Genomic DNA, 71,229 nt, shown 5'->3' on the forward strand with positions numbered 1-71,229 from the left:
TGCCCCTGGCACTCGGCAAATTCACTGAGTCCAGTAGTGTTCCCTAATCCATCGACTGAATTCTCCAAGCACACCACCGTTGCCGGGGTCTATCCCCTTGTTAGTTTACTGTTCACAAGTGCATCTATCTTCAGAACTCATCAGAAGCTGCTGCTCCTTTTCTCCTGCTGAAACGCACAACACGATGAAAAGCGTGCGCCCAGGTCACTGGAGAGAGTAGCTAGAGCTAGCTGCAAGCTGCTCCATCGGCCGCCGTCCACAGATGCATGATTCCCATGAACAAGCAAAAGCATATATCCATCCATCGCTGCTATAGCTGCATGCGTGTGAATTGGTATGATTAGGTCGGGTCAAAAAGACTGTACGTCTCGATGGAGACGCTACGGAGTGCATCTGGAATGGAAGAATTCGATCAAGCTAGAGATATCTAATGCACATACGCCAATGGTCTGAGTTGGAATACATGGCCCATGGGGGAGTAGTCGTTGTTCCTTCCTGCACGCACGGCACAGCTTCCACACACGCAGCTTTCAGGGTTAGCTTGAGGCCACATTAGAGTCCATGCATCTGCTATCTTCAGGAAGATGTCTCCGTGGAAGCGGCAAAACCCGGTCGTCCCGGAACACATCAGAGAGTCCGGCCCGGCGGCCTCCTACGTGCGTGTGGTGGATGATTGGATTGGTAGCACCGTTCGTGCTCATCATATGGATATAGCGACTAGCTAGGAGACGCAATCTCTCTCTTCTTCTGCCTGGATCGTGACTTGTCGTAGAAGGCAAAGTATGTACGCGGAGCTGAAGAGGTGGACCCTAGCCTAACCTAGCTAGCTGATGACTGGCCGCTCTCGATGCATCGATCGATATCGACAGGTACTTTCAGTTTCGGAATTTCAAGTCCAAAAGCACCGGCGACATGCAGTAGCAGATTAGACAGCGGTGCCGTGGTGGATAATCTCTGAACTCTCTGAAATAGTAATGCAGGAAGAAGTCGTCTGAACAGCAACCAAAAGCCAAGGGACTGTATCTGCATGCATGTATGGATGCATGCTGGCCGGAACCCCGATCAATCCCCACCAGCAGTCCACCACCACCGCACCGAGGCGAGCACCGATCGCCCGCGCGATGCGATGGAAGGCAGGCACTGGCACACTGCACTGTTCTGCTGCTGCTACCTGCCGCGCCGCGGCGGCAGCATGCATGCATGCCATGCTGCGCGCGGTCGTGGCTGCGTGCTGCCGGCGATGGCATGTAAATCGCAGGCATGTGACGCCATGAGACGAATCAGCTTCGCGAAAAGTTTTCCCAAAAAGTGCTACAGTACCTATTACATCGAATCTTACGATACGTGTATGGAGCATTAAATGTAGACGAAAAAAAACTAATTACACAGTTTGGTTGGAAATTACGAGACGAACGTTTTGAGCCTAATTAGTCCATGATTGAACACTAATTGCCAAATAAAAACGAAATTGCTACAGTAGCCGAATTTCTAACTTTCCACCCACTTAACACGGGCTATGCGTGTCGCGTGCGCTGGCGCTGGGCCGCTGGCTGGCGGTGGCGGCCGGTACGGACACCGGACATGCAGATCTGCTGGCTGCAGCCGCTCCGTCGGTGGCCGTTGCGTTTGTGTCGGGCGGTGTGGTGGCGGTACCATCCATCTGCCGGCTGCTGCTGTAGCTGAACAGTAGCCGGCCGGCTGCCGGCGGGGTCGGCCCAGCCGGGCGCCTGCCGCTGCCCTGGACCATCCAGCCAGCCGGCCGGCCGGTCAGCCTTTTCTCCATGAAGCGTGCTGCATGCATCAGTGGGCCACGGCCCTCATGGGCGGGCGGGGCGGGTGTAGGATGTAGCAAGAGTCCGTGCTCTGGTGGTGCCGCTGATCTTCTGCGCCCGGGGACTCCATGAATGCTCCGTGGCTCCGTGCTGTGCTGCATGCTTGCATTGCAGCAGAGACGAGTGAGTGAGTGAGCATTGAGCTTGAGCAACAGCACCGCTGGCGCTGAGACGGTATGCATCAATGCATGTGCTGAAGAAGTCCATCTGCCTTTTTGGAGGGAAAACGATTACTGCAGCTATACTAGAGTGCTCATGGCCCAGAGCAACCGAACAGCCCAGGCCCAGCTCATTCATGCAGGGAAGCACGAAGCCCAGTTCACCGAGGGCGTTAAGTACCCCGCTGGGCTTGTACACTGCTGGCGCAACTTCAGGCCCAAAGTGCCCCAGCATTGAACAAACATAGCCCAGAGTGTTCGTTCGTTGGATACTTGGATTCATGTAGATTTCCCGGCTTGGGAGTTTTTTTTTTTCCCTTTTGATTTTGATGATGAGAATGAACGAATTACGAATCTGACGGTGCCTTGGGCTTGGGAATTTATGTTTTCTGATGACGAGATCGGCAAGTCGGCCAGGAATACTCAGACATCAGAGAATATATGAACTGAAGATTTTCTGTCTGCGTAGCTTTTCATTGAGCGCTATATATTCTCGCAGTCCTTAGATTAGATATACACACAGTTGCTGCTGATCCCGGACTCATGGTTTAATGGTTACATGACACACAAGTCACAAGTAAGCTAAAAGAATAAATAAAGCTATATCACTGATCCACAAAAACGTATAAACCAAAAGGACAAAAAAAGTGTAAAAAAAAAAGACGCACAAGCTATAAGCAACTGATCATCCGTAGCTAGCACGTACTGTACTACGTACACAACTACAGCTCGATCGATGGACACGTACAATCTGAATCATCAGACCACACCACACCACTCTATGCCGTACGTACAGTTCGTCGTCGTATGATTTTAATCACACCCAGCCAGCAATCCGGCCGGCAGATGGATCGATCAGCTAGCTGGCCACCCTGCAGTTGGTCCGGATGGTGCCGGCGGTGCCGGTGAGCACCTCGATGGCGCCCATCTTGAGCATGGCGGCGACGAAGTCGGTCTGGAACGTGCCGGGGCTGTTGGTGTAGCCGACCACCTGCGCGGCGGTGGTCGGGTCGGCGAGCAGCGCCTGGTCGGAGGCGAGCAGGCCGCGCTTGGCGACCAGGTTGGCGTAGTAGTTGGTGTCGAAGGTGGTGGGCGTGACGGGGTCCATGGGCACCGCCGGGTCGCTCCCCTGCACCTGCGGGCACTGCTGCGTGAGCGCCGCCAGGTACGCGGGGTCCATGGACGGGTCCTGCCCGGCGCCGCTGGGCCCGTACGAGTAGAGCCGGCCGTTGAAGGAGCTGCAGCGCGCGTTGCCCACCGTGTGCGCGCCCGACAGCGCCACCATGTCGGCCTGGGTCAGCCCCTTGGCGCCGAACACCTGGTTGAGCTGGCTCACGCTCGCCGTCGGCGGCGGCAGGTTCGCGCCCGCCTCCTGCGCCGACGAGACGTTGCCGTCCCTCCGCCCCGCCGGCACCTGGTACGCGTTGCCCCCGACCTGCATCGTCAGACAAAACAAATTAAACGGAGCTTTCTGTCAGTACTACCGCCAGCGATTCATCGAACGCGACGCGGCGCCAGCTGAGGTGGCACGTGCATGGGGACCCGGAAGGCCGCAACGTCCGGTCGTCGCGGACAGGAACCTCCGGGCCGGCGCGCGCGAGCGCGACTGCGACGGCAGAGCAACGGGGCAGAGTGGGATGGGAATTGGGAATATGGGATAGGCCATGTGGACGTGCCGGGACCGGGGAGGGGGAGGGCACATGGGGTGCGCGACGGATCCACGTGAAACCATGAGCCCACGAACGTGTCCTGGCGTGCCCACGCCGCGTTCCCAAGGCCGGCCGCCTCGTAGCTTTCGCTCCTGCCTCTCCCGGGCCTTGCTGGCCGGTCACGAGACATGGACGTCCAACCGCCGCCGGATGGCACTGATGGTGGCTCGACCGCTCTGTGTGACTGTGTACCTCTCGTCTCTTGTGGACGGAGAGGTTAGCGTCGTGCTCTGTTTTGCAGCTGCGAAATGGAAAGTTCTGTTTCCTACGCTACGCTCCCTGGCTGTAACGACCATCAGTGACGGTGTGACATCGACCTCACTCGTCTCACCAGCTGGTGACTACCTGGGCGTGCACAAGAAACCGCTGGTCCAAATAGAACGGGGATGCAGCGGCTCAGGCTCCACCAGCATGTTTAATGCTGAACGTGGTTCAGTTGACTTAATAATGGTATCGTATCAATGTTTTTCAGCCTGTGTCAGCAGTAGTGATTGTGCCCAGGTTCCAAGTACTATAGTTCAGGATCCAAACTGTATCGTCCTTGCTGCAGAAACGCGATAGAATAACAACAACGGTCGTGTCATCAGTAATGTAGCGTATGGAAAAGTCTCCCTGTGACCCTAACGGCATCTGAACCACGCCGTGGATGAAGCAGCCCAACTTGCAAAAGGACTGAACCGTTGCAAAGCGCCAAGGCCAGCAAAATCATATGGAAACACTGCAGTTCCTATAGAGAAAATGTCCAGACACAGGGATAGTCGGATAGAAGGCTTGCTGCACTAGGCATGTAGACGAGGGGAGGCAGGCTCTGCCTTGGTATTTGAGCATCCCCTGCACTGAATTGCATGGACTTTGTGCCTGGAGATGGGCGCCTATGCCTTGGGGAATGAAGAAGATGATCCATCCGTCGGCCATGGCCCGGCAGACGAGCATTCTTATGGTTTGCAGTGCTAAAATGCCCCCAGCCCAAGGCAAAGGGAGCACTACTCCTATTGCTCAACTGTACACAGTTCCTAATGCCATCTTCACCTCCAGATGGGCTCCTTTCTACAGCTCTCTCTCCCTCTCCTATGCTGAGCCTTGGAAGGCGACACGACACAACCATGTGCCGTTGCTGCTGCTACGGACACCGCCGACCCACCGGTAGGCCCCTGGCGCACGGTAACGAACTGAACCAAACAAAGCCGAGACGTGCACCTAAAGAAAAGGGCGGCTCGCCTCGAGTCATCTCTCCTCTCTGCCGGAGCATAACCGGCTGGTATGGTAGCTGCACGGCCACCGTGCCGGCCGTGCTTGCGCTTGCTTCGGAGGCAGAAAGAAAGAAAAGAAGAAAAAAAAGGGAAGCCTCCAGAAAGGCCATGCACCGACGAATCGGCCATGCCTCTTCACTTCCACTGCGTCGCGCGCGTGATCCTAGACCGATATCGAATTCTGCGTTCTATCTTGGGATGGGAGTCATTTTGTGTTTGTTATTACTCCACTGCTGACTGAAGTGAACCGGAGGAGGAGCTAGTGGATGAGCAGCTGCTGTGGTAGGTGGAGTGAGAGACTGAGAGTGAGAGTGCGTACCAGCGCGAGGGCGTCGCGGGCGGCGAAGGCGAGGATGTCGGCGCAGGAGACGACGCCGAAGCAGGCCTGCTCCAGCCGCGTCTTGGCGCTGTCGATCACCTCGAAGCCCCGGAGGCTCGCGTTCGGCGCCGCGTCCTTCTCCGCCTGGTTGCCCGCCGTCGAGTCCAGCAGCACCGACCCGTCGCACCCCTGCAAATATGCGTTGCCGTCGTCAGTACAACAGCTCGCTATCAGTAAAGCAAAATAAACTGATCGATGCTCGTGTTGCTTCTACTGCATGCACGTGACTCATGTAACAGATGAATAGTTTCATTGCATCGCTGTAAAACAAGGCCAGGAGAGGAAAATAATATGTGTGCGTGGAGGGGAATGAATGAATGAACAGAGGAAGGAGAGGCACGCAGGCAAGCTCCACATGCAACCACGCAATGCAAGCGAGGCACCCGTCCCCACAGCGACACCACGTTGCATTGGATCACTCGAAGCTTGTCTCCTCTTGTACGCAAGGCAGCAGAGTGCTTGCTCATGGCAGTAGCTATTAGGTGAATCGAAGCAGCTGTATGTACTGCATGCCGTGCTGTCATTCATCAATAACGGAAGAGAGCGAGAGTGCGAGCACTGACCCTGACGAAGCAGTCGTGGAAGTGGAGGCGTAGGAGCCCCGCGGCGATGCTGGGGTTCCCGGACGCGGCCTTGCTGACCTCCTCCTGCACGATGATCTCCGCCGCCGGGCACAGCGTGTCGTAGAACCCCACCTGCAGCTGCGCCCGCGACACCGCCGCCGCCGCCGCCGCCGCCGCAATCACCACCGCCCACACTAGCAGGCCCGCCGCGCCTCCTCTGCGTCGTCCCCCCATCCTCCGATGCCCTGTCAGATGCTTGAGCTGAGAAGCGCTAGTCCTGTCGCCGGCGGCTGCAAAAAGGCCACCTTTTTCGCTCCCCCTCCCGTGTCGATTGCTACCGCTGATTCTTCTTCTTCCTCCTCCGGTCACAGCTGCGCGGTGGGACTCCGGTCGGTCCAGGCGGTTTTATAGGGCAACTGGCAGAGTGGGGGTGGCCATCCCATGTGGGAACGGGCCCTGCCTGAGGGAGGGCCATTGCTAGTGCTTAGTGGTGGAGGAGAGAGAGTGAGAGACGGGCCCTTGTGGTTGTGGTCTATGATTGATTGAGATTTGTGACTTGTGAGTGAGGGGATATAATATAATAAAAGAAAAGAAAAGGCAGGCGCTGAAGGAAGAAAACGATGCATGCATGGGATCTGTAAAAATGATTCAGGTCTTTTGGTTTTGATCCGCTGCATGCAGTGATGCAGTTGACAGAGGGCCCTTGGGTAGGTACAAAGGGAAGGATTGTATGCTAAGCTGAGCCGGGAACCGTGATGATACTGTGTTTTTCCTTTCTTTTCTTTTCCAGTTATATGCACTACTCCATGGAGCTTTCTTCCCATGCATGCTGAGACTGAGAGCTGGCCAGGTCAGGTGGTACTACTAGAACATGCACAACAGCACAAGAGATGCAGGATGATGAATCATGAATGGCGGTACAGTGGCCGGGTTTACTATATATCTCCTGTCAAATGAAATTACTGTGCCTCTGATTCATCTGGCAGCACGAGCAACAACCTCCTGATGTACATAACAAGTACATGCACGATTGCACTCCATCGATTTTGTACTTCCATCATTGCCACCTCCCGTGTGCTAAACGCGAACGAACTCATCAGTTTATATATACGTACACAAATACGCACAGATGTCGGGTTGCTTCAGAAAGTAAGGTAATCAATGTCAGTGCAGTGTTTATGAGGCATCATCGTCTCTTGATGATTCAGAGTTTCGTCGTCCCGATCCGTAAGCAACGACGAGCGTCAGCAGGCGGGAAACGCGCAATCATGCCAGCTGCCCCCACGCGGCGTGCTGAATCCACGGCCACCCCCGAACATGCACTGCATGATTGATCAATTAATCCCCATGGATTGGATTGGATTGCTTCGTGGACGGAATTGACTCCTGCCGCCTACGTTACATTACGTTATCTCTGCAACTAAAATTTTCATAAGAGAATGACAGGCCGGCGTGCGAAACAAATCATCGCTCACCCCCGCTCTCTTCGTGCGAAACAAAACCTTGACCGCTCGCTCGCTCGAATGACCGCCCGGCTTCGCAGGCTCCATCGCAGTCTCGCATGCGAGACCGCCCGGCGCTCCCCTCGGCCTGTCGCTCGCTCCCGTGTCATCCAGCGGAAAAGGAAAGCCCTCAATCACAACAATCCCCAATCCCATTCCGCGCACTCGAGAACCTTCCTTCCCGTGCCGCAATACCTCCTCCCCTCCGGTAGCTAGAGATCGCGCCGCCATCTCCCGCCGGCCTCGCTTCCCACGCGCCGCCATTCTCCACGCTTGCCCTTGCACCCGCGCCATCGCCGTCGAGCGTCGCGGCCGCTATCACCAAGCCGAGGGGAGCCAGTCGACCAGGATGGTGGACTTGCCTTCCTCCGACGTTCTCTCCCACCGGCCTCACTCCTCGCGCGCCGCCGTTCTCTATCCTCGCCGTCGCACCCGCACCATCGCCCTCGCCCTCGCCCTCGTTCTTGGCATCGCACGCCGTGGCCACCCTCGCCGTTCTCCGCAGCGCCTCAGATGGCTTGGGCGTCAGGCGCCAAGCCCGCAGCGACCCAGTCGGCCAGAGCGTCAAGCGCCAGGCACCCAGCCACCAAGCGGAAGAGCAATGCCCCTGCAGGCTGCAGCCTAGCCCTGCTGCGGTTCTACCCTTTCTCGGTTGCCCCTTGCTGCTGCACAGTGAGCCATACAGTGAGTAATTTTACTAATTAGTGATTTTAATCCATGTCACAGCTCACAGGTCATGTGTTAATACATGACCATTCTTATAAAATGAAATATTTGGTCATTTCGCATCCCTTGTATTATAACATGACTTATGTCTTCTTTATGGTAGTTTTTCTTGAGTTTACGTAAGCCTGGAGGGGGTAGGCTATGCTTTTATAATAGTTTTATACCATTAGATGATGCCAATTTCAGGAATGGCGGTTTCTAGCATACTTCTCTCTTTTCTTAGTTGTTGTGAAATGTCTGGAGTCATCTTTTATACCATTATATATTTTTTTATTGTGTTTAACATTATCTATCCATCTATCTCTCATCCCTTCCCCGCGCCATAAGGTGATGTCAAGTAATTATTTTTATCATGCGCTCACTGAATTTACTGAGTTTGTTTTGCCTCTTTGATTAACAGTCATAATAAGATGTAGAACTGATATGTCCACATTTTGTTTACAGTTGAACAACTGACTCTGAAAGTTAATCATTTCTTTTAAAAGCAAACATCCATCAGCTGTTGTACACAAGAAGGTATGCAAAATCTTAGTTTCTCTTATGATTTATTTATGCTGGTTTATCACATCTAGGGGCGATGCTTTTTGATCTGTTTAATCTTGATTCATTGTATGCAAATGCAATCGAGATCCCTCAGTTTATCCTTCACTGCAGAGTTGTATTACTTGCAGAAAACAAACACTATGTGTATTTAATACTTGGAAGTACTTATTATAATTATTTTCTTGCAACTAATGCCGCCCATAGCATTGTATTATAATTATTTAACACTCAGTGTATTTAATACTATGTGTATGCAAATATAGTTTAATGCTTTGATAGTTAGATCATGTAGTATTTCATATGGTCACCCATGGCATTGTGTCATCAGATTGAGGTTGTTGATTCAGGTGTTACATAGTATCATTTCGATCTGTTTAGTTTGTGGCTGTGGTGCTCATGGGAAGCTTACTGTTTTTTTTTTCAAAAATCAACATAGCTTTCGATTGGTTGTATGCCCACCCTTTAGACTTTCTAAACATGAGATAGCAGTTTTTCCATTGCCATCATTAATCACCTCATGCTGTCAGTCAATTAATAGAACATGACCCTATATAATCCCTACTACTGGACGAGCATACAAAACAACCTACTGTCGCCTGTCAAGCCAAGCTAGGTAAATGTTGATTCCAGAGGAAGTGAGAATAGAACACTCGCACGAGTTTAGGGAGTGCAAAGAAGGTGCAACAAAGATGACAATGTCTAAACCCTTATCAGGAAGACGATAATTTCCCTTTACATTTTTCTCAACAATAGCATGTAGATAGGAACCTTAGCTAAGGTAGTTTGCAATATGTAGTTAGGCATGCATCTCCCAGATATATCTAGATTAATGGTTGTCGGTTTCTATTTTTCCTGCACCATTTCTACTAACTGCTAGCTCTTAAGTGCTAATTGCAATTAATATTAACTATTTCACAGTTTCTATAATAGATTCATACAATGGATAATACTTCTCGTGCACCATTGCGAGACAAGACTAACACCGCTAAAGAAGGTAATATAACATCGTGTCAAATATTATATGGCATGTACTATGTGTATGGACTATGGTAACTTATATTACTCTAAAATTAACTGTAGCCGATGCTAAAGAACGTAAGAGAGAAGGGGATAGAGCTCGATGGCTTCAACAAAAGGATGCAATTAATAAGAGGCGCCGTGAAAAATATCATCAGAGAAAAAACCAGCATGTTTTTGTAACTACCAATTGTAATGCGTGAATCCTAACATATTGCCATGGCGTGATGAATTGACACTTATTTTTTTCTTACAGATATATGTAATGTGTACAATTTTGTAGATGACGAAGCTGCATCAAATAAGGAAAACATTGATCAACGGATGATTGGCTCCATAGGAATGATTCCTATCATACCAACAATATTGTTGATGAGAACATGTCCACTCAATTATCATGTAATTAAATATGCTAAAATATTTTAGGTCTTTTAAAATGATATTGCAATAATATGACCCAATAGAACTAATGAATGTATTTATATGATTTCATTGATAGATGAGCCAGAAATAAAAACTATAGAGAAGGAGAGCAATATTGGTACAAAAAGTACATCGAGAAGTGACTACAAGAGTGGATGCTACAAAAATATGACGCCTGAACAGAGGGAAGCAAGACGTGAGCATCAAAGGCTGCACAATGTTGAACCCAAGCGTAAGGAGGCATTGAAATTGTCTAAGAAAAAATTCAAAGAGGTGCAGAAGCCCACCCTGCACCTAGAGTCTATTGCCATGGAGAACCCATTATATATTCCTGAGGTTGTGTGGCCCACTACGGGCGCATCTGGAAATCATGGAACTACGACAAAATCCAGTGATTGGGTTATCCCAGAGTTCAGTGCAACACCTCTTTATATTCCTCCACCTTATGAGGAGGCCAATGATGAAGGATGCGATGAGTTGTTGTCTGGCCATATGACATAAAGATCACATGTTCCATCTGAACAAAGACATGCGTTGTTAACGCGTCGTAACATAATGTTTGAGCGTCACATTGGCTCAAACACAAGGGCATCTAATAAAGATGGTGACTGCATGGCTAAAGACCGAGTGGGTGCTAACACACCCTTGACTCAACCAGTCGTGACCAACAACGGTATATACTGATGCCTCATTATCCCATTTAGGGGACCTATATACCATATTATATCTAACCAATCCATGGTAATTCCATGATTAACAGAAAGGGCAGGACCCAAAATTCAGGCTACATCATCCACATTGACGACACCACTGTTTGATGATTGTGAATGCATGGCTGAAGAATACCCGAATGATAGCACACCCTTGCCTCAATCAGTCCTGACCAACAATGATAAATACTAATGTCTCATGACCCCATTTAGGTGACCTATATTGTATACCATATTATACCTAACTCAACCATGGTCATTACATGATTATCAGAAAGGACAGGACCAAGTCCTCAGCCTGCATCAGATGCACCGATGACACCACTATTTGATGACAGTGGTAATTTACACTTTTTTGTAACATTCTATAAACTATTTGAACTCCTTTGTTCATTTTTACCCATAGTTCTACTAACTCACGTATCTTTGATGGCCATAGATGATGATGAGGGAGATATATTTGAAGAATATGATGAAGAGGATGAGGGATACCTATTTGCTAGGCAAGGTATTTGTATGAAAGACTAAATATAAATCAAATCTTCCACTACTTTATCTAAACTATTACAGCTTAAATGTTATTTCAGAAGAGGAAGATGATGACGATGTCCAAGACAATGACCTTGAGGAAGACACGACTTCTATCCCTGAAGTACCTGACCGATACGATGAGGTGTATAGTAACATGCCTATAGATACCCATATGTTAAAACTTGTTGCAAATTACGAGCACTGCGATGCGAAAAGGTTTGAGCATGAACCACGTGGGTTCTGTTGTCGCGGCAGAAAGGTTTAGCTCAATGAACTGAACGTACCTAATGAGCTTATGAGGCTTTGGTCAAGTAATGACGCAGATGCTAGGCACTTTTGTAACAATATTAGGTTTTTCAATGGCCATTTCTCTTTCACTTCTCTATATTATCGCCTCGATAGCGCTACTGCAAGCTAGAAGAACAGTGGCATATACACCTTTCGTGCACATGGCTAGATCTATCACAACATAAGGTCATTTGGTAGAGAAGAGGGTAAGGAGCCAAGACATCTCGAGCTTTACTTCTACGATGATGATCTAAGCCTTGAGCACCGCTATCGACGATGTTGTGAAGAGAAGTGCTAAAAAGACAAGGAAGTCATTAAGAGGCTTGTGGCCATCCTTTGTGACAACCCATACTCACAACATCTTAGGAGTGTGGGCCAGGCTCACCACCTCAAGGACTATCATGTCACACTAAACCTTGACTAGAGGCTGGACCAGAGAACATACAATATATCGTCAACTTCAGAGGTGTTGTTTGGATCGAGGGAAGTGAACTCCTTGGTTAGTTCCAGAATAGTGTTGTCCTGCATGGGAAAGATAGAAGCAGACATGGCATCCGCTCATATCATGGATGTTACGATGCTCTTTCATACCCTCTATTCTTCCCTAAGGGTGAGCTTGGGCGGCACATGGATATTCCAAAGAAAGGAGTTAGTATGGAAGAAGTCATCGAGTATCGTGCCCTACAGAAGGCTCGTAGTGGGTCAGAAGAAGAAATAGGTTTGTTACTCTTCTTATTTAAATACTTTGCATACATGTACCTCAATGGTTATTCTACAAACAACTCTAATTCATGTCTTTTTTTGTAGACTGCCCTGGTAGACTATGCGTGTCTGTGTGTGACTACTACTGCTACAAGTTTTAGATGCGTCTAGGAATATTTAACCCCATACTGTATGGCAAGTGTCTATTCCAGCAGTTTGCAGTCGACACATACATCAAGATCGAGAGTTCTCGATTAGATTATATATGCAACCATCAAGATGATATTAGGGCCGACCTCTACTAAGGATTGGTTGATAGCCTACATGCCGATGAAGGTAGAGTAGAAGCTATTGGAAAATGGACAGTGATGCCTTCATCATTTATTGGAGGCCCACGTGACATGAGGCATCGGTACATGGACGCCATGGCTCTAGTATGGAGGTTTAGTAAACTGGACATCTTATTGACTATGACATGTAACCCAAACTGGGATGAGATCAAGCGTGAACTCTACCCTGGCCAGACACCACAGGATTGTCTAGATCTTATTGTTTAGGTCCTTAGAGCAAAACTACAAGAGTTGAAGGATAGACTACTAAAAAAGGATATCCTTGGAAAGGTGCGAGCACATGTTTATGTTGTGGAGTTCTAGAAGAGGGGTCTGCCGCATGCACATTTTTCGCTAATCATGGATAGGAAGTACAAGATCACGTGTCCAGAGCAGTATGATCGCCTCATCTCAGCTGAGCTCCCAAACAAGAAGAAGTACCCAGTCTTGTACAAGATGGTTACCAAACATATGATGCATGGCCCTTGCAAACTGCTTAATCATGATTGTCCATGCACAAAGGGTCATGATTCCTGCAAGAACTGTTACCCTAGACCTTTCTGCAATGTCACAGTACAAGGCAAGGATTCATATCTAGTTTATAGATGGCGTGAAGATGGCCAAAAAGAAAAAGTTCATGGACACGAGCTTGACAACAGATGGGTCATGCCTTACAACCCATATCTCCTCCATCTATTCAACTGCCACATCAACGTTGAGGCATGTGGGAGCATCAAGGCAGTCAAGTATCTATTTAAGTACATTTACAAGGGTCATGACCGGGCGTCTATGGCTATGAGAGAGGTTGACAAGGAGGATAGTGAAGGGAACGTTGATGAGATCAAGCAGTACATAGATGATAGATGGGTAAACCCCCAGAAGCCTTGTGGAGGATATACGGGTTTGATTTGAGTGATAGGTACCCTTCTATTTTGTCCTTACAGCTACATCTTCTAGACATGCACATGGTGTCATTTCATCAGCGCCAGGGGATTCGATGAGTGCTTGATTGTCTAGGTGCTGATAAGTCAATGCTTATAGCGTACTTCAAGAAGAACAGGACAGATGAAACAGCTCGAGGTATATTATATCGGGACTTTCTCGAGCTCTATACGTGACAAGCACAGGGCAAAGTTTGGCAAAATAGGGTACGTCATGATACATTACGATAGACTAGAAGAATCATGTCTGTCAATCCAACCGAGGGGGAGTGTTACTGTCGGTGCAGAAAGTGACCAACACGTAAATATTTGTAGTTTTATCATACGTTGTGATCGGAGGTGGCCTAGCACTTAATGACACATGGTTTATACTGGTTTAGGCAACATGCCTTTTGTCCAGTTTGAGTCAGTCAGTGACTTTATTCCTGAGCCCAGGTGCTCGAAGTTTGCAGTGGGGTTACAAACAAGGAGAAAGATGGGGGTACAAGAGGTCCGGTCGGACTCTGGTTAGAGAGACCGAGAGTGATGGGAGCTCCACTATGTGCTAAGTGTTCGAGCGTGTGCTCATGGTTTGAACCTAGTGGTTCTGCTGTTGTGTACTAGTGAACTTGATCAATCTGAATCAACCTATCTGTTGGAAGAGAGTGCATTCCTATTTATAGATGAAGGGGATGGCCTTACAAGTGAGAGGGAGGGAGTACGTTCGCTGCTAAGTCTTGCTGCCCACGTTGGTGGGTACAAGATGATGATAGGCGCACACAATACTGTTGAATGCCAGATGCACATGAAAGGTTGCATTATTTTGTTTAGGTATGGCAGATGTCGGTACTTGCTATACTGCTGATGCCCAAAGGCATGTGAGGGATTTTACCATGTTCACCTGCTATGGTAAATGTCGGCACCCACAACACTATCGATGTCTTAGAGGTACGTGGGGGAGCCTTACCATATTTGTCTGGTATGGGAGTTGATGGCGCCCACAACACTGTAGGGGGAAATGTCGGTGCCTATAACACTGCTTGGGCTCTGTCATGCTAGGGAGGTCGCAGGGTACTATCCTGCACATGTGTAAGGTATGGTCCTTGGTGTTGCAGTTGACTTGGGTGCCCTGTCTTATCTTCTCCGCATGTTTCCTGGTCCTTACTGAGCGGGCGTCTTCGGTCGGTTGGTCATAGTCGGCTCTGATTGTGACAACTAGAGAGGATTTGTAAGAAGGGTTTTGGTGCATCCCCAGTCGGAGAAGTGGGTCAGAGTCAAAAGTGGTGTTGGGCTAGGCCTTCCAGTCAGAGAGGTCGTCCGAAGGCGGGCTGGAGACCAAAGCAAGCGCTCCGGTCAGAGAGGCAGGTCGGAGTCAGAAGTGGGCTCTGTTCCTCCTCGGCCAGGCCTTCCGGCTAGAGATTTGGACCACCCTTCTGGCCTGTCGTTTAGGTACTTGGGCCAGCCTAAGAGCTGCGTGTTGTTCACAGCATTTGTCTATTGGGCTAAGCCTTTACTGGGAAGCCAGTCCATGAGGGACCCCGGGTTTATGAACCCGACAGGAGCCCCTGAGCCCCCGGGCGATTTGGGTAGAATCATCTGGGGGATTTTTGTCTTGATGGCGGGTGCGAGCGAGCGCACCCGTGGGTGTAGCCCCCGAGCCCTCGGGCGATTCGAGCAGAATCATCTGTGGTATTTTTCATGTTGCCAGCGGGGGAAGTTTTCATTTCATCAGCGGGTGCGCGCGAGTGTACTGGTGGGTATAGCCCCCGAGCCCCTGGGCGATTCGGGCAGAATCGTCTGGGGGGTTTTATCAGCAGGCATGTGTGCGTGTATTTTAGTCAAGTCAGTTGTTTTTTATGGATCAGATGAGATAGAGCTCGTTGATCCTAGCGTTGATGCACGCCATGTGATTAGGCGAGTCGGAGTCATGGATCTTGGTGTTGGTGCGCGCCGTGGGATCGGGTGAGTTAGAGTCGTGGATCCTGGCATCGGTGCACACTGTGGGATCGAGCGAGTTGGAGTCATGGATCCTGGCGTCAGTGCAGTCCGCATAGCCAAGGCAGTTAGTTTTAGGGATCAGACGAGATGGAGCTCGTGGATCCTAGCATCGGTGCACGCCGTGGGATCGAGCGAGTTGGAGTCATGGATCCTAGCATCGGTGCAGCCCATGTAGCCGAGGCAGTTAGTTTTAGGGATCGGATGAGATGGAGCTTGTGGATCCTAGCGTTGGTGTGCGTCGTGGGATCGGGCGAGTCAGAGTCGTGGATCCTGGCATCGATGCAGCCCATGCAACTGAGGCAGTTACTTTTAGGGATCTGGTGAGATAGAGCTCGTAGATCCTAGCATCGGTGTGTGCCATGGGATCGAGCGAGTTGGAGTCATGGATCCTAGCCTCGGTGCAGCACATGCAACCGAGGCGGTTTAGTTTAGGGATCAGATGAGATGGAGCTTGTGGGTCCTAGCGTCGGTGCGCGCCATGGGATCGGGCGAGTTGGAGTCATGGATCCTAGCCTCGGCGTAGCCCGCGTAGCCGAGGCAGTTAGTTTAGGGATCTTGAGCCCCCGAGCCCCGTTGGGCTTTGGTAGAGGTCAGTTTGAGTTTTTGTGTGTTACCCCATCCTTGGTTTCTCACAACTGGAGGGCTGAGCTTTGTCGCTTGCCTCAATTGCTCGGGCTCGAGTGATGCGCTCGGTGAGTTCGCTATTGGGTATGATCGAGTGGAATCTGGGTCCATCATTCATGATGGGGTCTGCATAGCCCTCTTGTGACATTCCACTACTCCTTTACCTACAACCCGGTAGATGCCTAGGTCATTTCGGAGACCGACCCAGGTGGCTTGCTGGCCTCCCCTTGATGGAAATTCTATGGGCTTGGCGTGAGGTTTAGGGTCGAACGAGAAGGTTGAGATGACCCTATCTGCTTTGGGGCAGACTAGGCAAGGGCCGCACGGGGCTCATCTATGTTTTCTCCCCTAGCTCTATTTGATGCGAGGCGACCTCGAGCTCTTTGTGGGCTGGCCTTCGAACCCTGGTCTATCGTTGCTCATGTTGAATGAGGCAACTACCGCTTTGTGACATAACACAGAGCGTTGTGATGCATTTCGCTGCATGTGCGATGCCTTAGTTCCCGAGCCCCTAGGCAATTTAGGGCCAAATAGTTCGGGCAGCCTGGACATATGGAATGAATGCATGTATGGATGTATGAAATGATTATAAAGAAATAGCGGGGGTCAGTAGTGTTACCTTGATGACTTAAGTGACGGAGTTTGAAGAGCTCCAATCGAAAATGTCCAACCGGGACCCATGCTCGTCGTTCATGATGGAGTTGGCATGGCTTACATGGGGCATCCCTTTGCTCCTTACCTGTCTCTTGGTGTTTTCCTAAGCCATTCGATCGACTTTAGGAAGCCCAATGGTCTCTCCTAGCAGAGATCCCGTTGTTTGGGTTTTTCCAAGTCTCGCCTAGGGAGGCAAAGACCTATGTGCGCGTGGTGGTGCTTTGGTTCTTGCGCCCGACATGCGGTAGTGGTGGGCCATACCCAGGCCACGTCCTGTCTGATCAGGCACCGTTCCATCTGGCAGGGAGTGTCTTATTGATCAGGGTGCGTCCCATCGTATCCCAACTACATTAAATGGGGAAGGGAGAGGGTTTGTTCGCTTGTCATTTTGCCTTTCCCCGATCAGCGCGCCTTCCCCAACTGTTGTGCCCTTTTCCTTAAGTAGGAGAAGGGAGAAAGCTTTTCGCCCCGTTCCTTTGCCTATTCCTTATCTGTCGCCTCTTCTCATCTTCCTTCTTGCCGAGAGCGTTTGAGAGCCACGACGGTTCCTAGGAGAGAAAAGGGAGAGAGCGAGGGAGAGGAGAAAACTCACAAATTCATTCACGAACCCTAAGTGAAATGTCGGACTGGAGGTCATCCACTATGAGGGAGTCGGTGCTGGAGGCCTTCGCCATGAAGGGGTTTCTGCCACCGAAGGAGGTGGTGCACTAGAGAGCTCCTAGGAGGGAGGAGTTCCCACAACCTTGGCCTGGCGAGGTGGTTTCCTTTCTTGCATTCCATGAGCACAGGTTAGGATACCCCATGCACTGGTTCCTATGTGGGCTCCTCAATGAGTGGGGTCTAGAGCTGTAGCACCTCAATCCGATGGGGGTGCTGCATATCGTTGGCTTCGTCACCGTCTGCGAGGCCTTCCTCGGGATGGAGCCACATGCGGATTTCTTCAGGCGGCTGTTCTCTAGGCGATCTTTGCTGATGGGGAATCCGCCTGAGGCTGCGCCAGTGGGGCGCTTCACCCTACATAGAAAACCGAGCATGGGGGGCTCGTATCCCGCATACATCCCCTGCAACTCCAATTGAGGGTAGCACAGGGAATGGTTTTATATCAGGAACCTAGTGGAGGCGCCATTCTCAGTGTTCACCGGTGGGAGGCCAGAGAGGTGGGATAGTTGGTCATGGGGTACTTCCCATTGAGAGGAGAAGAAGGTGGAGATCATTGAGGAGGAGCTCCAGAAGCTTATGCGGCATGGCCTTGATGAGGTGCGGGTGTTCCACACCCTCTACCGCTGTCGGGTGCTCCATTGGCAGAGAGGGCACGGCCGATGTGGAAGTATGGCGGCCCATCGGACCCCGATCATGTGTCGTCAGAGGAGCTACCGAACGATGAGGTCTAGAGTCACCTCAACTGGGTGCTGTAGCTGAAGCCCAAGGAGAAGGTCGATGGAAGGCCCGGACCTCTCAATGCCTCGATGGTGTCCAAACTGGTATGCTCCCCTCTCTTTACTCCATGTTCTTTTCCCCTTTGCTTTCCTACTTTTTTTATTTTGAGTCACCTATTTTGTAGGGACTTGAAGCTTACAAGTCCTGGCCGCACCTTCCAAAGGGGCCAGAAGGCGTGGCTCGGCAGGCCGCCTAGAAGGAGGCGGCAGATGCCAGGAAGAAGAAGAAAGCCGAGGAGGTTCGGCGGAAGCATGAGAAGGAGAAGGAGATTGCCCTGTGCATGAAGGCTGGGGAAAATAGCAGCGACATCGAGTCAAAGCTCGAGTCGGAGGATCCCACAGAGGTGGATGACATGATTTTCTCTGAGGAGGCAGAAAGCCGAGAGGTCGTTGTGACCTCGGCGGAGCGTCGTGACCCTATGGTGATGTCTACTGGCAATGAGCAGGAGGTGAAGAGGCACGCTGTGGTTCCCGTGCCAAGGAAGCATGCAGCGAGTGCGAACACCACAGGTGAACAGGAGGCGAAGCGGACACGATCACCGTGCCCTTCGGTGGCGTCGCCAGTCTCGTCCCCACCTACCGCAAAGGCGGCCAAGCAAGCCAAGCAGTCTGAGGAGTAGACTTGTACCCACGTGTCGCTGGGGCTAGCGCCAGTGTGTGACTCAAAGCAGGAGGATGCCCTGCCTACCACTCTGATTGGAGTGCCCCAAGCCTAAGGTCATGGTGACTCGCGGGCCAGGCAGGAGCCGGTTGGGTCGACTCTGCCCCCGGCTGAAGTGAGGAGGCATGGGTCATAGCCCAGGAGCAGTCCCACCCTGTGGGCCCATCGATGTTGGGTCTTGGCTTTAGAGTCGTACTGCTTACATCCCGGTACATCTTTCTTTATTTCTTTTTGATCTTGTTGTTGAGTTTTTTTGGAGTATGACTGACCTGTGCTTTTTGATAGTGGCCGGATGTTGACAGGGTTGAGCATTGCCCCAACTCCCATGCAAGAGGTTTGGAGGCCCACCTTGCAGCGTGCCACAACGAGCGGCGGGGAGAGCAGGGTGGTGGTGGTGAGTCCTTCCCTTCTAGGGTGGCGCTCCCCGGGTCGGTTGCTAGCACGGAGGTAGCAATGGTGACGATGTTGGCGGTGATCCTAGTGGTGATGGCGGAGGCTATGTTGGAGGTGTCCTTCGCAGCCCCTCCTCCACCGGCTGTGGTGGAAGAGGAGAGGGAGACCAAGCTTCCTACCTCACCAGGCGAAGGGCTACATAGCTCACCATCCCTGTTAGCGCCGAAGGTGCTGGGAGATGTGACCGAGTCAAAACTAGAACATCTACCAGTGGCCCGCAAAGATGAGGTGGTGGAGATCCCCTCCGACGATGACGCGGAGGATGTGGTGGAGCTACCAGTGCCATTGTGGCTGGCATTGGTCTGGTCAGAGGCTGGACCCTCTAGCGGGCTAGAGGAGACTGACCTGGTGTGGCCCTGTCCTGAGGAGCTGATCAAGGTTCGGTTCATCCTTTGGGATTCGTAGGAGTGTTAGCTCTGGGACATCCTTAGGGGAGAGGACTCACCATGGAGTCCGATCTCGCCAAGCTATCGGTGAAGCTTGAGGATGCCCAGGAGTGGGTTAAGTCTGTCCAGCAGTTGGTCAAGGTCGACCTACAACACGCCATGGAGGTGAGTTTCCCATGCTTGTCCTTGACCCCTTGGTCTCTTGTTGGTTGCCTCAGCATGTTTGCTTCTTGTTTTTGTAGGGTCTACAGAAGATGTCATGCCGCAAGTAAAGTTTGCAATGGGGTTACAAACAAGGAGAAAGATGGGGGTACAAGAGGTCCGGTCGGACTCTGGTTAGAGGGACCAAGAGCGATGGGAGCTCCGCTATGTGCTAAGTGTTCTAGCGTGTGCTCGTGGTTTGAACCTGGTGGTTCTACTATTATGTACTAGTGAACATGATCGATCTGAATCAACCTATCTATTAGAAGAGAGTGCATCCCCTTTTATAGATGAAGGGGATGGCCTTACAAGTGAGAGGGAGGGAGTACGTTCATTGCTAAGTCTTGCTGCCCACGCCGGTGGGTACAAGATGATGGTAGGTGCCCATAATACTGATGAATGCCAGATGCACATGGGAGGTTGTGTCGGTTTGTTCAAGTATGGTAGATGTTGGTACCTACTATACTATTGATGCCCAGAGGCATGTGAGGGGTTTTATCGTGTTCGCCTGCTATGGTAAATGCCGACGCCCACAACACTATTGATGTCTCAAAGGCACGTGGGGGAGCCTTATCGTATTTGTCTGGTATGGGAGTTGATGGCGCCCACAACACTATAGGGGAAAATGTCGACGCCTACAACACTGCTTGGGCTTTGTCATGCCAGGGAGGTCATAGGGTACTGTCCTGCAGGTATGCAGGGTACGGTCCTTGGTGTTGTAGTTGACTTGGGTGCCCTGTCTTATCTTCTCCACTTGTTTCCTGGTCCTTACCGAGCAGGCGTTGTAGGAAAATCGTGACGCCTAAGAGGGGGGTAAATTAGGAAACTTAAAAATCTAACTCTAAACTATGGCCTCTTTTTCTAATCCTAGCAAAACCTATGCAATAGATAAACTATCTAAATGTGCAACTATGATTTTACTAGTGTGTTGCTATCTCTACCGCAAAAGGAATAATACAATCAATGTAAATGCGGAAGCTAAAGAGCAAGGTAGAGATATGCAAACTCCCATCGATGACTTTGGTATTTTTACCGAGGTATCGAGAAGCACGCAAGCTTCCCCCTAGTCCTCGTTGGATCCCCTCGCAAGGAATCCCTCATAAGGGCCAAGCTCCCCATCGGATAACTCCGTGGATAGCCTCAGGCCTTCTCCACGTGCAAGTGGGTCTCCGACGTGGCAAGCCTCTCTCAGATGCTCCCCGCCGTCTTCACTATCAAGCTTCCAGCCAAAATGCCATGGGCCTTATTCCCTTCGGTACACAGTGGCGGCCACACCACAACCGCGGTTGGTGTGATCTCGCAAGACTACAAGCTCCTCCGATGTACAACAATGGTGCGCACAAGCACTAAGTGGTAAGAGGTATGCAAACCTCACTAAACACTAGGCCTAAACCTAGAGCAAGCGAATAAGCGGTGGTCTAATCAACCTAAGCACTTCACAAAGCACCTATGCTAATCACCTAATGAATCACTAAGCACTATGCAAGTGGAGATCACTAAAATGGTGTATCAACACCCTTGATATGTTTCCTCAGCTCCACACTTCTCAAATGACCGGTTGGGGGTCTATTTATAAGCTCCACTGAGAAAGTAGTCGTTGGGGATGAAATCTTGCTTTTCTGCCATTGACCGGACACTCAGGTCGTCCTGATCGGACGCGTCCAGTCGTCCTAACCATTAGAGCCGCGATCAACTGATCAGACACTACCAGCGTCCGATCACATGCCATCGGATGCGTCCGGTCATAGTTTTGCCGCTCTAGAATCTCTCTATACTTGACCGGACTTTGTTGTCCTGCGTCTGATCAATTTGCTTGTTCAGCGTCCGATCGCTGCTGCTGCCGAGCCTCTTGATTAGGGCGTTCGATCACTATGCTACCAGTGTCCGGTCCAGCATCCTGTCACTTATGTGAGCTCGTTTCTTTGTGATCTTACGTTTGGCTTGGTTCCTATCTTCATGCTTAGACTTTGCTTGATATCTTGAGTCTTCTCTTGTGCTTCTAGGGTCTTGCTTAAGGTGTTGATCATCGAATCATCACGTCGCCTTCGTCCAAGTCATTTCTTGCACCCTATTGAACTATAAAACAATCACTTGTAAATTCATTAGTTCAATTTGGTTGTGTTGGTCATCAAACACCAAAATCCAAAATAAATGGGCCTAGGGTCCATTTTCCTTACAATCTCCCCCTTTTTGGTGATTGATGACAACACGACCAAAACAAGCAAATAATAAAAAAAATTGCAATTTAAAAGCTATCTAGTTGCTAGGATGCAATGCACGGGGCAAGGTTATATGATGCTAAAAGATATTACTTGTAAGACTAAAAGATACTACATAAAAACTTATCTTGCCCTTGCAAACGTCCCTATGTGGCATTCTGGATTTAAGCCTTGCTTCCTACAAATTCTCCCCATTACATAGGCAATCCATAATCCACTATCCTCCCTTTTTTGGACCATTACCACTTGTAGACACCACTTGTAGATCAATACCACTTGTAAATTATTATGATCTAGCTTTTGGTCCTCCAAATTCTCCCCCTTTGAAATCAAACACCGAAAAGGAAGACATTAATAGCACAAGGGAGGGTCAAACTTTGTGATCCTTTGTATGTAGAGTGGAATAGGTCATAAAATTTAACTCTCACATTATATAGACTAAACTCCCCCTAAATATATGCATACATATGGTAGAAGACAAAGCATATGCATAGTTGGCAAATTATTGCTTAAGGGAATTTAATCTATATAATGCATGGAGAAAGTATATAAATATCAAAATGAAATCAACATGATGATATCGGTTTAGAAATACCACATGTGAAAACCAATTTGATTTCTACCACTTGCAATAGGTGGTGGATATTTGAAGTATGATGCTTAACTCCGGAGACTCCATTTTCCTTGCAATGAGACCACTACACACATGATAAGCTTGAAAAGATATTAGTCTCAAAGCATCCAACTTGTAGAGTAACCTCTCCCTCAATTTGTGCACACAAGTATGGAATACTTGTAGGAAACATGCACATTGATTTTAGAATAAAAAATATCACTTGAAAGATGACATCACATGAATGTGAGAGTCATTTTCGAAGGTGATATTTGGGAGAAATTATCTATAATTTGGAATTTTGGCACATATTAGATGAACAATCGAAAGACAAGCTATGTGACGTGCTCCTAAACAATTTTAAACCATGTAAGTTTGTTCCAAGGGTTAAGAATGAAACCAAGCAAGCCTACCATAAGATATACCTAGTGTATGCATGACAAAAGATATAAGCATGCAAATGCAAACCTAGGCATGAAGAGTAATTAGATGCTTAAAGATGCCACTTGTAGGAAATTAAATCTAGTACCACTTGAAGAAAATTGAATCTAGTTACCTAACATAGGAAGGGGAATTTGGGTCCATAGTATTCACTAACCCACTTGGCAATGATTTTGTCCATCATGATGCACCCCATGAAATGCACCCATACTTTGCCAAGTCTCCAAATTCCCCGAAGTCCATTGGACTTCTTACTTCCCTTTCAGGATCCAAACCTTCTTGGTGCTCTATATGTTGGAAATGATTTCTTTTGGCACCCAAAAGCGTTTGACCCCATTGATGGCTTGCTTGTTCACCTTGATGGCCACCACCTTATCATTTTCTTCTTCTTTAATAAGTATGGTGTGGAGACCTTCTTGTCCACCTTGTTGGTGTAGGTGTTGGAGAGCTTGCTTGTTTGCTTTTTCTCTTTCTTCTTTGCTCCTCCCCCATTCTTCACTTTGCACTCATAGGACTTGTGACCTTCCTTGTGGCACACGTAGCAAACCACAGTTTATCCTTCATCAAGCTTCTTCACTCCCTTGACGGTGTTATCTTGATGAAGTTGGGCTTGCTTCGCCTTGCCTTTCACTTGAGTCAAGTCCTTGGTGAGGCAAGCTACTTCTTCCTTGAGTTGTTCATTCTTCTTTGCAACCTCTTGTGTGCATGTATCTATAATAACTTTCTCAACACAAACTTGATTGCACAAAGATGAATCTAAACATAAATCATTACAAGAAGTAGAGGCATCTTTTTTAGACATGTTAAAGATAGAACTTTTCTTTTTAGATGCCTTGGTGGGGGTTGTACTAACGGCTTCAAGATTAGTAACTTTATTAGTTAGCTCATCACAATGTTTGCACATGGTTTCTATTTTAGCAAGCAAACTTTTATAAGCATCTTGTGAGTTAGCTAACTTTTCTTTTAATTTTTCATTTTTCTTTACAAGTTGCTCATCATTGATTGTGCATGCATTTGTTGTTGCACTAGCCTCAAGTTCCTCAATTTTAGTAGATAGTTCAACATTGAGATTAGCAAAGTTCTCATATTGTTCAAGCAAAGTTTTGTATGCTTCTTGTGAACTATCCAGCTTTTCTTTTAATTTTTCGAGCTTCTTTTGTTCACTAGTGTAAACTTTAGCATAATTAAGATTTTGTTGCACAATTTCATCATAAGAAGGCATTTCATCATCACTATCACTCTCACTAGAGGATGAACTTTTGTTACCTCATGCCATAAGGCACATACGAGAAGAGCTTGATGATGAGTGCTTGCACCCTTGCTTCTTCTGATGGTGTTCTTCTTCACTTGAAGAATCATCCCATGACCTTATTGATGTGAGGGCTTGGTTCTTGCATGCCTTCTTCTTTGTCTTGGGTGTGGGCTTGTTTGAACAAACTTTCACAAAGTACCCCAACTCGCCGCATCCATAGCATCCTCTCTTTCTTTGCTCATTTCTTTGATTGGTGAAAATGAGATCTTGGATTTGGATGGGCACATCCTTGACATTGAGCCTTTGGATCATCTTCTCCACCTTGTTGATTAGTTTGATTGATTCTTCATCAAGGTCGGAGGTGGAGGAGGAAGATTGATCATCTTCTCTTGAATCTTCATCATGATCATCATCCTCATCTTCTTCTTCATCTTCACTTGAGGAGCTTGAGCTTGAGCTTGTCTCAACTTGCTTGCCCTTCATCTTCTTTTTCTCGCTACATGCGAGAGCTTTGCCTTTGCTTGATGAAGAGGCTTCATCTTGACCCATCTTACATGACATTTCAAATGCCACTATCTTGCCAATGACTATGCCCGGAGTTATAGTGCTCAAGGTCTCCATGTTGTGAAGGATGGTGATGATGCTTGCATATTTCTTTTGTGGTAGCACAGAGATGATGTTCCTTACGATGTCCACATCATCTAGCTTTGTTAATCCTATTGAATGGAGCTCATTGATAATTAGATTCAAACGAGAAGACATATCACGAACAAGCTCATTATCATTCATTGTAAAGGAATCATAATTTTATTTAGCTAGACAATGTTTTTGCTCACGGACATTAGATGTGCCATCATGGAGCTCTTGAAGTTTTAACCAAATTTCATATGCTGTATTTAAAGTGAACATTTGGTTAAACACATCCATACTAAATGATTCAAACAAACAATTTTTAGCTCTAGCATTGAAATGAATTTCCTTTTCTTCACTCTTGGTGGGTTTATCGGGATTCTTAATGGGTTTCATCCCATCACGAGTGACTCTCCAAACATCCAAATCAACCGCCTCAAGGTGGCAAGCCATTCTAGCTTTATAATAGGGGAAGTTAGTACCATCAAACTATGGAGGCCTAGAGGTATCCATCCCAAACCCTCTAATTAGCGTTGGCTCAATGGTGGTTAAGCCAAAGGTCTAAATTGAGCCAACCGGCTCTGATACCACTTGTAGAAAAATCATGATCCCTAAGAGGGGGGTGAATTAGGCAACTTAAAAATCTAACTCTAAACTATGGCCTCTCTTTCTAATCATAGCAAAACCTATGCACTAGATAAACTATCTAAATGTGCAACTATTGTTTTGCTAGTGTGTTGCTATCTCTACCGTAAAAGGAATAATACAATCAATGTAAATGCGGAAGCTAAAGAGCAAGGTAGAGATATGCAAACTCCCATCGATAACTCCAGTATTTTTACCAAGATATCGAGAAGCACGCAAGCTTCCCCCTGGTCCTTGTTGGAGCCCCTCGCAAGGAATCCCTCGCAAGGGCCAAGCTCCCGGTCAGGTAACTTTGTGGATAGCCTCAGGCCTTCACCACACGCAAGTGGGTCTCTGACGTGCCTTCCGGCAAGCCTCTCCCGGATGCTCCCCGTCGTCTTCACTATCAAGCTTCTGGCCAAAACACCGTGGGCCTTGTTCCCTCCAGTACATGGTGGCGGCCACAACACAACTGCGGTTGGTATGATCTCGTAAGACTACAAGCCCCTCCGATGTATAAAAATGGTGCGTGCAAGCACTGAGTGGTAAGAGGTATGCAAACCTCACTAAACACTAGGCCTAAACCTAGAGCAAGCGCATAAGCGGTGGTCTAATCAACCTAAGCACTTCACAAAGCACCTACACTAATCACCTAATGAATCACTAAGCACTATGCAAGTGGAGATCACTAAAATAGTGTATCAACACCCTTGATATGTTTTCTCGGCTCCACACTTCTCAAATGGCCAGTTGGGGGGTCTATTTATAAGCCCCACTAAGAAAGTAGCCATTGGGGACGAAATCCCGATTTTCTGCTACTGACCAGACGCTCAGGTCATCCTGATCGGACGCGTCCGGTTGTCTCGACCGTTAGAGCCGCGATCAACTAATCGGACGCTGCCAACGTCTAGTCACATGCCACCAGACGCATTCGGTTGCAGTTTAGCCATTTTGGAACCTCTCTGTACTCGACCGGACTCTAATGTCCTGCGTCCGGTCGATTTGCTTGTTCAGCATCCGGTCATTGCTACTATCGAGCCTCTTGATCAGGGCATTTGGTCACTATGCTACCAGCGTCCGGTCACTTCTGTGAGCTCATTTTTTTGTGATCTTGCGTCCGGCTTGGTTCCCATCTTCATGCTTGGACTTTGCTTGATTTCTTGAGTCTTCTCTTGTGCTTCTAGGGTCTTATTTAAGGTGTTGACCATCAGATCATCATGTCACCTTCGTCCAAGTCATTTCTTGCACCCTATTGAACTACAAAACAATCACTTGTAAATTCATTAGTCCAATTTGGTTGTGTTGGTCATCAAACACCAAAATCCAAAGTAAATGGGCCTAGGGTCCATTTTCCTTATAGGCGTCTCTAGTCGGTTGGTCCCAGTCGGCTCTGATTGTGTCAGCCAGAGAGAAGTTGTAAGCAGGGGTTCGGCGTATCTCTGATCGGAGAAGCGGGTCGGAGTCGAAAGTGGTGTTGGGCCAGGCCTTCCGGTCGAAGAGGTCGTCCGGAGGTGGGCTGGAGATCAAAGCGAGCGCTCCGGTCGGAGAGGCAGGCTGGAGTTAGAAGCGGACATCGTTCCTCCTTGGCCAGGCCTTCCGAACAAAGATTTGGACCGCCCTTCTGGCCCGTCGTTTAGGTACTTGGGCCGGCCTAAGAGCTGCGCGTTGTTCGCAATGTTTGTCTGCTGGGCCAAGCCTTTGCTAGGAAGCCAGTCCATGAATGACCCTAGGTTTATGAACCCGACAGTTACTATCTTAGGGTTCTCCTGGACCATGTGGCAGGTGCAACCTCGTTTGAGTGTCTAAGGACTGTGGATGGCAAAATCCTACCGACCTTCCGTGAAGTTGCAGAAAGAAGGGGCTTAATCAAAGAGGACAACACGCTGAACGAGAGTCTCATTGAGGCAACCGAGTGGATGATACCATATGCGTTGCGAAGGCTCTTTGCAACAATATTAGTATTTTGTGAGCCCAGTGATGTGTTTGGACTATGGGAGAAACACAAGGAGGTAATGTCAGAGGACTACATGCGCAATAATCAATCCACCTTCATGGTGGAGCAGATGGTCCTCATGGATATTCGAAAATTGCTACAATCAATGTAGAAGTATATAAAGATGTACCCACTTCCTGATATCGACGACACATATGATGCCTCTCGTGATATTCCTTGAGAGATTTTTTAGGAGGCTAGCATTGAGGTTAACGAGGATGATGTGGCTCTGTCAGACACCCTTAATAAGGAGCAGTGGGCTGCATACGATGAGATCATGTCCTTGATTGATACCGAGGACGGGGTCTCTTCTTTGTGGATGGTCCTGGCTGGACTGAAAAGATTATCTGTACAGAGCACTTCTCGCGACTATACGCAGTCAGAAAAAGATTGCAGTGGCAACAAGTACATCTGGTGTTGCGGCCTCAATAATGCCTGGGGGCAGAACCGCCCACTCGCGCTTCAAGATTCCTCTCACCATCGATAATGGGGCCTTTTGCACCTTCACGAAACAGAGTGGTACTGCCAAGCTACTTCAAGCCGCATCCCTTATTATTTGGGACGAGTGACAATGATAAAGAGGCAAGGTGTTGAGGCACTAGACAACAGCCTTCATGATATAATGGACCGACCAGAGTTGTCGTTTGCGGAGAAGACCATGGTGTTCGGTGGAGATTTCAAACAGGTTCTTCCCATTGTTCAGAGAGGGTCAAGGGCTCAGGTAGTTGGTGCCTCGCTGCGGATGTCGTACCTTTGGGATTCCATGCGGCATTTACAACTGGTGCACAACATGAGGGCAAAGAGCAACCTGTGGTTTGCGGGATACTTGTTGCGCGTCGGTGGAGGTTCTGAGGAGGCGACTGTTAATGATGAAATTTGTCTTCCTCATGATATATGTGTTCCGCACACCGGGGAAGATAGTGATCTTGATACTCTAATTGATTGCATATTCTCTAACCTCAATGCAAATATGTCAAGCAAAGATTATATCACCTCTCGAGCGATATTATCTACGCGACACGAATGGGTTGATATGATTAATATGAAGATGATAGGTCATTTCCACGGGGATGAGATGGTGTACTATAGCTTTGTCTGTGCGGTGGACGATCCGCACAAGTACTACCCTGAGGAATTCCTTAACACTTTGACACCCAATGGTCTACCTCCACATGTGTTGAAGTTGAAGATTGGTTGTCTGGTCATATTGCTTAGGAACATTGACCCTGTGAACAGACTTTGTAATGGTACCAGACTTATCATACGGGGTTCCAAAAAAATACCATAGACGTAGAAATTATGTTGGGACAGCACGCTGGAAAGCAGGTTTTTCTGCCTCGAATACCCTTATGCCCGTCGGACGATGAGATGTTCCCTTTCCAATTTAAGCGAAAGCAGTTCCTTATTCGGCTCAGCTTCGCAATGACCGTTAACAAGGCACAGGGGCAGACTATCCCTAACGTCGGGGGTATACTCGCCGGAATCAGTGTTCTCGCATGGCCAATTGTATATGGCGCTATCAAGAACTACAACAAGATTGAACATTAGGATCTTGGATGTGCCGGCGGCTGAGAAGGACGTGAACAAGGGAAAATGGAAAGGGATGGGGAAGAAGAGACCGACAAAGGATATATTCACAAAGAATATTGTATATAAAGAGGTTCTAGCTCTACGAAAGAGGTCGATACATATTTTTTCTAGATATATTAATAGTACTTTAACTTTAAAAATTAACAAACAACTTATGTACAGGATACTTCTAACTACAGCTTTAACTATCTGCATGCTTCAGCTACAAGAAGTTAAATGCCGCAAATTGGACTTAAAAATCTTCTGGATTATCTTTGATTGGTGATCAGCTGCAGCTTGCTGTTCGTGCAAAGCATGTTATTTTGGTCGAAACATTGAGAGATTAGATTCTTAATTGTACAATATATTGTAAAACATGTATAGTAAAACACAAATTTGTTATGATTAAGGTGAATGCTCGTGTATTGTAACTTGTAAAACATCACGATTGCAGTATCTATTTTAGATACAGTATAATACGCACTCATACATATATTATCATGATATTATGTGTGTGTATATATATAAGTATACTCTATAGCTAGCTACATAATAGTTTATTTTGTAGCCAGGTCGAACAGACGCACCATCCATGATTCGGGTCCAGGCGCTTGCATATATGGCTGGTGCGCTTCTGCCTCCTGATCCGACGCGCATTAATCCGAGCGACGCCCACGTAATTAGCTCACGGTGATTTCGGTAATTCAACCCTGCGGCATGCATGCAAATTACAGGCCATGATTACTGGTAGAGCGCTTCATGCATGCAAGTTACTATAATTAGCACGCTGCATGCAAGTTACTATAATTTTTTTTGAACCTTGCAAGTTACTATAATTAGCACGCTTAATTTGTCCAGGCGCAAATGTTCTTGTTACGATAATACTACTCCAATATACCTTGCCCACAAAAAAAGTAGAAAATATATTCTAGTTACTATAATTAGCACGCAAATGTTCCAGGCGAATGCAAATGATCTTGTTACGATAATTAGCACGGAAATTTACCACAAATTGACGTCAAATGGTTTCTGTTAACTGGTTACTATAACATCTAGATCATTTTACGATAAAAATAGTTACTGTGTTTTGAATGTCTTGAGATGATAATTAGGATAGGAATTTGTAGGATGGGAATTTATCATGAAATATGAGATTAATTTTACCATGAAATATTCGATAGAACTGGAAAGGATCATTGTAGTAACTATGATTGAGTAGTTATGATATTCTGTCTGATTCACAATACCATAATCTTGTTATTTTTAAATGATTTACTACAATATATGATGCCTCCTTAGATTAGTTACCATAATTTGTTTACTAGATTTGCAAATTGGTTACTAGAAGCTATGCCTTTCTGCCCTTGGTAGTTACGATATTATATTTACTAGATTTTTGAAAAATATTTACTAGAATCTATGCCTTTCTAACCCTTGTAGTATGATTCACGAGAAACTTTTAAATTGATTTACTAAAGGGTAAAGTTCAATTTACACCCTCCAACTTTCACCAAAGTCCAGATTTCAACCTCAATTGATATTTTGTCGCGTGATGAGACTCAAATTTCAAAAACTAGAAACCCCTTCAATACGATGTCGGATAAAGATAATTTTTATATGTAAATTGTAGAACTCGATGAGATCTACAACTTTATAGTTTTAATTTTTTTTTCATTTGAGGACGTTAAGATGCTCGAAAAAATAATATAAAATTTCAGCACTATATTTTGTCGCGTGATGAGACTCAAATTTCAAAAAATAGAAAATCTTTCAATACGATGTCGGATGAAGATAATTTTTATATGTAATTTGTAGACGTCGATGAGATCTACAACTTTGTAGTTTTGAATTTTTTCATTTGAGGACGTTAAGATGTTCGAAAAAATAATATAAAATTTCGGCGCCTCACAAAAATATCAAAAGTTACTGTTCACCCGTGAAACCGCCCAGAAGGTTGAAAGTTGAACGGTTTCAAGAGTTGGTGGGTCAAAGTTATCCGGTTTTGAGGTTGAAATCCAGACTTTGGTAAAAGTTGGAGGGTGTAAATTGTACTTTACCCTTTACTAAAATATATTTCTGACCATGTAGTTACATAATCTATTTACGAGATTTCTGCAAATTATTGAATTGTATGGTAGTGAAAGATAGTTGGTATTTAACAAGTTACACAGTAGAGAAACCAATCTGGACATACATGCAGCGAAAAAATCAAGCAGTCTGGACATACATGCAGCGAAAAATCAAGTTAGAGGTTGACATTCCAACAAGGAACACGTAGGAATATCAATAAAATGTATTTGCATCCAAAATTTGAGAGAAAAAAAGGGGTTCTCCCATGGCTTTGGATTACACATTGACCATTAACATTTCACATTGTTCAGGGGCTAAACAAACTATGGAAAATCGTCATTCAAGAGATATATATGGCTTGCCAACATGAAGATGAACCCCCAATGCACAGCGGCAAGCTTGCAAACAGCAGCTGTTGATCTGGTAAAGAATGACGAACTAAATCGCCTCTGCATGACGGTAAAAAATTTTGACCTAAAAAGAATAGCATGGATCGGAGCGTGAGACCGGAGATAGCTAGCAGAACAAATCAAGGAGGATGCTGAATCTGCATGCAGATGCCAAATTTCTGTATGGCATTGCATTGCTCGTTGATTGACCTTGCAGAACCAGGGATCTGCAAAACGCAAAGAGGAAGGTGAGAAGGGCCACTGCAGTTGCCGTGCTAGTGCTATGGCAAGTTGGTTACCAGGCATCCCTTCAGTGCTGGCGACGCGCCCACGGTGACGAGCCAACGAAAGTCACAACAGGCGACGGCGCGGCGAGGCTGGTGTCGCTCTTCTCCCGTGCACGGGCGCTCACGCGAGTGGGCCGCCGTCGCGCATGACCGGAGGTGGCGCTCACACGTCGAACTACAACAGGAGGTCCGCCTGACCCTAGATCCGGCAGCGGGCGGACATCGGCCAGGCCGCCACGCGCGGATCTGCCCTCGCCGGTGATCTGCACAACCGCCGGCCATGGCGCCCAGCAGTCAACGAGCTGTGATGAAGGTGTCGCCGGTGTTGACGATGAAAGCACCAGGCCCCGCCGCCGTTGCCATCGCCCATTCGGACGGGATCAGCCGGGCGGAGGACGAAGCAAATAGAGTGGCACGGTGGTTTTGAGATCAGTAAAATATACAACGGCGCTTAGCGGTGTTTATGAGCGGTGATTTAGGGGACATGGCCCAGCGCTGGTTGGAAGGCGAATTATTGCCGGCTAATAATTGAGCCATGCATGCAACGGATTTCCTAGAGCTAGTGGGACGTTGCCGGTCGGTCCGCGTCGACAGCTTGGGCTCAGCTACAGAATAAATTATTCTAGGGTTACTACATAAAAAATAATTATTTAGTAACGGATTGAATTTTTTTTTTGTAGGGATGGCTGGTGATGGAGCCACCCCTACAGTGGAGTGCCCGGGTGCTCAGACACCAGCCGCCCCTACAAATAGAACAGCAGGGGTAGCTGGTGATACGAGCCGCCCCTACAAATAGGGTCTGATTTGTAGGGGCGGCTCAATCACCAGCCGCCCCTGAAGTTGCTATTTGTAGGGGCGGCTGATGATTGAGTCGCCCCTACAAATGCCCCCGTATATATAGCTCCGATTTATAGGGGCAGCTCAATCTCCAGCCACCCCTACAAATGACCCACATATAAAACAGCTGCAGCACCTTCTTTCTCTTCGGGTCACTCACTCCAACCCGTAAAAGAAAGGTGGAGAGATCTTGAGCACCTCCCAAAAATTACTCTACTAAGGGGGAAGGTTTTGGTCACAAATCCTTTGGTGGAGAGGTTGTAGAAGGTAAGAAAATGCCATTCCACACTTTTTTTGAAGTTTTAATGGTTGGTTAGTGAGTAATTAGAGTTTTATTTTTCTCTCTGTTCTACGGTGCTTGAGCTACTTATGAAGCAAATTAGACCCAAGTTTTAAATGTACTATGGTAAATTAGGGAGGGGAACAAGATTCCGTAGTAGTGGGTACTAGTTCTTTTTTCTTTTTTATATATATAAAATAGTAGCCGCGAATTTGAATAGTAAACGCTAAATTTGAATAGTGTTGTGAATAGTAACTCAAGATTTTTAAATTTGAATTTCAAATCCGTTCGAGTTCTTAGTGTGATAGCCCCGTTCCAACAGTGGTATCAGAGCCTAGTTATTAGATTTTGAATTAAAGGGATTTACTTATATTGCCAAGTTTAAACAATTTATCAATACAAATACTTTACTTATAATGGAAACTTTAGATAGTCAAATTCAATATTATGAGAAAAAATTAAGTAAGATTCCTGAAGAATATAATATGTCTATGCTATGTGAATGGGCTGCTGTAAGAGAAAAAGAACTCTACTTTAAATGAGAAATATATAGACTTGATAATATCAAGAAAGATAGTGAACTAAAGAATAAATATTTTAAAACACATGTTGTGATAAAGAAACAGGAAGATGAGTTAAAAACTAAAGACAAAGAGTCTCATAAAGTTAAAGAAGTTGCGCAGATGAATAATATTGAATACATTACAAATGAAGAAGAGCAATGGGAGATTAATAATAAGTTTTTATTAGAAAGTTATGAAGAAGAAGAAAATAATGCTCAAAGTTATCAAGATTTTATAGATTCTTTAGATGATGAAGAGTTACACAATCTAGATAATACAATGGAAGGGTTAGATATAATATCTAAAAATATTAACAATCCAATAGAAACAAAAATAGAGTTAATGAATCAAAAAGACTGTGAGCACGATTGGATAAAAGGAAGAGGGGATTATAATATAAAATGTGATTTTTGTATATTTTACCCTAGTCAAGAAATAGACTTACATGTAGTGAATGTTTAAAGCAAGCATGTGCTTCATGTCTAAGAATTACTAACCAAAAATGGAGACAAGAAGTAGAACTAGAATCAGAAGATAAATTATTAGCAAGCAGAGTCAGAAATTTAGAGAATAAAATAAATAGCTTAGAAGCATAATTAAAAGAGCTAAAGAGTAAAATAGAACTCAATGAAGCTAATAAGATAGAAAAAATTATAAAGGCCTTACCGAGTTAAAGGATCAAGCAATGTTAAATAAAAAATAATAAAGCGATACAATTAAAAGAAGTCATAATAAACTTTGGTAGCAAATATATAGTTAGATTACCATTTAAAGAGATTATAGGAATAAGAATACCTATAAAAGTAAAATTAATGCCTAACATCTCCTATAAAATATTAGCATTAGTAGACACCGGTTGTACAAAAAATATTATACATGATAAATATTTTGTAAAATGTCCAGAAATAGTTCATACAATAGATCAAGATAAAGCAGAAATATCTACTGATATGTCTGGGATAAAAAAGGTTCATAATCAACTAGCTTATGATGTTGAAGTACAAATAAATAACACAAAATATATAATGGATGAAATTACAATAAGAGATATATCTATGATACATATGATGATATGATATTAGGATTAAGATTTTTACAATTCTCTTTACAAACAACCATCATACATGAGCAAGGTATAACATTTATTCCTTATCAAGACAACATTCCATATATAATAGAAGTACGAAAGACTATAAATTCTAATCCAGGAAAGACCAACCTAGAACTCTAAGGATATGATGAAAAGGTCCATGATAATCATATAGATGAAGAGCTAGGTGAAAATATAGAAGATTTTCATATAGCAAACTCATGCATAGAATGTATCAGTCTGCAATCATTAGCACCAAATTGGTATAGAGATATAAAATCTAAAAAGGATATAGATAAAATTATAAGAAGATTGGAAGATATTCAGATAATCGGAGAAATACCAACGAAGCATTGAGATAAAAATGGTATAGTATGTAAAATTAACATAATAAATCATGACTATATAATCAAGATAAGCCCTATGGAAACAACACCTAAAGATATAGAAGAATTTAAGATACATATTAAAGAATTATTAAAATTAGGAGCTATAAGAGAAAGTCGAAGTCCTCGTAGATCAGCTTCATTTATAGTTAGAAATTATGCTGAAATAGCTAGAGGAAAATCAAGAATGGTTATTAATTATAAAAGGCTAAATGATAATACTATAGATGATGCTTACAATATTCTAAATAAGCAAGAACGGATAAATAGAATACAAGAAAGTAAATATTTCTCAAAATTTGATTTAAAAGCTGGGTTTTGGCAAGAAAAAATGGCAGAAGAATCATTAGAATTGACTGCTTTCACATGTCCTCAAGGCCATTTTGAATGGCTAGTAATGCCCTTAGGATTAAAAAATGCCCCTGCTCTATTTCAAAGAAAAATGCAAAATATTTTTAATAAAAATCAAGAATTCATATTAGTTTATATTGATGACTTATTAGTTTTCTCAAAATCCTATAAAGAGCATATAGCTCGTCTGGAAACCTTCTTTAGAAAGGTAGATCAGAATGGGTTAATATTGTCTAAAAGGAAAATGGAGATATGTAAAGAAAAGATAATTTTTTTAGGTCATGAAATAGGATAGGGAAAATTTTATTTACAAGATCATATTGCAAAGAAAATCTTAGAATTTCCAGATGTCACGAATGATAAGAAAACCCTGCAGCAATTCTTAGGAATAGTAAATTATGCTAGAAATTATATTGAAAATTTAGCTAAGCTAGCTGGTCCATTGTATGCAAAATTAAGAAAAACAGGCAAAAACATTTGAATTCTGAAGATATAAAGTTAGTAAGAACTATTAAAGAAAAGGTCAAAGACTTAAAACCCTTAGAGTTACCTTTAGATGATAATTATTTCATTATAGAGATAGATGCATCCAAGTTAGGATGTGGTTCAATATTAAAGCAAAAATCATAAAAGTATTCTCCAAAGTTAGAAGAAAAAATATGCAGGTATGCTTCAGAAAAATATAAGCTAAAAACAATAAACAATACGGATAGAAAAATTTTAGTTGTTATCAATGCAATAAATACTTTTAGATTATATCTAGGATTTAAAAAGTTTACGGTTAGAACAAACTGTGAAGCTATATGCAGATACTACAATAAAATCAATAGTAAGAAAAGTTCAACTATGCGTTGGGTTCTATTTGAAGATATTATTACTGAAAATGGTTATAAAGTAATATTTGAGCATATAAAAGGTCAAGACAATACATTGCCTGATATATTTTCACGATCTTCTATTTTGTAGGAATGAAGAGAGGAACAGGCCCTATTGGGGGTGAATGTTTCAGCTTTGGAATTGATAATAAGCTAAGAATTTTCCCACCAAATATTTATAAATTCAAGCCTCAAGACCATATTGTTCTAGATGATATATAAGAATGCATTCTAAATAATTTTTTGTTCCAATATAACAATAAAAGAGAAGATAAAGGTTATATGCTAGCAATATTAAATAGTCTGGCTGAATATTTTCATATGATTAATGAAAAAATACAACCAAAAGAACCATCTAGCAATATAGAGAAAAAAACCCATATATGTTATATATAGGGGAAAAACACCAGGAATCTATATATCATTTGAAGAAGTTATAGCTCAGCAGATAGAAAAAGAAAAAGATAGAGGAGTGTCTTGAAAAAAAATATTTAGATGTTGATCAAGCTCTTTCATATGCAAGAAGTATTCTGGGAGTAAACTATTTCTTAGAACCAGTAGCCAAAGATTATATTCAGAAATATAGGAAGGCCAATGAAATAAAACCAATATGGGCAGGGCCAAATATAAGAGAAGAAGGATCGTCTAGACTACATACATATAAAGAGGTGGTAAAAAAGATATAGATCCACTGAATGAAGAATATGTTAATACTAAGATACAAGAAAAATTAGAGTCAATAACTCTTCAATGGAAGAAAGATATAAAGAAAGAAATTTTACAAGAAATAAAAGGTGTAATAGATGAAAATTTTGAAAATATAATGAAAGACTATGAAGTAAATATTAAGAAAGATTATGAGTCAAAAATGAATATACAGATATCAAACTATGAGGAAAACGATGATGAGATGTTGGATATCCATGGTCATGGACAAAGACCAGAATATTAAATTTCAATATGCTGAAATTTTCTATATAGGAAATATATTCTCTCTGTTGATAATGTGTTATCAACAATTTGGCTGGGGAAGACAATAGATAAATAATGCTACATGCCTAATACCTTGATTTGATGTTTGCAACATCAATTATTCGGGCATGGAAGACCATACCAAAGAATATCCATATCCAAAAGGATAAGACCGTGTGTGATGGAGGATAGCGCAAAAGGAATATGCAGTCATTCTACTGCAGCTAGGACGATTATTGTCCAGCTGTCCAGGCAACAGCAAGAAGAAACAATTGAAGACTTCACCTCGAAGGCTCCTTCAGGCGATAAGCATGAAGGGCACTCCCTTCGCGCTATAAAGTGAGACGTCAGGCACATTCATTCAGTATCGAAGAACCAGAGATCGAAGAGCGAAGCATCAAACCGAAGACCACAAGCCTCGGACATGCACTCTCATCCACCACCCACTCCAACTCTCCACTCACACATACACCATGAAGACATGATCTCAGAAGGACTATGAAAATCATCCACCTATAATAGTAACACTCTGCTTACTTAGTAGCCACTCTACCGATTGTAAATTAGAGAATAAAGGAGGTCCCCGTGATCTTTCTGCGCTTGTAAGATAATCCCTAAGGTTTGTGCTAAGTGCTTGGGGTTTCTCGAAAGAAAAAGCCGTATGTAAGCTTGCTCTGTAGAAATGAATTAAGCTTTCCTGTTTTAATCCCTGCCTTTCTTTAAGCTCGTTCATATGGGGCAATGTCTCTATGCTAGAGACCCTAGAGGAGAAACCTTTGCGTGTGTTGTTCTCGTGTTAGCCCTGGTAGCGGCGTTTGTAGAGAACCCTATTTGCGCAGAGAAGTGTTCCCTTTGGGTGGAACTGTCTGAGGAGACGATAGAGCCTGACTCATGTGTGTGCGTGGCTGGGGATAGCGAGCGAGGAGACCGGGTTAGCCTAGTTCCGAAGCAAGCTAGTGATGCATACGGTGAGTACCGAGTAGGACTGTCACAAGTATAGTCGCACGACCGGCTGAATTGTTGGTCTCGTGAATTTAAATAGTGAACGCTGAATTTGAATAATGCTATGAATAATAACTCGAGATTTTTAAATTTGAATTTCACACGCACACACACATGCATTGTGCATAGCTGACTGCTGACCACCACCGGACGCAGGGTGAGTGTGTGGTGCACGTATTAGGGTATTATTGGTCCACCAAGTAACACGTTGCCCCGCGCAACATCCGACATGCATGCATGGAAGCTGGTGGCAAACGTGTGCAGTTAGTTGGTGAGCAGAACGCGTGTCGTCCTCACGGACGGATTCCCCACCAGCAGATGGACGCGACTTGAGCGTCGCAACTCGCAAGGTTCACCGTTCACCCGGCCGGCCGGCTAGCTATATATATATACACGGGTAGCTACGGCGGAGGGATTGCACACCCACCCACGACTCCCTTGTCATTCGGCCGGCACACAGCGTCGTCTGCGCAGCACAGCACCAGCATATAACAAACAACAAGCTACTAGCACTACCTACGTGAAGAATCTAGGCAAGGCAACCAGCGCAAGCTAGCTAATCCAACCATGGTCGCCCCTGCCACCTCGCCGAGGAGCTTCGCCACGGCCTGCGTCCTCGCCGTGCTTCTCGTCGGCTGTCTGCTGGCGGCCGCCGCCGACGCACGCCGTCTGCTTTACGATGATGACACGGACATGCCTCCGGCTCCGATGGCGTACGCCGTGGACTACGACGACCTGTCCCCGGCGCTGGCGCCCTCTCCCGAGTCCGGCACCGACGACGACCTCGCCGGCCGGATGCTTTTCCGAGGTCGAGGGCTGCTCGACAGCGGCCTTCACTTAGCCGGGAGGCTGCTTCTTGGCCTCGGTCTTTGATATGTATGCATGTCTTCTTCGACTATGTGATGGATTGTGTGCTTAATCGATTTGGTACTTTGTCATACCATTACTACAGTATTTATGTCATATATATCCCCCGTCAGTATAATGGTTAGTTTTGTTTAATTTGAAGTATAATCAGTGTGTGATACGCCAGAGATTATCTGTGGATAGCCCAAAATCATGTCAACAATGTTGGCATATGTGTTTTTCATATGAGAAATACTTACGCAATCTTTAATTTTGTTTCTTGTAATGTGGGCAAAGCTTGATGGTCTCTCTGCAGGTTCGATCTTTCTTTCTACTGCATGGTAAGAAAAGTATATCATGAGCAACCACCACCTCCAAGCATCGGAGATGCCGTACGTACTTTACAATACAATAGTGCGGGAACTGGTGCCTGATCCTACACAGCTGCAGGAGGTCGAGCTCTCCGCACAGCGCCCTCGCCCCACACGGCCATGACGATGTCCATGCCGCCCATGAGACGGAGACCCGAGAGGCGCTGGCTAGGGATTGCAACAGGGTGGATTTAGGTCGAGTGGAGTCTCTATGAACAAGAACCTGGAATCCAAACTCAAAACCTAAAACTGCCTCGAACATCGATTCAGATGAAAATTTACCCCGCCACCAAACCCTACTGGTTCCCTGAAACCCGAAACCCACCACTATATGAGAATACTCCCTCTGTTATATTTTTGTAGGGTGTAGTCTGATTTCTTAGTTTTGACGGTTTATTAGGCGTGGGAGCACGTAACGAGGCAGGAGTCAAAACACAGACGCGGTAGTTACTTGCTCCACCTCGATATCCGAAATCTCTTGGTATCTATAAAACTCTTCTCCACGCCTAAAAAAGATAATGGAGGGAATAATAAAAGCAATAAAGAATTTCAAAACACATGGATGATATATATTACATATTCACATGCATAAATAAGATGCAACAAATAACACACGATTTGATGATCGGCTTAGAACAACCTTAATAGCTTGCAGTAACAACAATTTATTAATAAAAGGCATGATTTTTTTATTCAAAACAATATATTGCGGGTCTCCATTGGACATCTATCGGGTGGAAACAGAAACACGAAACTGAGCCCCATAAGTTTCAGGTCTCCGAACCCCAAAACCGTGGGGGGAGGGGGAATCACCCCAGCACTCACAACCGCTAGATCCGAAACCTACGAGACCCCGACCCAAAACCTCCCCACTGCCATCCCTAGTGTCTGCATCTAGCAGTGAGGACGTTGATGGCGGTAGGGAGAAGACAAAGAAAGCAGAAAGAAGGAATGATGGGAGGTATGGTTGGGGAAAGAGCGCTCGTCAACAGAAAGAGGGTCCCTGCAAAATTAACACCAGGAGGATGTACGCAAAAACGATCAGGATCCTAAACTTTTTATTCTTCATGTTCAAATAAATTTTACATGAAGGACCTTAATGCATTTGCTTTGAGAGATTGCATTAAGTGGCACTAGAGATCAAGTTGGTTGCATGATTGCTTGTTACACTTGGTGGTTACCGCCATCTAGATGACTTGTGGTGTAGCGAATCTCTGTCAAAACACTCAATTGAATATTGTGAGGTGCTTCGGAGTTGATTGTGGGGTGCTATTGGGTTTATCCACATCGAAGGTGGCGAAGAACCGATCTAGTGGAATCGGAGCTTGGCTAATCACCTTGTGATCGAGCCGGCTTAAGATCAAGCGCTCATGCTGGAGCGAACATTATGGAGTTGTTTAGCTTTATAGAGGAGTGGCAATCTTTACGCTTTCCTCAACATGGACTTAGGTAATCGGCAAGTTACCGAACTATGGGGATATAGCTTGGTGTTTCCTTTGTGTGGTATTGCTTGATCACTCTAGAGTGTGCTCTGCGTTGTGAACCTTACAATTCATAGAGTAGAGATAGTAGAACTTGTCATCCTATGGAGCAAACCTAGATAGCCTTTTCAAGACTAGTGATTAGCTTAGTTCATATCTTGGTCACTAGTCTTGCGGGTGTTGCTTACCCTAGGTTTGCAAAAAAAATATATATATAGCTAGCCGAAGTTTTTATTAGGGCTTCCTTCTGGTCTAACCCTGTCATTGGGAAGGAGAAAAGACGACGAGCTCTATGTTCCTATGTTGAACAAAGGGATGAAAATCATAGATAATTCTTCGGTAACTCTCCTATTTATATATAGTAGATAAGCTCTCTTGTAGGATTATACCTTCGGCAATAGTGTTATATGGTTATAAATTATTAAAATATTTGTACTGACTAATCTCTAATATGCAAAGCTATTTTTAGCTTCAATTGATTTTGCAGGAATCAAATGATCTATATTTTGACCCTCAAACATATATATTTGTGCATTAAATATTACATGTTCAATATGTAAAAGCTTAGCTAACCTTCGCACTTAATTTGTGGAAGTTTTTTTTAATAAATGCATGGAGTACATCCATTCATCATACCATCATATAGCATGAACACATTGCATTATATACAAAAATAGAACACTGCAAAGAGCACAATACCTTGTCTCACTCCTCGAGTAAGTTGAGTGAAGACAAGACCCAAAAAAAGAAGAGAGAATGTTAGTTTGCAGTGCAAAGCAAGGCGAATAGTTCTCTCGGTACATTTATGAACTTCATTCAGGTAATGATTAATTATTCGGCACCACAGAAGGAGGTTTCCTTGTAACGGCTCGACTACAATGTAACTCCCTCGCCTAGTGTATACTAGTATAGTGCCCGTGCTAACGCTACGGCTTTATTCTGGAAATCACATGAAAATAACCAAACAACAAAATTTTTTGATAGTTTAAGTCACACTTCGATACCGTGTTTCCATTTTTGTCGGTCCAGTTGGATATGCTCTGCTACATGCTTTATCATTCTTTCCATTCCTATTAACTTTATGACCGAAACACCAAGTTTTTGAAAGGGAATATTAAAAAATTTAAAAACAATATGTATGTATGTATATCAATCATAAGCCACACCGTATATTCGAGATCTTGAAAGTTTGACATTTGGTCTCCGAAAGAGTCCAAAACATGTATCTCGCCTATTGAAGCATTAACAATCGCTACGTACCAGTGAAACTTCACAATGTTTATAGGAAGGAACACCTGCAATAATGGAGTTTTATCCAATTTATTTATATTTATTTTAATCAACAAAAAGTAGCATCTATTAGAGTTTGTGGTCAAGCTTACCATATCAGCCTTCAAATAATTTTGGACCCATGTTTCAACCACGTCATTTCTGCTATAGTTCCATGTCGTTGCAGGGGGCTCTCCATCACGATGTAGCAATTGAGTAATAAAGGTATTTTCTAAGTAAACATTTCCACCTTCTCTATGGAGCAGGTGTTCTTCATGCCGCATCAATTGGATGTACGCACTTATGACCTGCAGGTTTGTAATTTGTCAATTAAAAATTGGCATATATTTTGCATGGACATCAGCTAATGCAAAAGCAGTGTTAAAATGCTTAGAGCGCCATTCACTTGCACATCACCATTTAATAGGCAATCCATGTCATCTCTAATTACCCAAGCATCGTCAATTCGGACAAGTAAACTTTTTTCCTTTTTTCCTTTCATGTAGTGAATTACCTTGACATCTTCTTCTGTACACTCATAGTCTGCGTTGATAATAATTTTATTAATTAATTAATTTCAAAAAAATATAAAAAATAAGATACTATTGAAGAAAATGACTCACCTTGAGGCAGGACCTTTGCATTATTCGCCTTCTTATGTTTATTATATTGAGGAATCGCAATCACATCCTCGTCGGCATGCTTTCTGGCTTCGTCTTTTTTTATATTAACTATTTCTAGGACATCGTCTTTGATTTGCTCTTCTTCTTTGATCCGCACTTCTTCTACATCCCTATTACTTATCTGCACATGCAATATTATATTATTAGTGGGTGATGCAACCCATATAGATAAACATGAGTGAGGATATGTGAGTAGCTTGAGAGTTCCTTGCGTACCTCATCCTTGTCAGCACGCTTCCGCTTCCTGTCATCATGTGGCTCTAGATTTAGTATTATTTCGCCATCGTCTTTGATCGGCAATTTTTCTATATCTGTATTAATCTGCTATGGGATATTATAATAAATGCTAAATGCTGTTTTTAATATTAGTACCTACGTATGTACTGACCCATATAGATATATACATACACTGACGTTTTCTTTGTCTCCGTCCTCGGCATCTATCTGAGAATTCCCAATAGGTTCCATTGATGCCTCGCTCTCTACATCCTTTTTCATTTCTTCTGCGTTCACATGAGAGCAGAGCATAAATAACAGAATAATATTGGAGATCAAAATTTTATGAATAATCAAACGTGTCTTATAATTGATTGATAAAAGTAACAACCAATAATAATAAAAAGAATGTTACAGCATCATTGCCAACAATAGAGTAAGAGATGTCGAGGTCTCTATTCCCACTGCCCAATTGTGGCGAGTTGCACGTTGTTGACACTTCATTCAACTAAAGATTGATAGGGAGCAACTAGAGTACAAGTACGAACCGTCATTGGGATCCAGTTCACATCGCTCCGGCTCCATTGACGTTGTTGGCGGTTGGTCGCCACTCGCCATTGGTGTAAGGTACCCTTTTCTATAATGCCAAAATAGCTTAAATCAGGGTTCTGGATCTCCGTTTTGCAGAGCATGGAGGCAAGGCAAGAGCGAGCATACCAGGCGTGGCGGATGCTCGTCGTAGTGTGCAACGAAGACCTCGTCCGCTGGGAGTAGGGCTGCTGCGGTGCGTGTTCATCACGTTGATGCAGATGACCTCCGTAGGCGTCGATGTGTCTCTTCCCGGTGGCCGTCTTCGACAAACTCCTTTTATCACAGGCGGGCGAGGACATGATTTGGGCGCGCTAACGGTGTTCAAAACAAGAAAGCAAAAAAGAAATGGCAAGAAATAGATATTTATAGAAAGAAAGAATAAGAAAAGGAATTGATAGATATATCTTGCATGTAGTTTTTGGCGCAAATCAAGCATCACGTCAAGATGACTGATTTGCATTTCAATGCATGCGTTCGAACATGGGCTAGTTTTTAGGCATGATTGATTTGCAAGGTCCCATTGCTAGTTTTTTTTGTTGTCTATAAAAATAGAAACTCCAGATAGCCTGTGCATGCACACGCCCTCATATATGTTATTTGTTTTCTTATTTTTTTTATATACAGGAAACGTATAACGGTATATATGTCACCATTTATTTTGATTGATTCCAAAAAATATGTCATGGTGATGTCATCATGACACCACCTGTTCGAGCGCACAGGCCATCCGTAGAAAACGTGACAACGTTCCCTTGTGTATTTATATTTATTTAAATAAAACAAACAAGAAGCATTTATGAGGGATGCATTGAAAGGCAAATATGTCCAAGATATTTTTTGCAGAGAGATATATCTTGGAGTTGAAAGGCAAAGGAAAGAGAGACGAGGGAAAATAATGGAACAGTAGAGATTGGTTCTGAAGGTTTCAGTTTGCAGGTAAGAATTGACATTATACCAACACATAAGAGAAAAAAATACATGAATTACTGTACTCTCGAGGATGAATTGCTGCACTCTCTGAGGACTCTTTTTTTCTCTCTCTCTCTAGCCAAGTAGTTCAGAGTTCAAACACTAATTTGTTGGTACAGAAAATGTTACCTAGGTGTTTGCCGAGCCGTGAAAGTGCTTAACTCAATTATCAACCGGTATATTATCAGTGCTTAATAACAAATGGCTGGACTAATGGCTACTGTCTCTTAGTCTCTCGCGCGTATGACGATTATTAAAACTAAAACTGTGCACTACCACATATTGAAACTGTGCACTATGCATCTCTGAATATAACTGAAACTCTGAATCTCTACTAAGAAGGCTAGGATTTCTGAATCTCTGAATATAAATGAAACCATGCACTATGCACCTCTGAATATAATTGTAAAAAGGCTAGGATTAAAACTGTAAGAAGTATGAATGTCCCTGGCACCATGTATAGATATGCCTGACTGCAAAAATTCGCTCCTTGTGGGTCATCAGCCTCCACTCCTGCCTTTCCGTCTATTGTCAGACATGCTACAGGAACCAGACATTCCTTGCGTTTCCTCACAGACGGTCCCAGAGCAGCCAGAAGAAGCTGAAAATTTTGAACCCAAACATCATATAAGAGATAGATGAAATATATATACTCTCACCATGCACCATACAGAAGAACTTGCGGCTTTCGCTATAAAATTCTGCAGCAAGTTGGTACTCACAAAACTAATAACTGAATCTGGAACCAAACAGGGCACAATGTCATGTTAACTGAAACTGAACATATTGTGTTAACTGAAACTAGAACCAATCAGGGCACAATATTGTTTATATATATTCAAATAATTCATTTGATGGAAGAGGAAGAGGTCGATTATTGGATGGTTGAATCTGTCTTATTCGAGGGCAAAAAAACCTGTAGTCTACCATCTGAAACAAGTTATGCTGATAATAAATTATCATATGAACCTCTGAGCTATATACTGCATTAATCGACCCCACCCAAATAAGCTTAGCAGCGCATACTATAGCCATCTATGAGAAAGTTAAGATTGCAAGTTTCCTGCCTGTTGTCAGACCTGGTACAGGAACTGGCCTCTTCCTCTTCCGTTTCTTCAGAGTCAAATGAACCTGAAAGTTTGGAAATCAATATCGTATAAGAGACAAGTAGGACTCTGATGCTAAAAAATAAAAGTATCAAGCAGACACCAGCGATATTTATTCTTACGAGGACTTATAAAATGGTCTGAGTATACACACCGTCATTCACCAATTTAGGACATCTTTGTAAACTATATTCTTGGTGCTCTTCCCAATAGGATCTAATTCCTCTTTTGGTTTTGCTAGAATTCTTGTTGTTGATCTTGACACCCCCCTTGATAAACCAACATAAAGTTGTCCATGCGAGAACACGGGCTTTGGAAGGTAGATCCCAACGTTTGGGATGGTCTATCCCTGCGATTTATTTATTGTCATGGCAAAACTTAACCTCACTGGGAATTGTTTTCTCTTGAACTTGAAAGGAAGAGAAATATCAACTGAGGGAGACAATGGTAGCCTTGGTATGAAAACTCTTTTCTGCACATGCTGACCACCAACGATCTCAGCATCAATTGCATTGTCTTGCAATGCTCTGACCATAAGCCTGGTTCCATTGCACAACCCATTGTTAGGATCAAGATTGCAGAGAAGAATCATAGGACAGTTGATTTTTAGCTTCAGCTCATGCAGGGGGAGGCCATTTGGAGTTATTGAGTTCAAAAAATCAATAGGGAAGTGATTCGAAGGATCATCAACAACAGTGTCAAAGCTGTGGTAAACTTTTTCCTCACCTGGAAACCTTTCAATCATCATTGCATTCAACCTATCAACATGCTCATTTTTTGTCGATAGAATGGCCCATCCGCTCATATAGGCGGCTGATGTCGCATGCTCTCCAAGTGATGGGAACACCGAGGAAATGAGTGTATTGACTGCCACATCCGTGTCAGTATATCCAATCACAATGTCATCAGGAAGTCAAACATAATCATCTCCAATCGTTTCCTCGGTTCTGTTTCCAATACGTAGCAGGTACTCAGAAAACCAAGGGTCTGACTGTGCTCTCATGTTTTGTGACAATCGTATCTTTCTTATTTTATCCCACAAATAGGATCTTTGCAAGGTAGCATCAGTTATCTGTGCTCTTGTCCCACGTGGCACCACAGGAAGGACCTGTCTGACGTCTCCACCAAATACCATGAACTTTTCTCCAAATGGCAAAGCACATTCCATGATATCCTATAGGGACCTATCTAGTGTCTCAACGCACTGACGTTTGGTCATGTCAACTTCATACCAAATAATCAAAGATGCCCTACGAAGCAACTCTACAGTGCCACTTTGCTTTGTAAAGCTGCACATGGTGTTCCCAATTTTAATTGGAATTTTAAACCTAGAGTGTGCAGTGCGTCCTCCGGGCAATATTGATGCTGCTATACCAGAGGTGGCTGTTGCGATGGCTATTAATCCTTTGGAACGAACTTTAGCTAGGAGCGCCTTGTATAGGAATGTCTTTCCTGTGCCTCCCAGACTATCAACAAAAAAAACTTGGCTCTTTTTGGTAAAGACATGCTGAATGATTTCATCAAACCCTTCTCTCTGCTCCTTGTTAAGAGAATCAAAAATATCTAGGTGTTCTTGGTCAACAGGGACATTCTGCTCCTCTCTAACCTCTTTCATTATGTCAATGGAGGTTGGACCCATATCGCAAATAGGTGGCAGACCATATTCTCTAATATCTTTGCCCATCGAGTGAAGCATATCCCGTATGTCCCTGAGCACCATTTGCTCCACTATCGACGTGTTGCTATTGTCCCGGCTAAAGTCTTCACCTAATGCATCCTTATGCTTGTCCCATAGTTCACGTATGTTAGTGGCCTCGCCGAACACAAGCATTGTAGCAAACAACCTCCGCAAGGCACACGGCATCTGGAAAGTGGTGGCCTCAGTCAAGCAGTCGTCAATTGATCTATATGTCTCAATAAGCCCTCTTTTCTCACATGCCTCCCTAAAAGTAGAGTATGTTACACCAGCCACTGTTCTTAGATCCTCAAATGATGTTGCACCTCTCACATGATTTAGTAGTACTCTTAGGAAGTATCTCTCCCCTTCAGCAGGGTTAGCATAGACAATCCGCCCTATCTGTGCTGACGCTTGTTTTCTTCCTTGCCACACTTTTTTCCCTGTGATCCATCGGTAGTGTTCCGGAAATTCTCTATATAATATTTTCCTTGCTGCCCTTTCTTCACGGTTTTTACTAAAATACTCCGTCAGTGTTGTCCTATTAGAAGCCGGGCGACTCACAACATCCTCTAGGTTTTCGTCATCATTGTATGCCACAGATTGCATATTAGGCAAATGTAGCTGGAGCTGCAATACTGACGGATAAATTCCAAACATTGGGAATCCGAAGATCCTGTACACAGCTTCCGGTAGAGAAATGTACCTAGCATTCCTATAATGTTGTATCTCATTGATGACACCATCATCCCTATCATTTTGGTCTGCATTTACCGAGAATGATGCTTGGTCGTGGCCTTTATATACGTACTTAAATAGATACTTCACTGCTTTAATGCTTGCGCATGCCTCAACATTTATGTGACAGTTGTATCTAAAGAGTAGACCGGGGTTGTATGGCACCACCCACCTATTATCTAACTCTGCTCTCCTGATCCTGACTCGTCGTCCGTCATCCCTTCTCCGATAGGTTGGATAGGAGTCCTTTCCTTGTTGGGTCGCCTCACAGAACTGTCTAGGGTATTGAAAGCGACACTCTCCATTTACCATGCATGCACAGTGTTTGTTTAGGATGCCACATGGGCCATGAAGCATATGGCTGATAACCAGATCATGCAACTCTGGGTATTTGTCCTTGTCTGGTATCTCTGCCGAAATAACTCGATCATATGCATCTGGGGTTGTCAACTTACTCCCTAATCTCATGATCAGCAATAAATGCTCATGTGGTAGACCCCTTTTCTGGAACTCGGTAACATGAGCGTATGCTGCAACTTCACCAAAATACTTCCTCTTGATTAGAAGATCCTTCAGATCACGCAACTTTGCCCTGTACACTCTTGCAACCAGTTCTGGCCTATCTTGTGGGTCCTGCCCCGATTTGAGATTGCTTGTTATCTCTTCCCAGTAGGGATTGCATGTCATGGTGATGAAGTAATCAGGCTTTCCAAAACGCTGAACAATAGCCATAGCATTAAGGAATCTTTGCTGCATGTCTCGATCGCATCCTAGGAATGATCTTGGCAGCACAATTCTCTTGCCAACCTTAGAACCTTGTGTCTCTCCAGCAGAGATAACATCAACAAGTCCCTAAAATACATTTAAGCACTTACTTTTAGCGAAAGGCAGTAACAAGGTTGCAAAGTTCATGAAAAACAATTATATAAATAAACAATATAATATGAGTGGTTACCTGGTATAGCTCCGCCCGTATTAGTTTTTGGTGCTCAGGATTAGAGTACCAATCTAGCCTCATAGACTCAATCTTTATATACATATCCACAGCCCACTGCTGGAAAAGACGTCCTCCGAATAATAAAATGTTAAAAAGTCCCCGTCTAACTTGCAACTTGAAGTAGTAGTATTCTCGTGCAGTTACATATTTTGCGGATTGTGCTGCATCTGCAACTCCAGCTAGCACGTCACCTTCTTGCACATCATTGTCGCCTTCTTCCACATGATTTTCGTTGTTATTATCAGCTGCAAGATACACAAAACATTAGATAATGTTATAATTAGTATTATAGTATCGAATTAGTAGTACCAGTATAATAGCAAAAAATATTATAGCAAATAATACCATGATTACCACCAGTAGTCCCTTCAGCTCTACCATTAGCACTATTAGTAGAAGCCACGGTTGCAGATGGTGGAGTGAATGGATCCTCACTGTACGGCATAAATTTGTTCCATCCTGTTTCCCCTCGTGGGTTATATACAGGATAAGCTAAGGCGTCATAACAACCATGCCATACTCGGATATACTGCGGACAACGATCGGTCTTTCCATATACAACCACACTTCTATCAAAACATCTCTGTGGATCGTTCCCATCCATCCAAATAGCAGCAAGTTGGGATGCCGTTGGGGCATTGTAACTTCTTTGGTCAGGCGCGACATTTGTATTGAGTTCAATCTTGTACTCATCCAAGTTTGGAAAATACCCATTTCTCCTAAAAGTATGAACATATGGGTTATCTTGCAAGATTGCTAGGATAGTCCGAATGATGTTGATATCAAGATCAGGGGACCTTTTGACTCTATGTGATAAGGCCTCATCTTCTGTATCATAAAAGTAGAGCTGCAAATGCCAAGCACCGCGGCCACCTGGCACCAGGTGGTCAAGACAGTGGTACAACATACCATGCACTCGAAATGTATAAACATCGGTCCGTGATGGACTTTTATATCTGTCGTCGGTGGTAACCCCTAGACTTGCAAAGGCGAAATGTGAGTTGATATAACGTATATGTTTCCTGAAATATTTTGCATCATCGTGCACTTGACTTGTGAACAACCTTTTGAGCTCTGCAGGAACATCTGGTATATGTATCTATACTTTTCCTTTTCTACAACAAAACCCGGGTGTCTTACCCTGAAACCTCATCGCACCACAGTAACTGCAGTCAGAGACCTTTCTCAATTTATGTTGTTCTAGCAGGTTCTGGTAGATGTAGTCATATGGATCGTCATGTGTCACACTGTTTGCAGCTGGACCCTCTGGAGGCACGCGATATGACTCATAATCATGACCTGTGTGGACATTGTAGTAATTACTTTCACTTAATATATAAATATTTGGTAAAATGAAGCTGCATTTATAACCAGTAGAGATAGATGTTGTCGTAGTACCTTGCGCATGTCGGTGAATGACCCCATCATCATCGTATAAGTTTTCATTGTGCAATCCATGGCCACCGTCCATGGCATCTTCATCACTGTCCCAACCATCATGCGCTGGTTCAAATAGTTCACGGTCGAATTCTTCTTCATTGGATTGGACATGTACATGGTTGTTGCGTAGCTCAGGTATTTGTCTTTCTGCATAGTAGATATTTAATATTTTTATTTTAATATTAAGTAATATAAGCGAAGTAGGAAATAAAATATATAATAGCAAAAAATGTTGTGGCTGATGACCAGACCTGCCTCGCCGGAAGTAGGTGGGGCTCTACGCGCTGGAACATAATTATCATTTCTATGTAACCAATCCATAGGCTCTGCTAACTCGCTGGTTTCCATTATTGTCGCTAATCCAGCGCTCAAATTCTCACCTTGAGATATGAATATAAACAAAGGTTCATGATATATCAAGTGGTGGATGAAATCCTTATGGTCTCGGATATTACTAACCTGCCAGCGAGGACGATGGCACTATTTGATTGATAGCAGCTGGTGTGCTGTTATTTCGCAATTGAGCCTTCTGCCGTGCTCGATATTGACGTTGGTACTCACGTTGTCTCCTTTTATTCTCTTCTCTCTGCTCATCGGTCATCTCTGCTCTTCTCTTTCGTTGTTGCGCGTTCCTTTCGCCCATCGTATGGTTACTAATATCTGCAGGGTCACGTTTGTGAGATTACAAAAATTAAATAATGAGACTCTTTCACATAATAAACACGTATCCAATCTTTACCGCTAGCCACTGATAGAGCAGTGCCTATTGCCGTTGAGGTGCCAATGCCACCATGGCTATGATTCCCATGTGCGGTTGGTTCGATATTTTCCTTGTCCAGTATAATTGGCGAGTTTTAGTCTATCTGAGAACGATTAGTACCTGCATTTTTTTGGTCCATCTCATAATGTTGGTTTGAGTATATTAAGAGACTGAGTAATAATAAACTAAGCAAAGAAAAATTATACCGGGTGCAGTCAAAACACAAGAAGCGCTATTGTTTTGGGACTCGGCCTTCTTCCATTCTCGGTAGTAATGTTGGTACTCACGTTGTTTCCTCCTCATCTCCTCCCTTTGTTTGTCGGTCATTTCAGCTCGCCGAATTCGTTGCTGCAAGTTCCTTTGTTCCCTAGTCCGTCGGGCCTCATCTATATGGTCACATCACAGGAAATCAATTAGCCAACCCAAAGTTATATATTACTCCATCGGTCTCTGTAAAAATCAATTTGTAGAGTTATTGTAAGTCAAACTTTTTAAACTCTGATCTAATGTCTAGAAAAGAGCATTAAGATTTATGGTACCAAATTAATACAATGTAAAATCATACCTGTGATGTTGGTGATGTCGCTTAGTGGATCGTGTGTATCTCTCGACGTAGACATTTAGTTAATGTATCATAAGCAGTCTGTGATGACGCAGGACCTTTGGTTTTTATTTATAGTACCTATTACAAATGGATAGTCAATGTCAGCACAAAATCTCAGAAAACCAGAAATCAATTGTTCTCAAATTATTTGTGACCAATCCATCAACAAATGTGATAGGCGACAGTAAGATTTCTGATAGTATCTCAAGGAAGCCAGTAAACTTTAGCAGCACAGTGCCATGCACCAGTCCATGCACGCACACACGCATGTTCACCTGGCTGGCACCAGTACGCACACACGCACGCTCACCTGGCGACGGAGACGGTCCATGGCGTGACGAGCTGCTCCTCGGTGTTGCTGTCCTCGCCGTATGTAGGTGTCTTCGACGGTCGCCGGGCTGTGAGCGGCGTTCGTCGTGGGCACCGTGACCTTGTCGACTGGAGAAGTGCCCTCGCGAACGGACTGCAGCCTCTTGTCGACGCCTGATCTGAATGCCAGGCTCGGCAGGTCTCGCCGCGGCGTTCGCGGCACTGGTTCTGTGCCCTGGTCGCTGCGTACGACATCCTCGTCCGCCGTCGTTTGCGGGTCTGACGGAGCTGTGCCGTCCGGTCGCCGCCATTTGCAGGATGCCGGTGCCACGTACGCGTGTACGCGGCCCTAGCACGGCGTCCAGGGCTCGAAGCAGTAGTCGCAGTGCAGTCCATCGGCGGCGGCGGCCAAGTGAGTCAGCAGGAGGCGGCGACCATCAACAGGTCGGCGATGGTGGCGAGAGTCGTCCGGAGTCTAGCGTCAACAGGAGGATGCTGCGGTGCAGGGGTTGTCATACATTTTTTCCCGGACTTTCTTTTTTTATGGTTGAATGATCGGTGATTGGATCCTAATTGCCGAGAGCTACGAGGATGTGGGCGGGGAGAGTGCGGAGGTGAGGGGGTGTGAGAAGCCTTCATCAAACATCGTTTCTGGGCCTTTGGATTTGACGTAGATCTATTATGAACCCTTTGATTTTGATAGACAAGTTTTTAATTATAGTGGAGATATAAGAACAAAAAGAAGCACGAGCTATGATCACGTCACCAACATCCCAACACCCGCGCTCACGAGCCTTGTCGTCATCTTCGGCTTGAGGCACTCACCAACAGCCCCGGCATCTACATCATTTTCGCCTCGCATGGCTCACCTTCTGCTTCGGTGATGGCTTCTACACCTTAGAGCCTTCCTTGACTGACAGTATGGTTGTCTTGGTTAAGCATGCTCCGATTTGTGAACTTAAGTTGACCAAACAATATGTGTTGTAAACCTTAATCTTTCTTTATGTGCTATAAAAACTTGGTTGTGACCATATATGATACTTGACGTCCTTTGTGTTTATCTGCGCATAGTACGACACATGGGCGGTTTGATCCAGGGACAATCGGGTTAAATAGGTGAAGTCGAGCTGGTCAAATATATAGTCAATAGTTTTAGATTAGATTTTCCTCGCACCTTTGCTTACACGTACCTCTTCCATTGTCTAAGATGTTGAATTTTAATTATATATAGAGGAGGAGGAGAAATAGCAGTAGCATTTATAAAAAAATATATTGCTTATCATTATAGTAATATAATATTTTATCCAAAATGTGTAAATATTATATGGTAGTAACTTGTATAAATTATTACCATGGATATCAATATACTTTTAAATGAGTTGTTTGTGTTATTGGTATATCAATCGATAAAGAAACATTTTCATTATTGTTAAACCGTAGAAATATACATTTATTGTTCATACATGAGTGTATACTTGATCTGTGTGATTGCAAACATGAATGTTTAGTTTAAATTATTTTTTTGTATTAATAATGATGGAAATAAAAAATAGAAACATATATAAATGTAATATATATTTATTTAAATGGTAATGTTGTGACGTGGGTCGTCTGGGTGGAAGTACGCTCCATTCCGAAATACATGCGCAAGCTCAAGCTTTTCTCCACTGCAGCTGTTGCCCCCGCCTGCCTTACGCGCGCGCTATAGCCCTTTGCGCGCTGCCACCGTCGTCTCCTCCCACCTTCTGCATTATCATCGTTGTCGCCACCACACCCCACCCTCTGCACCACCGCTGCCATCCTAATCCACCCTCTGCGTCGTCGTCGCTGCCACCACACCCGCACCCACCCTCTGCGCCACTACTGTCGTGCCCACCCGCCCTCTGCATTGTCACTACTGCCCATGCTCCCCCCTCCCCCTCACCCTCTATGCGCCGCCGCCCATCTCCATGCCACCGACGAGATCTACACTGGTGACCTCTACACGTCGACGAGCCTTCATTCGTCGAAGCAGCAAGAAGATGTTGTGCTGAAAGTGCATGTTGTAAACGTATGTTTCAGGTGTATCACAATATTGCGAATGTTTTATATCGATGTTGCAAAAGTAGATTAGGATGTTGCACATGTTGCAATGGCTATACAAGTATGTTTTAAGTGTATGTTGCAAATGTTTCATCTGTTTCAGAAGTATGTTGCGAGTGTTTCATGTGGATGTTTCAAAAGTAGATCTAGGTGTTGCATATACATGCATGTTGCAAGAATATGTTTTCAAGTGTTGCAGGCGTTCCATACGTATGGTGCAAGTATTTCATCTGGATGTTGCATATGTTTGCAATGGCTAGACACGTGTTTTTAAGTTTTTTTATGTTTGCAAGTGTTTCAGACGTATGTTGCAAGTGTTTCAGTTGTTTCGAACGTATTGCAAGTGTTTCATCTAAATGTTGCAAAAGTAGAAATGGTGTTGCAAACATGGAACCCACTTGCTGCAGCCGCCTGCTGCATGGGTGTGCTGTCGTGGGTCACATGCGGGCGCCTGAAGCCACCAAATGCATTCGTGGCGCGCATCCAAAGACGGGGCAAGTGACTGGGACCCACGTGGTTTGGCGGGAATCCACGTGGGGAGTGAAAGGCCGTGCGCGCTGTCATCTGACGGAACGTTCGATTTTTAGAGCGGCGTCCGGACGTCTAGGCGCTAGTAACACCCTTATTTAAACCTTTTTCAGGAAAGAATATAGTGGATGTAGATTTGAGGTAATTTATTAGGCATCAGATGTTAGTAATCATTTATATAAGTTTGATTAAATTATTTGACTTCAAAAAACAAGAATTATTTTTCTTTTTTTTTACCGAGTGAATAGTATTTCTTATCGCTATATTTTCTCTTTATATATAACATTAAGGGTTTTTAATTTACGCCATTACAATTTTTGAACTTCTTTGATACGCCATTACTATTTGTCTATTTGGAAACTTGCCATTATAATTTTTCTCCAGCTTGAATCCTGCCATTTTATATGTATTCGAATGCATTGGGCCCAATTGCAGGCATACACACATCATCGTATTTCATATGGACAAAACCACCCCTCTACCTTCATCTCTCTACATGCCACTGACATGTGGTCCCCGCCAGTCATCTTCTTCCTCCTTCCATCCCCCACCTTCTTCTCCGTGGCACCCTGCATAAAAGTGCCAAAAAAGGACACCGGAGCACGGGCAGCGAGAACCTCCTCTCCTCCCCCTCTTCTTCAGCGTCGGACCTCCTTCTCCCCTCCCCCTCTTCTTCTGCGCCAACGAGCCGATTGACCGCGTGTCGCTCCGGGGTGGCGCCACCGCGATGCCATCGGAGGCGTCAGGCTTAGGATCCTCATGGCGCTCGAGGCCGAGGGGACGCAACTCGTCGTGGCGGTGCCGAGAGTGTCCATCATGTGGCGCGCAGCGCAGCTGGAGGTGTGCTCAGGTGCAGTGAGCGGTGCGCAGTAGCCTGTGCGGCAGCGACCCAATGTGCACCTCGGCACGATGTCCTCCGGCGCCGACGTCCGCGACACCGCGCTCGTTCGCCTCTCCAGCCCAGAGCTCGTGACGGGGAGCTCCGCCTAGGCCACGCGTGCCGGTGAGCTCCACACCGACGGTGTAGAGGAGGTCTGCCAGGGCCGCGTCGATGACCTCTCCCCAACCCCGTGCGCATCAGAGAGCTCTGCCCAGGCCACATGCACCGGTGAGATACGTACCGACAGCGTCGAGGAGGTTCGTCCAAGGCACAGCTGTCGCAGCTCGTCGTGAGTTCTCCAGACACCACGTGCAGCCTGAGGCCGGCGCTGTAGGTGATGCCGCATTCACCGGCACAAGGGTAGCTAGCGCGCGTCCACGGCCTAAGGGAGGCTCAGACACGGGGAGGCATGGTGGCCGAGGACGGTGGAGGGAGGAGATTGAAGGACAACTAGAGGAGAAGCTGACGTGTGGAGCCCACGCGACAACGAGTGGAGAGATAAGCAGCAGGGGCATTTTGGGCGATATTAGCCTTCAGTGACCTGTGTGTGGGCCCAATGCTACCGGATACATAGAAAATGGTAGAATTCAAGTGTAATAGCAAGTTTCTAAATAGGTGAATAGTCATGGCATATGTCAGAAGTTTAAAAATGAGTTAAATGCACTCTAGGTCCACAAACTTGTTTAGGGGTGCCAGATAGGTCCATAAACTTGGAAAATGCATTTGTGGCACAGTAATCTTGAGTTTTGGTTCACTCTAGGTCCATGTTGCCAAATAAGCAGGTTTATACTGATGTGGCGTGTCCAGGGTGGACTGAGCCTCCCAACTGTGTCACATGAGCGGCATGTGATGCATCCAGCCAACCCACATCCTCTTTGCTAATATGCAGAAAGCCCCCACCGCATCCTCCTTTTCCCCATTTGACCGAGGGTTTTGTTCTCGAGTTCGTCGTGCGGGAGGCAAAGAGATAGGTGAGCAGGAGAGGCGACCGTGGAGTGAAATCGGCATCGCGATTGGAGTGTTGTGCGGCGACGACAGGTCGTTCTCCCCGCGGCGAGGGCAGTCTTCCCCGGCGATCCTGGTGGAAGTGCAGAATGAAGGCCAGAGTGCGGTGGAAAGGGGAGCCACCCCCTGATTACAGTAAGTGCCTCCAAGGTCCAATCTTGGTTGTGTTTCATAGTGTTTATCGCTGATTTGTTGAGAATGATTCATGGATGGGGTCATATAGAAGCTTTTTTGCCTAGGCTAGGGTTTTTGACTTGGTTGTTCTAGGTCGAATTAGGTGGATGGATGCCTGAATATGTTCTATTGTTGTTCATGTAGGTGGAATTAGTGATCAATTTATAGTTGAGATACATCACAATGGTTTCTTTGTTGGTCATGGTACGAATCGGTCATACATTGATGAGAGAGTGAGCTTTATCGATCATGTTCAAGCCCAAACTTTGTGTCCACAGACCTTTCATGACCTCAGTTTCATGCTTCACTATCCAAGGAATCCAGAATTGAAGGTGTTTTGGTTACTTCCTGGAAAGGATTTCCTAGATGGCATCAGGCTGATTGTTTCAGAAGAAGACACTTTAGTGATGGCTTCTGTTGTGCACAAAGTGAAGACACTTATATTGTATTTTGATCATGAGGCCATTACATCAGGCTTAGATTGGGATGATGTAGTTGCAAACCCTGTTGCATCCTTGCCTAGAGTGATCAGCCCATCCAAAGGTCAGACAAGGCAGAGAAACAATGAGGCAGCAGATGATGAAGGCCTTGAAGATGCACATGATAGCTCAAGTGATGACAGTGATTTTGATGATAGTGATTATGACTTAGAGGATGATGATGACCTTTTTGTTGACAATGTTGTGAACATGTGACAGATGAAGGTGTTGCCAAAGGGAGGAAGATAGCTAAGGGAACCAAGAGGGCAGCAGGAAGGACTAGTACTGGAACTTCAGTAGTTGCTCATGATGATGATGAAAATGAGGAGTCAACTGATGATGATAGGCTAGAATTACCTCAGTCCGATGGTGAATGTGAACCAGCATTCAAATTCAAGTTATTCAAACCAGAGGACATGGCCCACCCAATGTTTAAGGTGGGTATGATGTTTGACACTGTTGAGATGCTAAGGAAGGCTATAACTGAATATAGTCTTAGGAACAGAGTGGATATCAAGATGCCTAGGAATGAACAGAAAAGGCTTCAAGCTAACTGTTTAGAAGGATGTCCTTGGTTCCTTTATGCATCATATGATAAGAGGGCTAATGGCATGATGATCAAGACTTATACTGGGAAACACAGTTGCCAAAAGCAATGGGTCTTGAAGAGTTGCACATCTACTTGGCTTGCTGAGAAATACATTGAGACATTCAGAGCAGACCAAAAAATGTCACTGTCTAACTTTTCTAGGATAGTGTAGAAGGAGTGGAATCTTACTCCATTAAGGACCAAGCTTGCTAGAGCTAGAAGGTTGGCTATGAAAAAGGTGCTAGGAGATGAAGAGGAACAATATAACATGCTTTGGGATTATGCACATGAGTTGAGGAAGACCAATCCTTACAACACCTTCTACCTTAACCTAGATGGCAACATATTCAAGTCACTGTATGTGTCTCTGGGTGCTTGCAAAAGGGGATTTCTTGGAGGATGCAGACCTCTTATTTGTTTGGATGGGTGCCATTTGAAGACTAAGTATGGTGGTATAATGCTTACTGCAGTTGGAATTGATCCTAATGATTGCATCTTCCCTATTGCTTTTTGTGTAGTTGAGGTGGAATGTTTAGATTCTTGGAGATGGTTCTTGACAACACTGAAGCAGGATTTAGGGATTGAGAACACATACCCCTAGACACTAATGACTGACAAGCAGAAGGTGAGGAATCTTCCATTCATTGTAGTCCAAGTTATGTTAAATCTGTGAACTTATGACAACTGTGTGTGATTGTTGTATACTTATGACAATCTATGTATTTGAATTTTGCAGGGCCTAATTAAAGCTATGGATGAAGTATTTCTAGAGTCTGAGCACAGATTTTGTGTTAGACACATGTACTCCAACTTCCAACAGCACTTCAAAGGTGAGAACTTAAAAACAACTCTGGGCATGTGTAAGATCTAGTACTGTAGTTTAGTGGGCAAAAAACATAGACAAACTTAGGGTGCTAGATGAGAAGGCTTATAAGTGGGTTGAGAAAATGCCCCCTAACACATGGTCTAGATCTTTTTTTAGTACTTACAGCAAGTGTGACATCCTATTGAATAATAGTTGTGAGGTTTTCAACAAATTCATCCTAGATGCTAGAGAAATGCCTGTGTTGAGTATGATAGAGCAAATTAAGAATCAATTGATGGCAAGGCACTACTCCAAGGAGAAAGAATATGGAGATATGTGGCAGGGTCCAATATGTCCTAAAATAAGGAAAAAGGTCAATAAGATTTCTGAGTGGGCAAACACATGTTATGCCATCCCTTCTGGTAAAGGAATCTTTCATGTTCAAGATAGGGACCATAGTTACATAGTTGATATAGGACTCAAGAAATGTGAGTGCAGGAGATGGGATCTCACTAGAATACCTTGCTCCCATGCCATCTCATGTCTTAGGCATGAAAGAATTCCTACAGAATCAATGGTCCATGACTGTTACAGTTCTGCAAGGTTCCTTGTAGCATATGGTCAGATCATGCCATGTAGTGATAAGACCACCTAGGAGAAGGTATCTGCACCCAAGGTTCTACCTCCCAAGTATGAGAAAAAGGTGGGTAGGCCTTCAAAGAATAGAAGGAAACTACCAACAGAAATAGAAACTGCTACAGGAAGTAAACTGTCAAAACATGGAGTGGCTATGACATGCAGCTACTATGGAGACAAAGGCCACAATAAGAAGGGCTGCCAGCTTAGGAAAGCAGGACCGATGCCCAAAAAACAGCCAGAGACCAATGCTGAAGATGAAGAAATAAGACAGTCAGATCAAGGGGAAGCAATGCCAAGTAATATGCATGAAAAAGACATGTATGATTATGCAAGGGCTCAGGTACTTGCAGTGCTACAAATTTGTCTCATTTCACTACCATGCAACAAATTTGTCTCATTTCACTAACATTATTCTGTTGCAGACTGTGTACCATTTTGTAGATGGGAGTCAGCCACCATGGTCTCAGATTACAGAAGGAAGTGTAGAGGTAATAGAGACAATGATTTCACATCTGGACCAAGAGGTATGTACAGAACATCATGACTATTACTATTTTCCTTTGCATTTCACAACCTGACTATAGAATTGTACTAGTACACACAGGTTGCAACATCAAGCGTCCAACCTCAACCTCTGCCTAACTCAACCTTCATCATGTCAAACCTGCCTGCTGCAAGACTTGTAGCACCATCTACTGCTACCAAGAAAGGAAGAGCCACAGTAGGGAAGCGCAAGGTGCCTACAAATCCCAAGGAGAAACCTCAGGTTGCAAAGAAGCCAGGGAAGAAGACTACTCCAACAGAAAAAACTTGTGTGTGGCCTAATCCAGCTGTTGTATGTAAATATGTGATGTAGCACCCAAAACAATATGATGTAACACTTGGATGTTGATATCATTTTGGTACTAGAGTAACTTAGTGGAAGTCAGATTACTAGAGTAACTTAGTGGTGGTGGCACCAGTACACATAGGTGATGATAGATGCTTTTGATTGACTGGTGGTGATACCAGTTACGCACAGATGACATGCTTTTGGTTCTGTAAGATGAAAGTGCTACCGTTGGTGACTTGGTTGCCATGAATGCTGCTTGTGAACTTTTTCAATGCAATGTCAAGCTCAGTTGGTGTCAAATATTTCCTGTGTCCACAATTTCTGTTAAAATTTTGCCTGGGTTCACATTGCCTGTCAAATATTTCTGTTAGCCTCAAAGATTACTGGGTTCATAATTTGTGTCAAATATTTCAAGATCAATGGCATGATACTAACTGCCATTCCATTGCATCATTATGGTTAACAAAAGTACAGACTAACAATTTACATGATGTCATTGACTACACTAACAGTACTAACACTACATGGTGCCATTCACTTCACTAACAACACTAACAAGATCAGCACCTGAACTACTAGCATACAAACACACACAAAACACAGAGCTTTCAATGTCACAAGCAGTTCTTCCCTAGGTGCTACTGCTAACACTCCTGACTCCTTCACCATTGGTTCTTCCCGAGGTGCTACCAGCCCAATATCCTTCATCTCAGAAGCTACTGCCTCCACTTTGGGAACTCCAGTGCTGTGCTCTCCATCACTTGCCAACAATGGAGCCAACAGTACTTCCCTAGCTAGCACCTTCAGATGCTCCTCATACTCATCTTCCCAGTAGAAAAAAGGACAACCCAAATTCCTCTGCAGCCAAAATGAAATCAAGATCGAGATGCAGCTCACAGGCAACCAAGAATCAAACTTTCCAAACCCTAACTTACCTTATGGAAGGGGCAACAGTAAAAAACTTGCCCTCGGCTGTGCTCCTGCGTTGAAACCCGCCGCACCACCCTCCGCCGGCTGCAATCCGAGCATATGATGAGAAGGAGGTCAAGGTTGCGCCGATTCGGGACCGAGCAGATCCACTGTTGCGCCATGGAGGAGATCGACAGAGTGGAGGGTGCAGGCAAGGGCAGAGAGAATGAGGGGAGCAGGGAGCCCGAGAGAGAGAGAGACAGTGACTGAGAGAGAGCGAAGGAGGATGCGGCGGGGGCTTTCTGCATATTGGCAAAGAGGATGCGGGCTGGCTGGGTGCGTCACGCGCCGCTCACGTGACACAGCTGGGAGGCTAAGTCCACCCTGGACACACCACATCAGCATAAACCTGCTTATTTGGCAACATGGACCTCGAGTGAACCAAAACTCAAGATTACTATGCCACAAATGCATTTTTCAAATTTATAGACCTATCTGGCACCCCTAAACAAGTTTGTGGACCTAGAGTGCATTTAACTCTTTAAAAATTATAACAACGTGGATAAAAAAAAACTTAACATTAATATGGCTAGAGTCCCTGGCCCGTAACCAATCGATCTGGCCCCACTCCGCAGTGCCCATAAAATCTCTCTCCTCCGAAGCAGCTCTTTTTACCCTTCTGGCCTTTCTCCCCGGCCTAGTAGAGAGCCCAAACTCCCCGCACCGCGCGTCCGCGCCACCGCCAAGATTTCTCGTCGGCAAGCGGCATGACAAGAACCCAAACCCCTTCGCCACTTCTCCTCTCTTCCTCTCGCTCCGCGCGGCGCCGTCGGACGATCTCCTGAGCCACCGTGCGAAGCCGCGGGCGCTCGCGTCGCGCACGACCACCTCTACGCCCACCGCCGTGCACCGCTGCCTCCAGAGCGCCTCAGGTTTGGCCTCAAGCCGCGCCCCGCCCGTGTAGGAATTGCGTGTTGCTTGGTTCTTTATTTCTTGGATGGCGACTCCAGCTTTCTTCTTCCTTGCTTTGAGGTTTCATCGAATTGGCCCGCGGAGCATGCCAGGCATTTGTTCTGTCCTTGGTCTCCCAATGGCGGAGCGCTAGGGTTCTCGCACTGTTTATTTGGACATTCTTTCTTGTTTGTTAATGGTGTTTGGACTCCCCGGACCGGTATATATTGTGGGTTCTTGGATGATTCTGAACAAAGTAAAGGGTCGGCTTTTCTTGCTTTTAGTGTTGAATTGCTCGATAACCACGAATGGGATTCTCTTTTCCTCAGATAGATCAGTACTGGTTCTCCCTTGGTGCCAGTGTCAACTCATCACCTAGATAAAGGCGTTAGTCAACTCCTCACTTTGGTTAGGATTCGGAGCTTGTGAATTCGTGTTCAGCCTCAACTATGAAACATAAATACTTCTTCCGGTTTTGGCTTGCTCAGTCTAGATGGAAGTTATGGCATTGATTGGATGAAACTCTCCGAGTTGTTGGTTGTTATTGCAACATTGCCCAGTAATTACTTATTAGGTAAATTCATAGTGTTGGTTAGGTTCACCAGGTAGCTGCTTGCATCAGAATCTTTTTTAATTGTATAGTTATATTCGTCTTACTGTTGGTTTAATAATTAGACAATCAGTCTGGCCAATTCTTGATCGTTGTCAAGTGTGTCTGTTACCAAATTTTGGCAATGCTATGATTACTCAATGCAAAAAATTGGCACCTCTGAACTCTGATGTTCCTGGCTTCATGGAATTTCCAGCATAGAGCTCAAATGCAGCCAATTATTGTTTAAATTTTGTATTATTTTACACGAATTGGCAAGAACTTGTTTTGTTGCCTCAATGTTTGGGTAAGATACCATTATGTTACTATTGTAGCTGCCAAATCTTCAGTGACTGACTTTGTAACCTTGCTAGACTCCAAGAAAGGGTTGGTTCTTTCAGTGTAGTCTCCAATGGTGAAAGAAGGGCCTCAGGCCCTCACAGGAACTGAGTTGAATGCTGCCGTGTACAGATACCTCCAGGAATCAGGTTTCAGAACCATATCTAATCCTTTCACATCTCGGTCAGATATTAGCATTACATGTTTGTCAGTTCTTTCATGGGTATATTCTGATCATTGTGTTGTTAGGGATCTATGTAATGGCTGGAATTAGTGTTGGTTTGCTTAGTTCGAGTGAAAATCTGGAAGATTTATGTCTAGAGAGAACAAAAAGAAAAAAAATAGGAAGGTGAAGGGAGGCAGCAGGAACAGATTTTATGAAATCATCTGTTACCATTGTTCCATAAATTTCGGTTGGTTCTTGGCTCGGGTCAGGGTCATTCATCGTCATGTTGGTTTCATCAAATTGCTTAGTGCGTCTTAATTTCTTTATAAATCTGAACCAGGAGAGAGTGTACTTCTAATTTAAATAAAACTTTAACGGTGCTTCATTCCTTTCAGAAACACCTCTTCTTTGTTTTTAAGACGTACTACATCCTTTTATAACCAGATGAAACTTACAACAGTACTAATTTAAATAAAACTTTAACGGTGCTAGAAGAAGTATGGAGCACTGTGGTTAGAAAAAATATGGTGTTCTGTGAAACATCCACAGAGTTAGAAAAAATATTGTGCCCAGTTCATTATTAGCTTTGTTGTCTGAAACACGGTTTGTTAAGAACAGAAATCATGATTAACTTTTGTTTTAAGGGATTATTAGAATATGTGCTGCTTGGTTCATCTTTGGGCCAATTTTTACAATTTTGTTTGGGTTCTTTATGTAGCTACTTCATGTTTTTTTATACAGTTAAACAACTAACTGAGCAGTGGCCACATACCAATTCTTTATAAGTTAGGATTGAATAATAAAGTGTTGTTGGCGTGTTGTTTTGTTTGATATGAAAAATGGTTGATTTCAAGTGTACATACGAACTTGGTAGGAGAACTGAATGAATGGCAACATTTTTTTCCTTGGTTGGAGCATTCCTTCTTTCATGCTTACATGATAATTTAATATTAGACTTTTCGCAACCCCCCCCCCCCCCCCCAACACACACACACACACACACACACTGATTGATTCTGGCATTATTCTTTAGTTGACCCATAATTTGGTCTATGCAAATAGCTATAAGCACTTGGGTTCCTGGCAACATTTTTTTCTTAAGGGCGACAATATTGTTGCTGCATAATTTATTATAAGAAAATGAATTGGACCATTTTTAGGGAAAAAGGGGACCCAAAAACCGAACAACTGCACACAGGGGCGGAGCTTAGTTCAGACAAAGGTGGGCCATGGCCCCTCCTGTCAAACATGATTTGCACTGAGTAAACAGTAAATGTGGTGCTGTTAATTGTTGTTTACAGCATAATTACACAGACTGGCCCCTCCTGATTTCTTGTTCAAGCTCCACCTCTAACTGCACGGTTCCAAAATGGAAAACAGCCCGACCTGCACAGTTCCTGGCAACTTAGAGTTAAAGAAAAGAACAGTATCTAATGTAGTAATAAAACATTGGCACCATTTGTACTACTATCCTTCATTGAGCGATTACAGAATTATTTCTGCATTGCTTAATTGTTTCTTGTATACTTTGTCAGGTTTTCCCGCTAAATAATTGAGCACCTCTAAGAACTCACTAGAACCTAGCTGATTGTTTAGTGTTAGCTTGTTGCTCAGTATGAGACAACTGTAACAGTTTTTTATTGTATAAAAAGTAGAATCAAGCTTTTCTTTAGCTGATTGATTTCGGTTATTGTTCTCTGTTTTTTTTTCCTTTGCTGTGTTGTTTAGGTTTTTGTGTATTAAAGCATGTAAATTATATTTAAGGTTTAATTTGAAAATTAAGTATTCCGTGTTTAAATGCTTTATTTGTTCCATACGAAATCGCAGGATTTGTGCATACAGCATTCAATTTCTTCTATGAGGCAGGCATTGGAAAAGGCAACATCCAGGGAATGATCCCACAAGGTACCTTGATCAGAATCGTGCAGAAAGGTCTTCAGTACATTGAACTTGAAGCAAATGTAAGCTAATATACCTAGTCTGTTGATGATCACTGCGTTATCTGTTGCAACTCCTAACATGTTTTCTTCTATTTGTGTCTGTAGTCTGAGATTGGTAGCGATGACGAGCACCACTTCTTTGAATCTCTGGACCTAATGACTAATGATTTAGATGAGCTGATGAAGAAAATTACCAGCAGTGGGACGCACAGTTCTGTCGAAAACGACAAAGAGCAGAAGATCGATTCAGTTGAGACTGACAAAGCGCAGAAGATTGATTCTGCTGAGACTACCACAACTTATAGGAAGCAGCCTATGCGGAAAACAAAGGCTGCACAGAACAGCAAACCTGATGAGATTGCTACAATGCGTAAAGCTGAGCCAGTGAAGCGTGCGAAGGCACAGAACATCAATTCTGCTGAGACTCTGCAAAAGACCGGTTCTGTTGAGACTACCACAGGATTGGGGTGCCATCTTTCGTGGATAGGGAGGAAACCTAGACTCAGAAAACGAAAGCATTGAAAGCTAGACAAGTGAAGAAACTGAAGTTAGACATTCAAATCCATTGCTGATTCAGAGTGTGGAGATTTGACAAAAATTATGACAGATACCATTCAGTTTCTGATTTCCTAGGCAGTATTATGAAAGTACATAAGCATGGCTGCATTTTCATACAGGCAGTTTTACAACTCGTATATCTTGTAAATTGTTAGTTTTAGATAGATGACTCTTATCCTACTTGTAGGCGGGCTCGTTCGCAGCCGGCCGCTAACCCGCATCACTCACCGCAAAGTTTGTTAGCGGGCTTGCGGTCAGCCGCTAAGCTATAAACTTTGCGGACAAATTTTCCGCGGACATAACAGACTACGCTGTAAAACCAGCGAGACCCGCTACACTGCAATGGAGGCTATGTGTACACTATATCTCTGCGCGTACAGTATCTACACATATCCTGTAAGAACTTGGAACCTGCAAGCTAAATTTTCATATCCAGTTAATCGACGAGCAAGGATGATACAACTTTGCACTGATCATTTTAATTTTCATATCCCGGCTATATATATATTGTACGTTCTCAAATATAACAACATCAAGAAATACAGGTACAGAGACAAAGACACATATCCTGTAACAAAAGTTATTATTACTAAACAAAGACATAACGTATGGATGTCACTCTGCAACTCTGCATTGACTGAAATATACTTCATGTGCTAGTCAAAAAAATTGGGGTGAAATTTCGGATGAATTTTACGAAAGTACATTTTTCGAATAAAATTCGAAAACGAGTACTGACAAATAAAATTCGAAAGTGCATTTTTCTGTCCTAAGTTTACTAGGCTGCGAAGCTGTTGTGATGATCGTGCGAGCTTCTGTTACGGCACCATCAGGCCTTACCGAAGATACCGAAGCCAGTCATTTCGGCCCGTCCGACAACGAGTACCAGACTGAGCACCCGCACCAAGATGCCAAGCGTTGCGGTTCTTGCGGGTTTTTAGTGAGCTTATTATGTTGTCTAGTGGGTTTGGTGGACCAAACGATGTTAGGCCACGAGGAGCTTGCAGCTGAACCGCGTTGTCCGCGAACGTTGATTTTGCGGGGCGGGTTGGTGGGCAACGTTAAAAACCCGCCCCGCCTGCATCCTGAACTCTTATCATGTGGTAGTTCTAGTGCACTGGTTCTGTAAAGCGGATAGGTTTTCCTTTCCCCTCTTTTGTAGTAGTTAGACATATGCCGCCTTTTGACAAATATTAGGATAACCTATTGTGTTGATTTTTGCAACACTGTGTGCCCCTGAGCAAAAACACACAATCTGCTGTTTATTGTTTGCTCGCTGAATGTGAGAAGTAAACATAAATTATATTCAAGCTGCGGATTCGAATGTCAGCCAACCAAACAGCTCATGGTCATGCTAACGAAGGTACAGCAGTTTTCTGCTTCCCGTTTAATTTTGGTTCTGTAATAGGGTCTCTTGTGATTGAAGGGGCCCCCCATACTGGTTTAGTGGACCCAAGAATCGGCATTTTCTAGACGTCCATCAGTTAAGTATGAGAGTCTGATGGACCATTTTTGCTGTAAACATTTGAAAACCAGCTAAAACTGTGTAAAGAGTAGTGGTAAATTAATCACAGTTTTATCCAGGTCATGAATCGTGTTTATCCTGCAGGTTGCAGTCATTGAGAAAGTAAAAGCATCAGATTTCTTTTGGCAAAGGGTGCGGCTAGCATCCGGATGGGCGCGTGTGTCCGGACTTCCGCGCAGCCCGCCCTGTCCACCTTCGCCCTGTCCACCTTCACCCTAACCCCGTCCGCCTTCGCCCCACCCCATGCGCGCACTTCACCCTTGTCTCTGCGCACGCCGGTCGCCCCTGACCCTCTCCTCTCTCTCCGCATGGGCGGCACTCAGGAGCTAGGATGAGCTGCTGAGGACAAGCACGCCCCCAGCGCGCCCCGACCACAACACCATCGTCTGCCAGCCTCCAGCGCCTCCATCCGCGAGACCCCGGCGCGCCGCGCACCTAGACCGCTCGCCCTCGGCCGAACAACATGAAACACTTGCAACATGAAAAATATTTGAATGCAACATACGTATGAAAATAGATTCAACGTTTGGAACATGCACTTGCAACATGTGTATGAAACACATGAAATATCCAAAAATTACAACTTGCAACATGAAACAACTTGCTGCAACATAAGACTGAAATAGCTAAAACATTTGGAACATACTGTTGCAACATATGTGTGAAACATATACAAAATCCAGATTAAAATACAATTAACATACGTCTGGAAACAGATGAAAAAATTGAACAAACGCTTGCAGCATGCTTCTGAAACACTTGCAACATATGCAACATCCCCCGATCTACTTTTGCAACATCAAAATGAAACAATTGCAACATAGGAGAGGGGAAGGCCGGGGCAACAACCGAGAAATCGGGCTTCAAATAGCACCATGGCAAGCGTCGCAGATCTGTGTCGGGATCCAGCAGCCGAAACATGGCCAGTGACTCGTGGGAGTGGCAGACGGATACCTCTGAGGAGCTGCCCCGGACCTCGCGGAGCACGACCTTGTCCCTTACAGTGCCTGACAGGCGCTGCCTCCTGCTTCTCCTCGCCCACCGGCAGCGATGACGCCGAGGACGACATGGTGTCCTTCCGCCAGACCGAGCCACAGTGAGCACAGCACGCCGAGGCCGACTGGAGCGGAGAAGTGGAGATAGAGGGAGGGAGAGGAAGCGGAAGTGGAGAGAGGCAGGCAGGCAGATGGGCTGGCTCGAGGTCAATTTGGGGAATTTCTAGACAGCGCCCCCATGCGTGCGTGTTGTTTTTTGAGAGAGAGCGGATCAGTGGAGGATGATGAGCCACATCCGAACGAAACGTACGTCGGTAGGCCAGCATTATCGTTTGGCAAATATGGGCCTGTTTGGATTGGAACTGGTGAAACCTGCCTGGGCCAGACATCCATCCCAGTTGCCTGGGCCAGGATGCATTTGCCTTGCAGTGTTGCATCAAGCAGGCCCTATAAGCAGGCACTCCATCCATGTTGTTATCTTTCACCTCCAGCAGTGTCCACCTGTTACGCATGCTTATAGTGAGCGTAGTAATAATGTGAAACGTGTTTTCTTATATATAAAAAAAGGTGAAACATGTTTTAGAGTAAAAAAAATACACCGGCAGGATTTAACCTTGCTTTGGAGTGTCACTCAGTAGGTCTCTAAATTCCTAAAATGCATATAAAATACATATCATGGTTCTTAGACTTGGTTGGGAGTGTGATCCAACTATAGGAACTAGGGCACTAGGCCCAGGCTCCATCACATGTCCAAACGGGTCCTGTTAACAGTGACATAGACACATAGTGAGTGAGCATGTTCTTTGGTTGGTTTCTAAGCTGATAAGTTCGGCTGGTACTGATTTATTGTGAGAGAAAAATACTCTGACTAAAGCTATCAAGCGAACAGGCGGAGTGTCTCGACAACGCAGCTTAACGAGGCTCGGCCGTGGCCTACACACCCGTCAGGTGCTACTTCCATGGCATCGCTAGCAAGATCATCCTAGTCAACAAATAGGGCCCGCAAGGGTCGCAATGGTGCTAGCGGCGACGGCCTTGGCGCCTTGCTATGTTTGCCCGCGCATTGAACCAGCCCATAGATGCTGACCATGGCACACGGGCGCATGATGTTGAGGATCAGTTGCGCCAGCGTCAAGACGCACGATAGGTAGAACAAGACGGCCGCCACGTTCTCCCGCGCCTTTAGTCCAGATCACAACATGTATTTTAAGAGTCGAGGAACCTAGATGACACTTGTAGCGAAATCTAATGTCTGCAAGTGCATTTTATTTGCCAGATTAGCATGAGTTAGTGATTTGGATCTCATATGAAGAATTAGTAAGTTTGGGAATTGGGACCCCAATATGCATTTTAAGAGTTGGGAGAGATATAGATGACACACTAGTTGCCAAGTATGTGTTTCGACTGCATTACTAACTTCCTCATTATGCCTTTGCATTGTCCATAACATAAGGCTCAGTCTAGCGATTAATATTCAAAATTTCTCCTATTTCTTGTAGACGTTGCATAGTGTCGGCATGATTAGGCAGTACCGTACCTATATATGAGATAAAGTTGCATGGCCCTTTCGAACAGCAGTTGCACTACTTTCTCTAGCACATCACATGTCCTTAGTTTCAATGCCAGTACAATTTAGAGTTCCATGATTTCGCATTGCTTTGCTTCTTTTCCTCGAGGGCTCTTTTTTAAATGATTCCGCTTCACTTTCTTAACGCACTTTCGTAGGCTCTGGACTCGTTTTCTGAACTCACACAGTCACACGTGTTGGACAAGAGCATTCTCTTTTTTTTCTTTGCCCGCACAAGGTCAAATTGAACATTATATTATTAGCACATATGCAAGTGTCTTTGGCATACAAGATTTGGGAGAGAGGCATTAATTAAATGTAGCACCCGGTTTTGATAACAAAACCAGATACACACCATATGTGAACCCAGAAAGTCAAATCTCACATATAGCTACAAATAAGGGTAATATCAACAGACAATGCTCAATGTACAACGTACTTATCCCTCAATGTACAACGTACTTAGTATAAAGGATATAACCTTAGACAGCAAACAGCGGAAAGACAACTCCGATCTTCGGGTGAAGACTTCAATTCCACAGGAACAACTAACTGGTTGATCACAAGCCTAATTGCTCCAAACTCTAGCAATCTGGTATCCATCCGGAATTTTTATCCAAATAGTTAAAAAAATAAAGCAAGCGTAAGTACATGTCGTACTCAACAAATATAACATGAGGTTCATGATGCTCAAAAGGCTGACACTGGCTTACCTATGATTAGCTTTTAATGAGTCATCTTTTAGCAATTGGGTGGCAACAAGTTTATTCACACGCCCATATAAACACATGATCAGGTAAACATGAATAATAAATAGCATAAACAGTAATCAATAGTGAGCATCTTTATCATCAGTATCATCAGTGTTCATCGTCTATTCCGTAAATGTTTCAAGGCCGCTCGTGATCGTGAGCACAACTGATATACTAGTTTTACACTCTGCAGAGATTGTACACTTTCACTGTGGGTCATGATTTACCCTTTCGCCTGAGGTAGCTAGCCTCTTAACCCACAACCTAGGAAGGTTGGCACGGTTCACTATAAAGCCTTTTAAAGGTTCATCTAACAAGTTAGGGCCATTAGATTCACTCGGCAAAAAGATGTAAAGCCCCCCTTTCCGATGGTACAATGACGCGCAACCTATACACAAGGGGAAAGAGGTCGCACTATACCCAATTCGGCAA

At 44.6% G+C, this 71,229-nt stretch overlaps 5 protein-coding genes and 1 pseudogene across 5 annotated transcripts; 3 read left to right on the forward strand and 3 right to left on the reverse strand.

The window, feature by feature from the left end:
- Window positions 1-2,534: 2,534 nt before the first annotated feature.
- On the reverse strand, window positions 2,535-6,357 carry LOC136522883 (peroxidase 5-like). The gene is made up of 3 exons (XM_066516680.1): window positions 5,892-6,357; window positions 5,269-5,457; window positions 2,535-3,425 (listed from the first exon to the last, which is right to left on the reverse strand). The coding sequence occupies exons 1-3, from the start codon at window positions 6,123-6,125 to the stop codon at window positions 2,850-2,852; spliced, it is 999 nt and encodes a 332-aa protein (XP_066372777.1). The 5' UTR covers window positions 6,126-6,357; the 3' UTR covers window positions 2,535-2,849.
- Window positions 6,358-10,059: 3,702 nt separating this feature from the next.
- On the forward strand, window positions 10,060-12,451 carry LOC136536431 (uncharacterized; annotated as a pseudogene).
- A 15,887-nt stretch (window positions 12,452-28,338) lies between these two features.
- On the forward strand, window positions 28,339-29,055 carry LOC136536432 (ATP-dependent DNA helicase PIF1-like). The gene has a single exon (XM_066528734.1). The coding sequence runs from the start codon at window positions 28,339-28,341 to the stop codon at window positions 29,053-29,055; it is 717 nt and encodes a 238-aa protein (XP_066384831.1).
- Window positions 29,056-42,228: 13,173 nt separating this feature from the next.
- LOC136522901 (uncharacterized) lies at window positions 42,229-44,501 on the reverse strand. The gene is made up of 7 exons (XM_066516700.1): window positions 44,022-44,501; window positions 43,853-43,941; window positions 43,497-43,591; window positions 43,305-43,409; window positions 43,029-43,209; window positions 42,519-42,948; window positions 42,229-42,431 (listed from the first exon to the last, which is right to left on the reverse strand). Exons 2-6 carry the CDS (start codon window positions 43,920-43,922, stop codon window positions 42,770-42,772), a joined length of 630 nt encoding a protein of 209 aa, XP_066372797.1. The 5' UTR covers window positions 43,923-43,941; window positions 44,022-44,501; the 3' UTR covers window positions 42,229-42,431; window positions 42,519-42,769.
- Window positions 44,502-45,364: 863 nt separating this feature from the next.
- LOC136536433 (uncharacterized) lies at window positions 45,365-49,070 on the reverse strand. Its single transcript, XM_066528735.1, has 5 exons — window positions 47,345-49,070; window positions 46,359-46,837; window positions 45,944-45,995; window positions 45,544-45,603; window positions 45,365-45,465 (listed from the first exon to the last, which is right to left on the reverse strand). Exons 1-5 carry the CDS (start codon window positions 49,068-49,070, stop codon window positions 45,365-45,367), a joined length of 2,418 nt encoding a protein of 805 aa, XP_066384832.1.
- Window positions 49,071-62,112: 13,042 nt separating this feature from the next.
- LOC136522911 (WD40 repeat-containing protein HOS15-like) lies at window positions 62,113-66,300 on the forward strand. Its single transcript, XM_066516708.1, has 4 exons — window positions 62,113-62,347; window positions 63,330-63,443; window positions 65,288-65,421; window positions 65,506-66,300. Exons 2-4 carry the CDS (start codon window positions 63,368-63,370, stop codon window positions 65,920-65,922), a joined length of 627 nt encoding a protein of 208 aa, XP_066372805.1. The 5' UTR covers window positions 62,113-62,347; window positions 63,330-63,367; the 3' UTR covers window positions 65,923-66,300.
- The last annotated feature ends 4,929 nt before the right edge of the window (window positions 66,301-71,229 follow it).

This window comes from Miscanthus floridulus, chromosome 2 (assembly GCF_019320115.1).
Source record: "Miscanthus floridulus cultivar M001 chromosome 2, ASM1932011v1, whole genome shotgun sequence".
NCBI lineage: Eukaryota > Viridiplantae > Streptophyta > Magnoliopsida > Poales > Poaceae > Miscanthus > Miscanthus floridulus.

Bases quoted from the DNA above. Each gene is read 5' to 3' on its own strand.
- LOC136522883 (XM_066516680.1), bottom strand. From the start codon at position 6,125: ATGGGGGGACGACGCAGAGGAGGCGCGGCGGGCCTGCTAGTGTGGGCG. The intron at 5,458-5,891 runs GTCAGTGCTCGC...GCATATTTGCAG, and splicing joins TCCACGACTGCTTCGTCAGG to GGGTGCGACGGGTCGGTGCT. The intron at 3,426-5,268 runs GTACGCACTCTC...CTGACGATGCAG, and splicing joins CCCGCGACGCCCTCGCGCTG to GTCGGGGGCAACGCGTACCA.
- LOC136536432 (XM_066528734.1), top strand. From the start codon at position 28,339: ATGATAAAGAGGCAAGGTGTTGAGGCACTAGACAACAGCCTTCATGAT.
- LOC136522901 (XM_066516700.1), bottom strand. From the start codon at position 43,922: ATGGCGAGTGGCGACCAACCGCCAACAACGTCAATGGAGCCGGAGCGA. The intron at 43,210-43,304 runs GTACGCAAGGAA...TTGCATGTGCAG, and splicing joins AGCGTGCTGACAAGGATGAG to ATAAGTAATAGGGATGTAGA. The intron at 42,949-43,028 runs GTGAGTCATTTT...TTATCAACGCAG, and splicing joins TGCAAAGGTCCTGCCTCAAG to ACTATGAGTGTACAGAAGAA.
- LOC136536433 (XM_066528735.1), bottom strand. From the start codon at position 49,070: ATGACATGCAATCCCTACTGGGAAGAGATAACAAGCAATCTCAAATCG. The intron at 45,996-46,358 runs GTGAGGTTAAGT...CCAAACTTTCAG, and splicing joins TCAAGAGAAAACAATTCCCA to GTTCATTTGACTCTGAAGAA. The intron at 45,466-45,543 runs GTTCTTCTGTAT...CAAAATTTTCAG, and splicing joins TTTTATAGCGAAAGCCGCAA to CTTCTTCTGGCTGCTCTGGG.
- LOC136522911 (XM_066516708.1), top strand. From the start codon at position 63,368: ATGGTGAAAGAAGGGCCTCAGGCCCTCACAGGAACTGAGTTGAATGCT. The intron at 63,444-65,287 runs GTTTCAGAACCA...ACGAAATCGCAG, and splicing joins CAGATACCTCCAGGAATCAG to GATTTGTGCATACAGCATTC. The intron at 65,422-65,505 runs GTAAGCTAATAT...TTGTGTCTGTAG, and splicing joins ACATTGAACTTGAAGCAAAT to TCTGAGATTGGTAGCGATGA.